This window comes from Pseudonaja textilis, chromosome 4 (assembly GCF_049901715.1).
Source record: "Pseudonaja textilis isolate UNSWEBS1 chromosome 4, rPseTex1.2, whole genome shotgun sequence".
Lineage (NCBI taxonomy): Eukaryota > Metazoa > Chordata > Lepidosauria > Squamata > Elapidae > Pseudonaja > Pseudonaja textilis.
Genome location: NC_141993.1, coordinates 87,620,167 through 87,691,420, shown reverse-complemented (window position 1 = coordinate 87,691,420; position 71,254 = coordinate 87,620,167). Strand labels below are relative to the sequence as shown.

The following is a 71,254-nucleotide window of genomic DNA, read 5'->3' as shown; positions in this document are numbered from 1 at the left end:
TGACTCACCCAAGGAGCTTCTTGAGTTTCTTGGATGAGAAGAGAAACCTCTTCAAGGGAAAACAAAGAAAGTCCAATTGCCTTTTGAAAAAAAAAACACTTTGGGGATAAACTTTGATTGATTGATTGGTTGTTTCATTGATTCCTGAAAAGATGAAGAATTGAAAGACTGAACTCTAGTAAGATGAAGATCTTGAACGCAGGTGAAGATCTTGAACGCAGGTGATTCCTTACTATGAGAATTGGAGAATTTAGCTAGTCTAAAACAAGCTAGTTAAAATCCTCCTGTAAGAATAAGTAGATAGCTTGGGAATGGTCCCAAAATCATTACTGTTCAAATGACTTCTATGGCTAGACATGCCTATTCATGTTTTAGAATATGCTGCACCTCTAGAATTTGGAAAGTATTAGCATCTTTTAGTGGACTAATGTTAGTAAAAAAAAAAAAACCCATTCTCAGCAGGGTACTGTAAGTGGACCAGTCAGCCATCAGGTGAACTTGGAAAGATCAGAATTTTCCGTTATCTCTTCATTGCCATCTACTGGACTTTAGCTAGATTTGACTGGATCTGAAGGAGGAGTAAAGCTGGTGGATCGTGAGCCTGGATCAGCAACCAGTTTTACCTCTTGAGATACAACTTGTACATTTAGATCACTTAAACATGAGCCAGCAGCGCGCAGGAACAGTCCAAAAAGCTAATACAATCCTTGGTTGTATAAACAGAGGCATAGAATCAGAATCACGTGAAGTAGCATAGTAGCACTTTATAAATCCTTAGTAAGACCACAGCTGGAATACTTCATCCACTTTTGGTCACCGCATTGCAAAAAAAAGATGTTGAGATTTTGGGAAAAGTGCAGAGAAGAGCAACTAAGACGATTAAAATCCTGGAGACAAAAACATATGAAGCGGGAACAGGGCATGGTTAGTCAAGAGAGAGAAAAAAGACTAGCGTTGAGATGATAGCAGTATTCCAGTATTTGAGGGGCTGCCACAAAGAATAAGGGGTCAACTTATTTTCCAAAGCACTAGAAGGCAAGACAAGAAACAATGGATGGAAACTAATCAAGGAGAGAAGCAAACTGGAATTAAGGAGAAACTTCCTAAGAGTGAAAACAATAAACCAGAGGGATAGCTTGCCTTCAGAAATTGTAAGTACTTGATCATTGGAGGTCTTTAAGAAGAGATTGGACAGTCATCTGTTTGAAATGGTTTAAGGTCTCCTGCTTGAGCAGGGGGTTGGACTAGAAGACCTCCAAGGTCCCTTCCAGTTTTATTCTGATTGATTGGTTTTAAGGTTCATTCTCATTCTATCTAAAGGATTTCCCCCATTTGTTCCTTGCAAGGACACAAATGTGTCTTGCTGATTTCTCTTTCTTTCTTTCTTTCTTTCTTTCTTTCTTTCTTTCTTTCTTTCTTTCTTTCTTTCTTTCTTTCTTTCTTTCTTTTTTTCTTCCTTCCTTCCCTCCTTTCTTCCTTCCTTTCCTTTCCTTTCCTTTCTTTTTCTTTCTTCTTCTTTTTATTGGTCCTCAGGACATTGTCCTCATCACTTCTTCAGCCCTTGAGTCGGCAATCTTTAGTCATAGCACTGTGAAAAGCATCATTTGATTAACCCAATTGGGCAACCGTTCTATTTCTATTGAGATATAAGGACAAGTGGGAAAAATAAGCAGTAGTATATGGTGTCAACTTCTCCTTTTTCCTTTGCATTGGGACTAATTTAGCTAGTTGCTGGAGATTATTATACATCCTAATAAATGGATTGTCTAGGAAAATAGCTGCTTCGTTAAATATATGGATGGAGTAACACTGCCCTCTAGCAGCACATCCCATTTATGCAGGGATCCAAGAACAGACAGTGAAACTATCTTGCCTCAAGAGTGGAATGTACAATGGAATCTACAGCGAAAGTAATAACCTTCTTAAAACATTAACCAGCAACAGTTGATGCCCTCAACAAATACTGTTTTGGTATACAGAAGCAGTGGTGGGATTTCAAAATTCAAAAAATTTTACTGCAGGTTCTGTGGGTGTGGCTTGGTAGGCGTGGTGTGGCTTGGTGGGAAGGACAGTATAAAATCTCCATTCCCTCCCCACCCCACTAACCTGCTTTCCAGCTCTGTTCTCCTGTGCAGGGCAACAAAAGAAGACCCAGCCGATCAGCTGGAACTCAATGGAAGGCAGAGAAGAGATGGGGCCGGGGCCAGTCAGAGGTGATATCGGCCGGTTCTCTGAACTACTCAAAATTTCTGCTACCGGTTCTCCAGAACTGGTCAGAACCTGCTGAATACCACCTCTGTATAGAAGGGATTTTGTTCCGAAACTGAAGCCAGGAACTAGCTTTGGCTTAAGGTTTCCCATCATTCCATATAGTACATAAAATTAAATATTGTCTGGAAATTGAAACTAAAAGTAGCCCTGGCATGGCTCTATGTTAAGTTCTGCAACTCTTGTGGCTATGTTGGAGCTGTGAGTCTGTCTATTGAAGATGAAACTAACTTACTTGCTTACTGAAGACTGGAACTCTGCTCTGAACTTGCAACATGTTTCTGTTTGAGTTTGCTCCATGTTGAAGAAATCTACAACTGATTTGTAAAAATCTACTTATGTTTATAAAGATGTTAAATGAAGCATCCGCCACCTGTGTTTATTTTTCTGGCGCTGAATTATCACTGCAAAACTCTCAATATACAGTGTGTTCTTCTGTCAATTCACAGGACAGATAGTGAGCATGATTATCTCTGTTAACAGAATGACAAAGTTGGAAGGGACCTTGGAGGTCTTCTAGTCCAACCCACTTCTCAAGCAGGACACCCTATATACCATTTCAGACAAAGGGTTGTCCAAGCTCTTCTTAAAACCCTCCAGAGTATCCACAGCCGTTCCACTGATAAATTATTCTAATGGTTAGGAAGTTTCTCTCTAGTTCTAGGTTGAATTTCTCCTTGATCAGTTTCCATCCATTGTTTCTTGTTCTGCCTTCAGGAACTTTGGAGAATAGGTTGACCCTTTCTTCTAGCTTCTATAGATACTTGTTATTAATAAATCGGTTTGATATACAGATGCTATGAAATGAGTGGAGAAAGGAATTAGAGATGCCTAAAAAATCTGAGACCATTTTTACTTCTATATCAGCAGTGCCAATGGACCATAAAGTATGGGTTATACAACAAAAGATAATATTTAGAATTTATTATGCCTGTACAGAGCAGGATTGCTTAAACAGCATTTTGTTGGAGATATAATAAGGGTAATACTTTTTTAAAAAAACACATGTCTTAACAATTCCCCTTACATACTTTAGGAGAAAGTAGTAGACTGTATAAATGTGACTTCGCATTCAAAAACTAACATTTTCAGATGAGAGCATCCCTTTGAAATATATGCTTAGCATTTGGAATTTGACAACTCAGCAACATAGCATTGAAAAAGAAATCAAAAAATTCCACAAAAGTAAAAATCCATAGATTATCAAAGAAAAGGAAAAAAACACCTTTTTTTAAGTGAACTCAAAAACAACAAAGGGGGGAAAGTACAATATATTTTAACAGTAAATAGTTACAGTTCTATGTAATTGTCTAATGCAATTATCATTCAAATATATATATATAAACACATTTATATGAGACATGGTAAACGTAGAAAAAGTCTAAGTGTTGTGTTGCAAAACATAAACAGTTTAGAAATATTAACTGTTGTATGCTGAGTTGTAAAGATGTTAAGCACCAAGAAAGTTTCAGAATTAAAACCTGAAGACTAACCAAAGAAATAAAATTATGAAAATAAATGTAGGAGTTGTTTTAAACGTATTACAGTCTTCAATATGGGTAGTCCTCAATTTACAACCAGTTGTTTAGTGATTGTTCAAAGTTACTACGGCACTGAAAAAAAAATGACTTGTGACCGGTTTTCACACATACGACCGTTACAGCAAGGGGTCTCCAGGAATACAGGTAGTCTTCGACTTAATTCATTTAGTGACCATTTAAAGTTACAACAGCCCTGGGAAAAAAGTGACTGACGTCCATTTTTCACACAACCATGGCAGCATCTTCATGGTAATCAAAATTTGGATGCTTAGCAACTGGCTCATAATTTATGACGTTTGCAGTGTCCCCAGGTCATATGAGCACCTTTTGCAATCTTCTGATAAGTATAGTCAACAGGAAAGCCAGATTTGCCTGCAGAAATTCACTTAACAGTTGCAGAAATTCACTTAACAAACCATGGCAAAAAGAAAGTCAAAAAATGAAGCAAAACTCAGAAATGTCTCACTTAGCAACAGAAATTTGGGGCTCAATTGTACCCCTAAGTCAAGGACTACCTGTATTTTATTTTAAACATTATTAAAAACTTGCTTCCACCTGCGTACTAGCAGAGCAACAATGGCACCAGTAGGACCAACGTGCCTTTTCCTAAATCACAGAATTTCCACTGTTCTATTCCTTGTTTTTGTTCTGTACAATTTGCACTAATATATTGACAGTTTAACTGTAATGGTTTTACAGCAGATTATACGACCATGTTTTGTATACCTGTTGTGATTTGCCGGCAGCCGGTGCAGCCGGCAGTGGAGTCGGACAGTGAAGAAGAAAGGGGACCAGGCAGGGAGTCTGGAAAGGACTTGGATGAGGGTCCTGCATCCAATGCAGAGATGGGACCAGGACCACCTGAGTGCTGCCTCTGGAGCCTTTGGAGTCGGGCAGCAGCGAGGCAGAGGAGCCAGGCGAGCCTGTTCCCAGTGCATGTGTGCACAGAGCTGCTAGAAGGCAAGAGTAGCTGAAGCAGAAGGGTAAGTCTGGGAGGTGATTGCCCCTCCCATAAGGGATAAAAGTCAGACCTCAATGACAAACACTTTGCAGGAAGCAAAGTAGTGCAGTAATTTCCGAGTCCTTCTTGAAGCTCTGTGAACTCTGGTTGTTGTTTTTTTTTCTGGGACTTTGGTTGGTTTGTGTTATAATTAATTGGACTTCTGTTTTTTGGCAGCATTCTACAGCACTGAAAGGCGTGCTTTTATCGGGGGGAGCTCTTTATAAGTAGTTCCGGCTGGGAATGCGAGTAATTCCCAGCGTTGCATTAAAATAGGTTTTGCTTTTAAAATCAGTTTGTGTTTCATCCAGTTTGGCGAAGCCTGGGTCAGAACAATACCACTCTCATCTCTTTCAGGACAAAAAAGAAAACAGCATGAAAATAAAACAAATGATAAGGAATAGTAATATTTCTTCATGTTCTAAGAAACTTCTAGGACGAGCAAATCCGAGCAACGTGCTCAGAGTAGAATTTCAGTCTAAAGGTCAAGACCAACAAGCAAATTTTATACAGCAATCATCTCGATTTTTACGGGGTCCTACAGTGAGGAACAGCACAAAGTTTGTAAGGACGAGGGTGCAACGATAACCCCACAATGGGTTCTAGACTGAGTTCTTTGACTCCTTCTGGCAGCTGAAACTTAAAGGACCTCAGTAGGATGGTCAAGAAAAGGAAGAGCTCCATCCTGGCCATTTGCTCACCCAGGCACACACGAGGCCCTGCAGGGCAAAGATAAGGAGAGGAGAAGGGGTTAGAAGTGACCGACAATGCTTCGCCAACGCTTCTAGTTTCAGTCGTAACTGAGGAATTTGATGTGTACACTGGAACTCATCGCTTAAAATGGCGTGCTCTAAAATTCTACTGTTGGAATCTGCCTTTCATTTGCCTTTAATCTCTTGGACACCGATAGCTATGCCCATACCTTGAAGTTTCAAAAAGGAAGATCTTTTCACACACCAGAGACTGACAAACATAATAGAATAACAGAGTTGGAAGTGACCTTGAAGTCAACCACCTGCTTGGGCAGAAGACCCGACACTGTTTAGATCAATGGCTGTCCAATTTCTTCTTAAAAACTTCCAGTGACGGAACACCCACTTCTGGAGGCAACTGTTTAATTATTCTCACTATCAGGAAATTTCTCCTTAGTTCTAAGTTGCTTCTCTCCTTGATTGGCTTCCATCTATTGCTTCTTGTTCTGCCTTCAGGTGCTTTGGAAAATAAGTTGACTCCCTCTTCTTTATGTCAACCCCTCAAGTATTGGAATTCTGCTATCACGTCACCCATAGTGCTTTTTTTCCCCATTAAACCAGGTGTTTAAACTAGACAAGTAAAGTATATTACCCCTGTGGTTTATCTTTGCTTATTAATCAAATCCTTTTGGGACAAATATCTATCATAATCGGAAAAGCCCAGAAGACAAGAAGAATCAAGTGATGCGCAACCTCAGAATGCTCACCAATAGAGTTTTCAACATCATGTTTCCAATTATAGAATCATTTCCTTAGTTCTATTTATCTACATATTTCATTTATAACCCACACCTCTTTTTTCATAAGTGCACAGACCTGTTTTTCAAGGCAGTCCTTGACTTATTACCATATGGTTTTAGTGACTGTTCAAAGCTACAACGCTGAAAAGGTGACTTATTGACATTTTTCACACTTACAACTGTTGGAGCATCCCTATGGTCATGTGATCAAATTTCAGATACTTGGCAACTGGCATGTACTTATTATGGTTGCAGTGTGCCAAGGTAGTGATCACCTTTTGCGACTTTCTCACGAGCAAAATCAATGGGGAAGTCAGATTCACTTAACAATCTTGTTACTAACTTAACAACTGTTGTTGATTCTCTTAACAATTGTGGCAAGAGAGGTCATAAAATGGGGCAAGACTCGCCTAACAACTGTCTTGCTTTGAAATGGAAACTCGGAGCTCAGTTGTGATCATAAGTCTAGGGCTACCTATATAATGTTTAAAATTATGGACAAAACTGGAAAAATCAAACAGAGATTGGCCTGAAGACCAGGAGGAAAGCATATCAACAGAATATCAACTCATAAAATATTTCTCTGGTCTTCTTAGAGTTGCCAACAGAAAGGGAAGGGGAGCAGTGCAGCAGCTTGCAAACCGAAAGTGCATTCCATAAATGTTTTTTCAAAGATAGTAACTAGGTGACTGAAGTTTCTGCTGTGCAAAATTCTAACTGGAGAGCATGATTGATGACTCTAGGCTATGGATGTGTCCCATTGGAGAATATAAATTATGATACTCTCAGGGGGTGGGGGAAAACCAGGGTCAAGGGTGACAATGAATGATGTGTCCCAGAGTCGGCTACCCCCAGGCAGTGCCAGACATGTTAACTCCCAATAAATCCTTTTGAAATTTTGAAGTTTGGCTCGAGACTCATGATTCAAATGGGGGTAACTGCCAGAATCCTGACACAGAACCTTGGATGAACGTAGCGTATCACCACCCATGGTTTAAGGGCTTATGCAGCCTCTCCTTATTACTGCTACCTAAGCACAACACTTGGTGGATGAATCACAAGAAAATGGCCATTCACTCATACATTCCCAGAGGGATTTATTTTAAATATTTAGGGAAAGGCGTGTTTCAGATTTACCTGCTCCAAATGGCAAAAATTCTTCCCTTGATATAAAACGTCCATCCTTGTCCAAAAAATGGTGTGGGTTGAATTTTTCAGGAGTCTCCCATCTCTTGGGATCATAAAGAACTGAGTTCAGATCTGTAACAACCAAAGTCCCCTGAAGGAGGAAGAAATGCATTTCAATATACAGCTGCTGAAGTTTCTAGAGCCTTGTATTTTTTTTTATTTTCATCCCACCTCTATTTTTTATATATACATAAACAATTCAAGGCTGTGATCATATATAATATTCCTTCTTCCTCCTATTTTTCCTGTGTGGTGGGTTGAGCTGAGAAAGAGTGACTGTCCCAAAGTTACCTAGCTGACTTTGATGCCTAAGGTGAGACCAGAACTCCCGCTCTCCTGGTGATTGGCTCAAAGTCATCACCCAACTTTCATGCCTAAGGTGGGACTAGAATTCACTGTCTCCTGGTGATTGGCCCAAAATCATTATCCAACTTTCATGCCTAAAGTGGGACTGGAATTCACTGTCTCCTGGTGATTGGCCCAAAATCATTATCCAACTTTCATGCCTAAGGTGGGGCTAGAATTCACTGTCTCCTGGTGATTGGCTCAAAGTCATCACCCAACTTTCATGCCTAAGGTGGGACTAGAATTCACTGTCTCCTGGTGATTGGCTCAGTCATCATCCAACTTTCATGCCTAAGGTGGGACTAGAATTCACTGTCTCCTGGTGATTGGTCCAAGGTTACCTAGGCAGCTTTGATGCCCAAGGTGGCAGTAGAACTCAGTTTCCAAATTTCTGAGCGCCTTCACCACTAGATCGAACTGTATTTCCTAGTAAATTCCCCTAATTGCGTAAAAAGATAATTATCTCCTATTGCCAACTTGTCTACATTAAAAACTCAACCAGTTCGTGAATTCCCATTCATGTTTGAAGGTGTGTGTGTTTGGTGAAAGTCAGCTGAAAATCCATTATCCACCATTTTTACAGGGAAAAAATGAATGTGTTTGTGCAAAAGAGAACCCAGGGGTAGCAACCTGCAGGGAACTGGAATTCTCCTATCAAGAGCATCATTATGGACCGCAACATCTCATGAGCTTTGTTCATACAAGATGTTCAAACAGATCAGCTACAGTCTTAGTGGATGCATTCACACAACAACATGCAATACCTAGCCTGTCTTAACCTTGGTTAAATTTGAGGATTCTTAGAGTGGTGTGGAAACCTAACCTATTTTGTCACTTGTGATGAAAGGAATTGTACAAACACAGGAAATGGATTTATCCAATAACCAAGTTAAACAGATAATCAGAGTTGGAAGGGAACTTATAGGTCATCTAGTCCAACCCCCGCACCCAAGCGGAAGACCCTACACCATTTTTGACAAATGGCAGTCCAATCTCTTCTTGAAGGTCTCAAGTGATGGTGCTCCTACAATTTCCAAGGGTAAGCTGTTCCATTGGTTGATTGTTCTCACTCTCAGAAAATTCCTTCTTATTTCCAGGTTAAATCTCTCCTTGTTCAGTTTCCATCCATTATACCTTGTCTGGCCTACAGGAGCTTTAGAAAATAGCTTGACCCCTTCCTTTCTGTGGCAGCCCCTCAAATATTGGAAGACTGCTATCATGTCTCCCCTGGTCCTTCTCTTTTCTAGACTAGCCAGGCCCAGTTCCTGTAACTGTTCTTCATATGTTTTAGCCTCCAGTCCCCTCACTTTGCTTGTGTGGCATGACCATTCAAAGTTACAATGGCACTGAAAAAAGTGACTTATGACCATTTTTCACACTTATGACTCTTGCAGCATCCCCACAGTCATGAGAGGCCGGGTGAGGAGATGTGTGCCTCGATGTGAGTGATGTTGAGTTGGCCACACCCAGCCAAGAACATGACCACCAAGCCATGTCCACCCAGTCACATGACCACCAAGCCACCCCCACCTACTAAGCCACACCCACAGAACCGGTTGTTAAAAAATTGAATCCCACCCCTGGTCCTCTGGTATGTTCATTGTTCTTGTATCAACTTCTGTACCTTTGGAATGTGATATCCATAGAGGTTCACGTCTCTGACACTTTGCCTGGGGACTCCAACAATTAAGACATATTTCAAACGGAGAACCTCATGAATCACAGCATGGGTATACGGGAGTTTCACCCGATCTTGATAGCGGATTGGATAGGTAGGATCCAACGTATCTTCTATTTCCTTGCGGACTTTCTCTGAAGACCAATAACAGAAAAAGAAAATTATAACAGAATATCAGAGGAACCTTGGGCCTTGGAGGTCTTCTAGTCCAACTCCCCTTACTCAAGCAGGGGGCTCTATGTCATTTCAGACATATGATTGCCCACTGTCTTCTTAAATTACCTCAGATATTCCACTACAATTGACATAGTCAGTGAAGAACATGGGACATAATTCACAAAGAACCTGAATAAGAACTGAGTTGTAATGACAAACCGTAAGGTGGTAGATCTCCTTCTGGGGAATATTTATGGAGATTCTCATCATCCTGCAGATCGTAATTGACGCAAAGGTGCATTTTCAAAAGGCAACTGGACTTTCTTCGTTTTTCCTTGAAGATGTTTCGTTTCTCATCCAAGTGGCATCTTTTGTTCTGTCTGAGTCACAACTGAAGAAGCTTCTGGGATGAGAAGTGAAACATCTTCGAGAAAAAAAAAACCCCAAAAGTCTAAATGCCTTTTGAAAAAGCATCTTTGGGACTTCAATTCCCAAATCCCATTTCTCCCAAAGGTGTGGGGGGGGTTTGCAAAAAGCATTGGAAACCAGCAACAAACCCCCAAAAATCACAAAGCGTGGTCAAATGATTGCATGACGCCTGAGCTCACAGGGACTTGCAGTTCTAAGGCCCATGCTCTGTGTGTTTACTTCTTAGGAAGGGCTGCCGTACTTGGTCAGCAAAATCCAGACAACCAATAGATGGCAGCAAAGAGTACAGCGGTGACCATTCTGTAAGGTGGAGGTCCTCAAGCTTGGCAACTTTAAGATTTGTGGACTTCAACTCCCAGAGCTGGCTGGAGAATTCTGGGAGTTGAAGTCCACAAGTCTTAAAGTTGCCAAGTTTGGGGAGCTCTGCTGTAAGGATTTGGATTTTAACAGCTCAATTTGGGTGGCCCAATTGTTACGAGTACAAGACAAAAAATCTGATGTAGGAGGTGGGGAAAAAACAGGAGGAAATACTAATATTAACATAAAACGTATGTCATTGTGATGACCCTGGGCATGGCACAAAAGCATCAAAGTCACAAAAGTAGGTAAAGTCCCTTTAATTCCTCCAACTTGGCCCCCAATGTCCAGTGATCATTGGCTGGAGACAAAACTCTCCCTCTTTCTTTTTAAAGAGAAGAAATTCCATCCGACCTCACAGTACATATAAATTATAAATAAAAACCAACACAAACCACACTGCAGCAATTAATGAGACAGGGCAGGATAAGGAATTGAAGACCTCAAAAGATAATGAAACACACACAGTTGGGAGGACGCCAGAACCCAGATAAGACTTGACAAACAAAGATAATGCACGCTTTGTTTCCAGCAAAGTGCTATGCCCAAACGCCCTTCATATCCAGTTTTCCCAGCTGCAGCTAATGAAGGGAATCAGGGCCCTTTTCTCCCCTGTAACCCACGTTGCTTCCTTATCTGTTCCTCCCTGCATGCCTTAGGATGAAGAGGGGGTAGACCTGGTTCTTCCTCTGAATGCCCAGCCGGATTGTGCCCTTCCCCAGTTTCCTCCACAGCCATCGGGAGCCCACCCTCCCACTCCCTGTCAGCTGTCCCGAGCTCTCCCTCGGAATCAGATTCCAACAGGGGCATGAAAGTCACAGACGTAGAATAACAGAGTTGGAAGGGACCTTGGAGGTCATCTAGTCCAACCCCCTGCTCAAGCAGGAGAGTCTATTCCAAATATTAGCCTCTACCTAGAATCGAACTCACACCCTCCTGATTGTGAGGCGAGAGCTCCGCCTCTAGGCCAAAATAGCTTTTTTTTCTTCTTTTTTTGCAGATTTTGAATTTCCTCTTGCTTGTTAGAGACGAGCCATTATTCCTCCTCCGTTCACGCAGGAATTCTTGGGATCTGTCGCTAAAATAAAAGCAGGATCAAGAGAAGCATTTGTGTGCCGATGTAATACAGGAGTCTCACCTTGGATCTCCGGGTAAGCCACCATGAGTATCAGTGCCCATTGTAAGGTGGTGGCCGTGGTCTCTGTGCCTGCGATAAAAAAATCAACAATGCACTGAGCTAGGTTCTCTTCATCATAAGCAGACTCAGGGTCCCCTTTGGTCTGTTGTAGATAATAGAAAATAGGAAATCAACTTAACAATCCCCAACTCGTCATTTAGCTGCTGCGTCGGAGGAAGGTCCTCCTTGTGTAGATGACCTCATTGAACAGCCAGTCCTCAACTTACAACCATAATTTGGGAGCAGAATGTCCGTCGATAAGCAAGGTGGGTTGTAAACTAAGTCCAAACCCAACTTTGAAAACTTTTTTGCTCACGATTCCTCATCCAATCGCCGGACTTGTTAAGGGAATCCTGCACTCAGGGTGCGAATCCGGCTTCTCCTCATTGATTTTGCTTGTCAGAAGGTTGCAAAAGGAGATCATGTCTCTCTCTCTCTCTCTCTCTCTCTCTCTCTCTCACACACACACACACACACACACACACACTCACCGGGACTCTGCAACGGTTGCAAATATGAACCCATTGTCAAGCATCTGAATTTGGATCATGTGACCATGGAGAGGCTGCAATGGTTACATGCGTGGGGGGAAAAAGGTCATAAGTCACTTTTTTTTTCGGTGCCGTTGTAACTGCATACAGTCACTAAACAAATGGGTGTAAGTCGAGGACTACCTGTATCAGATCATCCTTGTAACCTCGAGCAGAATACTTTAGACTGGATCAACCGTTCACCTCCATGGGCTAGAAAATTCCCATCACATTTTTCAGGCATCAAGCTATGGAAAACTACCCTAGACGTTTTCATTCTATTACACAAAGGAAAGGGATCGGGAGCCCTCTAAATGCAAATATTATTGGATACGTATAAAAATGAGCTTCAAAAAGAGCCTAAAATAATTGTACCCAGACAACAGACTGTTCAGTTGAAATTGAACTTTGATATGCTATATAAATAAAATAAATATAAATTTAGCGAGAGAAAAAGAGCCCGAATACCAGGCTCTGCCAACAGATAAGGCACGTCACACTGAAGGTGGTTAATGGACTAAAATAAGACCTCCCCTCCCCGCTCCCTCTGTATCTATCTTGCACCCTTCCTTCACAGCTTTGTCGATTTTAAACCAAATGTAGCTTTACTACACGTGTTTCCACGAAAGTAAGACCAGGTCTTATTTTCTGTTGGGCCCCAAAATAAGCACTGGGGCTTATTTTGGGGGGTGTCTTATTTTCTACCCATGTACGGGAGGCTCACTTACTCATGGTGGGGCAGGAGGCCGCATGGCATGCTTGGGTGCCACCACAAGGCAGGAGGTTGGAGCTGCTCAACGCGCCCTGCCCCGGCTTATCTCAGGGCCCCTGCAGCCAGGTCATCGATGACCTGACACCGGCCTCACCTCACAGTGCAGCACCAACCAGCTGCTTGGCCTCCTGCTCCGTTGCAGCCATTAGCAAGCAGAAGAAGTGGGCCAACAACCCTGTGGGCTCCTGGACGGGGCGTCGGAGCATGGATGGCCTGGATGCAGGGGCCCTGAGGTAAGCCGGTGTGAGGCACGGGGAGCATCTCCACCCACACCCCCACCTTGTGGTGGCAGCACTAGCATGCCATGCGGCCTCCTGCCCCACCATGAGTAACCAGAAGAAGTGGGCCTCCTGTACATGGGGAGGGGGAAATAAGACACCCCCTGAAAATAAGCCCTCGTGCCCTGAGTTGAACTGGTACATGGCGCGTGGGGCAGTTCCACCACCACCTTACCTCGTGGCCACAGCACCATGAGCAAGCAGGTGAAATGGGCAGCCGGGAGGCTGCATAGGCTCTTAAATGGGGCTTCTTTTGCAAGGAGGGTTTATATTAGTTACAGACATTAAAAAAATGCTAGGGTTTATTTTTGGGATAGGTCTTATTTTCAGGAGAAACAGGGTGCATTTGTTTTAATGTTACATAGTAGCATTTTATGGATTGTAAGCCACCTAGAGCTACCTCTAGGCAAGACAGGAGACATATAAATTGAAGAAAGAAAGAAAGAAAGAAAGAAAGAAAGAAAGAAAGAAAGAAAGAAAGAAAGAAAGAAAGAAAGAAAGGGAGGGAGGGAGGGAGGGAGGGAGGGAGGGAGGGAGGGAGGGAGGGAGGAAGGAAAGAAAGAAAGAAAGAAAGAAAGAAAGAAAGAAAGAAAGAAAGAAAGAAAGAAAGAAGAAAGAAAGAAATGAAATGAAATATCTTGCCATCACCACAGATGTCCCTATTTAATAGCACCCTTTCATCTGATTTCTCAGATAGTTGATATCTGCAGACAAAATATATAGTTAATTAATTAAATAACTATTACATTATTAACGTGGGCCTGCAGGTTTCTGGCAAACTGTTTCAAGCAACAGGAGGTGTAGAAAGGAATGTACAGGTAGCCTCGACTTACAATCACAACTAGCCCCAAATTTATGTTGCTCAATGAGACAGTTGTTAAGTGAGTTTTGCCCTGTTGTGTAACCTTTCTCGGCATGGTTGTTAAGTGAATCACTAGCAGTTGTTAAGTTAACGATATGAATATGGCTTCCTCATTTACATTGCTTGTCAGAAGGTGGCAATATTACATGGAGCCCAGGACACTGCAACTGTCATACGTACGAGTCAGTTGCCAAGCACCTGGATTTGGATCATGTGACCATGGGGATGTTGCAATCAGTGCCTCTGTAACTTCAAACGGTCACTAAGCGAACTGTTGTTAACTCAAGGAGTACCTGTACATGCTAACAATGCAGCAAGATGACTCAGTATGTTGGCCTTAGCAAAGTAGGAGGCCATTTTGAGTTCTGGAGACCCATGAAAATTTTCCTCCAGGCATTTCCTCAAGGCACTTACTTTCTCCATCTGAAGAAGGTAGTAATCAATGAAGTCTTGTGGGTCGTGCAGTGATTGAAGTTCCCTGTGCTTCTCTATCTCTTCCTTGGCAAACGAGGTGACATCGTTTAAAGCACGGAACACTCTCTGATGACGTCCCGGAAGGTATTTCATCAACCATGGAAACAACTCATACAGCTAAAAGAAAGATGAAAAACAAAATCCTAGGACATTGATGTCATCAGCCAATTACTTGAGTTTAGCCCTTTGATCATATTGTCTGAAGGATTCGTAATTCTTCAGGCTATGGAGTTTGTACATATTTGGTAAACAGCTTCTGGATGCCAGCAGGATGCTCTTTAGATTGAATGATAGCCGCGCTCCAAGATCTAAAGGGCTGCCACACACAAAAGACAGGGTGGGGTCAACCTATTTTCCAAAGCACCTGAAGGCAGGACAAGAAGCAACGGATGGAAACTAATCCAAGAGAGAAGCACCCTGGAATTAAGGAGAAATTCCCTAACAGTGAGGACAATTAACCAGTGGAACAACTTGCCTCCAGAAGTTGTGAATGCTCCAACACTGGCAGTTTATAAGAAGAGATTGGATACTCGTATTTTGAATCCACGTTAGAGAGCTGTAACGTTCACTTTACAGGAGTGTATTCAAAGACTAAACGATCAACTTGAATGATTAAAAATATGATAGATGGGTAGGCTATGGGTGTCACCTACCCCGCCAAAAACAAGGCATGATCTTTCTAGAAATATTTTGCTGATTCATCTTTTTTTCTCATTCTGGTAAGTTCTTGAAAAACAGAATAACAGATTTGGAAGGGACCTTGGAGGTCTTCTAGTCCAACCCCCTGCTCAAGCAGGAGGCTTATACCACTTCAAATGGTTTTCCAATCTCTTCTTTAAAACCTCCAGTGATGGAGCACCCACAATTTCTACAGAATGGGACAAACTCACCACAGCCAACTCACCATGGCCAACTTGCTTTGGGACAACTCCAGCTCGCCGGAGGGCAATTTAACAATTCAGTTTCATTATTTAAAATAAATAAATAAACACTTTCATTTTTGTCAATCGCATTTCATTCCGTCCCTCTTTTTTCACCCTTTCTTTAATGATTCTAGTCCACCATTTCTTTGATACTAGTGTAACACTTGTCCCGCAGCAAGTTATCTCATGGTGAGTTGGCCGTGACAAGTTAGCCACAGCAAGCTGAATGTCAACTCATAAAATATTTCTATGGTTCTTTTAGAGTTGCCAACAGAAAGGGAAGGGAGAAAGGGGTTTGAAAGAGCAGTGCGGCAGCTTGGAAATCAAAAGTGCATTCCATAAATAGTTTTTCAAAGATAGTAACTAGAAGTTACTAGCTGAAGTTTCTGCCACACAAATATCTAACTGGAGAACATGATTGATGACTCTTGCTACGGATGTGTCCTACTGGAGAATATGAATTATGATACACCCAGGGGGTGGAAGAAAACCAGGGTCAAGGGTGACAATGAATTATGCGTCTCAGAGTCGGCTGCAACCAGGCAGTGCCGAATATGTTAACTCCCAATAAATCCCTTTGAAGTTTTGGAAGATTGGCTCGAGACTCATGATTTAATTGGGGTAATTGCCGGAATCCAGACAGCGGCTATGGCAAGCTGACCATGGCAAATTGTCATAGACCGCAATTTTCAAAGACAAGTCATTGCACTGAATTGTGCTAACTGTCCGAAAACTGATGGTATCACGGAGGTATTCACGGAGGGCTCAGCGAGTCCTTAAAATAATTATCTTCCTGATACAGTAGAACCCCTGGTGATGACCATAATTTGTTCCATAACTTTGGTCGCAACCCGATTTGGTCGTGACCCGAACCTAATTTTGAAAAATTGACACTTACAAAAATATGGCATGGAAAGGGAAATCAGCCCCTGGGGGGGGAAATTGTGAATTTTTTGGTCAGAACCTGATTTGGTCATGGTCAGAAGTGTTTGTGACCACAGGTTCTACTGTACTGTGGAGTTTCCGTTCACTGCTAAAACTCTTTTTAAAATTCTTTGCTTACATTGATAAATGAATCTCTCAGGGGTGGCATTCTACCGGTTCGGACCGGTTCTATGGAGCTGGTTGTTACGATTCTGTGCAGTTCAGAGAACTGGCAAATCATGCCCCTGGCTGGCCCCGCCCCTCTCTGCCCCTCCTTGCCCAGTCAGTCCTTATGGTATTTCTCTTTTTTTTCCGCCTGACATCAGCTGTTCTGATGATCAGCTGTTCTGGGATCCCCCTCGCTGTCTTACTGCTTCACCCAGGAGGCTTCCCTGAGGCCCAGAAGGCCAAAAAATGGAGCACGAGGGGAAGGTTTGCTGAAAAAAAAAAAGAAGAAGAAGCCATGCCCTCCCAGTCACATGGCCATTCCCTGCTAGCCTCTCCCAGTAGTAAAAAATATTTGCATTCCACTCCTGGAATCTCTATATTCAAAATTATCAGCAAGATGGTGGAGGATGCAATCGGGGTCTCTAGAAGTCTTGTCTGACTCAGTAACCCAAAAGAAGACAACTCACCAGGTAAACAAAGCTGCCTCCAAATTTCATATAGTAATTCAAGTTTATTAACATTCTCTGGAATTTTTCATCTTTGGCAGAAAATCTATATCCAAAAACCACAATGCATATCAAATTGGAGATTGCAGTGGTGACAGGCAACGAAGGATCTAGTGGCTGTTCTGGAAATTTAAAAGAAAATCACCATCAGATTTGCTATTATTGTACTTTAACAATTTATATACATATTTAATGAGATTTCAGGACAAAAGGCAGGAGATACAGGTAGTAGTTGTATACCACTGTACACAATGGTGATCAGAATTCCCGTTGCTAAGCAAGGCAGTTGTTAAGTGACTTGCACCCGGTTTTGACACAGTTGTTAGGGCAATCACTACAGTTGTGAAGTAAACCATACAGTCATTAAGTGAATCCAGCTTTCTCCATTGACTTTGCTTGTAAGAAGCCAGCTGGGAAGGTCACCATTGAAGATCACATGACCCTGGGACACTGCAACCATCATAAAGATATACCATCCCAAGATTGATCACAGGCCACAGGAAGGTTGTGACAGTTGTAAGTGTGAAGACTGATTGTAAGTCACTTTTTTCAGTGCCAGTATAACTTTGAATACTTGCTAAACCAATGGTTGTAAGTCGAGGAACCTATAGTTGGGAATCCATCAAGCAACATTTATTTTTAACCATTTGGCTAGTAGCAGGCCCTGCAGAAGACTCTCACCAAAAGGGTAGAAGACACAGGCAGTTTCTTCTGGGACAGAAACTCTTGGGCATTAGGCTATCAAAACAGGAACTGATACAGTGAAATTGTTGACTCCGTGTTGCTCTGGTAGAATAAGAGATTCTCCTGTTATAGGCCTTGCATTCAGTTGGGACACAGTTCATGTGATCAGTAGAAACATGGAAAGGATCAACCTTGATATAAAATCTCAATATTAAACAATGTTGAGACTCTGGAAATAACGCAAAGAGGAGCAACAAAGAAAGATGATTAGGGGATTGGAGGCTAAACCATATAAATAATGGTTGCTGGAATTGGTTATGTCTAGTCTAATGAAAAGAAGGATGAGGGGTGACATGATAGCAGTGTTTCAAACTCTAAGGCGCTGCCATAAAGAACAGGGCCTAACATTAACAGATTAACAGAGTTGGAAGGGATCTCGTAAGTCATCTAGTCCAACCCCCACCCAAGCAGGAGACCCTACACCATTTTTGACAGATGGCAGTCCAGTCTCTTCTTGAAAGATTCCAGTGACGAAGCTCCCACAACTTCTGAAGGCAACTTCTGTTCCATGGGTTGATGGTTCTCCCTGTCAGAAAGTTTCTCCTTATTTCTAACTGAAATCTCTCCATGATCACTTTCCATCCATTATTCCTTGTCTGGCCTTCGGGTGCCTTGGAAAATCGATCGATCTCTTCCTCTCTATGTGGCAGCCCCTCAGATATTGTAACACTGCTGTAATGATTCCTCTGGTCCTTCTCTTCACTAGACTAGCCATGCCGATTATTTGCAACCATTCGTTGTGCGGGATCAACCTACTCTCCAAGGCACCTGAAGGCAGGACAAGAAGCAATGGATGGAAACTAATCAAGGAGAGAACTAACCTACAACTAAGGAGAAATTTCCTGACAGCGAGAACAATTAATCAGTGGAACAGCTTCCCTTAAAAACTTGTGGGTGCTCCAAAACTGGAGGCTTTTAAGAAGAGACTGGACAGCCACTTGTCTGGAGTGGATAGGTTCTCCTACTTGAGCAGGGGAGTTGGACTAGAAGACCTCTAAGGTCCCTTCCAACGCTGTAATTCTGAATTAATGAAACACTAGATATATCATTCCAAGACATATAGAGATTGTAGACAACATACCTTTTGCACGGGCAAAGATTTCAACCAACCGATGAGCTTCCTCTTCTATTTGATTCTCCATGCCTTTCTTCCCGAGGCCAAGTTTTCGCATAGTATTTAGACCAAACCGTCTTTGTTGCTTCCAGTTTTGACCGTTTGAAAATATAATACCTGAAGCCATCAGAAATCATTGAGGAATTAGGCTCATAAAAATTATCACTAAAACATCATTAGGTAGTTAAGATCAGGGGTCCCGCAACCTTGGCAACCTCAAGACTTGTGAACTTCAACTCCCAGAATTCCCCTGGCTTAGATGATGTGTGTTCTCATGCAAATTCTACTTGGCCATCTTGGAGATCCCGTTTTTCCAGCAAAAAACAAAAAACAAAAACAGGACCAGTGATGTCAAATCAGCTTCTGCCTGTTCCAATGGTACAAATAAGACTGGATCTGTTCCAAAGATCTCATGCCTTCTATTGAATCTCAGGCATTATATTGAACAAAACAGAGGAGAGAATAGAACTCTCTATTTTTACCAGAAAAATTACCCCTTAACCTTCATGAAAACCTACCTTTGTTTTTAAAGGCCTCTTTAAAAAAAGGAGTCATTTGTCGCTCAGCGAAGTCTTCCGTCTGAATGAGGGCTTCTTTGACAGCCTGATATCCAGAGAAGACCACGATAGCCATGTGTCCTGACCATATTGTGTAGATGTTTCCATATCGCTTAGCCAGCTGTCGTGATCAAAAGAGAAAATGAAAATATGATATTCAGTCCTGGTTGCTGATTGCAAATTATGGTATGGATGAAGTCTTTTCCAGAGCTGCAGAATCTGATCAGAAGTGTTCAAAATGCCTACATAGCAGGGGGCCAAGGTTACCTGCGGAACTGTGTTTTCTCCATTACATCAGCCTGACCCAGGGGTGGAATTCAAAAATCCCAGCAACTGGTTCGTGGCCATGGTGGGCGTGGCCTTCCAGAATGTCCTGTTTCTGGCTTCCAGTGGGCCTCCAGAGCCCAGGGGAGAAAGTTTTTCCCCGGACCTCTGGGAGGGCAAAAACAGCCTCTCCCGGGCTCTGGAGGCCCACCGGAAGCTGGAAACAGGCGCGTTTATGAACTTCCAGTTTTTCCTGGAGGGCCGGTTTTTTTGCCCTCCCAAGGGTCCAGACGGAGGCCTCCCCCAGGCCTCTATGAGAGAGAAAACAGCCTCCCGTGGGCTCTGGAGGCCCACCGGAAGCCGGAAACAGGCCCATTTCCAGACTTCTGGAAGACCCATTTTTCCCACTCCCAGAGCCTCCGTGCAGACCCTGCACTTACTTCCATTGAAAATGGGCCACGTGGAGACTCCTAGGTGGGGTGGTGCGGGACGGGCACGGCCAACCGGTCGGTTGAAATACCGGTTCAGCAAACCGGATGTAACTTTAACATTCAGTTCACCTGAACCAGTTTGAAGCAGTAGAATCCCAAACCTTGGCCTGACCTACCTGATGTGAGGGGCAGGTTGTGGACCTCATCAGTTAAAGAATTCTGACTGATGGGGTCCAGGAAGCGGGTCTAGGATGTTTAGGCACAGATCTTTAGCCCTACTTCCGCCCCCTGCCTCCTGCCTCAGCCTATTTTGAGGGTGGGAGTTGGTGGTGGTTGTTTTTTAACTTTTTTAATTATTTTCCAAATTTTGTTCTGTTGTTCTTTACTAATTTATTTGATTCTTTTTGTTAGTTTTTATTGTTTTTTTATTTTGATTTTTTGTTTTAGGTATGGTTTTACATTGTGTAAGCCACCTCGAGTCGCCATGGGCGAAGAGGCGGCAATATGAATTAAATAAATAAACAAATTTACAGCCAGCTTTCCTCCTCTGCTGGCCCTCCCCCATCCCTTCTGCATGGTCCTTCATCCCTGCCCATTTATCCAGACGCCATTTGACCCCCAGCCAATAGCCTCCAGCCAATCCGCCATTGAACAGTCACTAAATGAATGGTAGTAATCAAGACTACCTACGATGGCATCCTATTTTTTCCTAATGCCTAAATAATTTACTTGCAGTAAATAGCACCAGATAAACCATCAGGGAAGAAACAATGCTCTAATCAAGAAATTATTAAAGTAGAAATCAAAACAGGCAGGACGAGCTACCATAGATAAACAACCAGCAAATTACACCTTCCCTACACTGTTGATGTTCCTAGCCTGATGATGCCATCTGATTGCAATCTGAAATATTTTGCCAATAGTTTGAATAGTTATCACTGCATATGTTAAAGCAAACAAGGATTTACAGTCCTTTTGTTGAAAAAGACCTCTAGTTCCCTTTTTAGAAAATTAGCCAACCAAATTGAAGGTGCATGCCCCAATGTCTACAATAACTTGATGGAAACTAACCAAGGAGAAAAGCAACCTACAACTAATGAGAAATTTCCTGACAGTTAGAACAATTAATCAATGAAACAACTTGCCTCCAGAAGTTGTAGATACTCCAACAATGGAAGTTATTAAGAGGACATTGGACAATTGTTTGTCTGAAATGGTATAGCTTTCTTACTTGAGCAGGGGATTGGATTGGAAGACCTCCAAAGTGTTTTCCAACTCTGTCATTCTATTAACTTTTAACTTTGAATTTAAAAAGTAAATCCTACTCAGAATTTAAGTTTGGATGAAAACCTTCATAATATTAAGCATGGAATTGTGTCATACCCCAAATTTGCATTTAAAGCTTATATTTTAACACTGTGTAATTAATAGAATTGGTAGAATACATTGTTTACTATTTCTGGTTTTAATCATTTGAATAATGTTAACCAAATATATTTTGTTTAAAATTCAACAGGGATACTGCGTTTTGACTAGCAAAAGGATGTAAAAATGTAATAAACTTCTGATAAGGAATCTGGATATATTAGTATCATGAAAGTTCCAATTTGCTATTTATCCACTTCTATTTTGTACTCTCTGCTTGATTTTTATCTACTTATTTCTTGTACATAATAAAGGGCTAAAGAAAACTAAAAGTTAGTTCTTTCAGAAAGAATCTTTGCACAACTCAAAGATAATGCAAAATTTATTTCTGTAATTTCTGAGAGAAATACTGGAATAGTGAGGGCCAAATTAAGTCACAGAAAACCAAAACACCTTGGAGTGTTTTATTATCTTTTTTAATCTGAATGCAACCTCATGTAATGCTGTTCTGGTTTTGGTTAAAGAATTAGTAAACAGTATTAGTAGCACAACCTTGAATAGTGCTATCTGCTATTTTGCCTTTAATATTTTAATAGTATTTCATTCATACATTGAGGAATGATATATTATTAATCTGACTATTATTCTTCAGAACTTATATGGACACCAATCTTAACCAAATAACTCTGTCTAGCTAACAAACAGAAAAACAGAAAACCAATGTGTGAAATTATTTTAAGCTATGAAATCATAATGGCAGGACAACATTGAAATTTACACGTTTACACACCACTTACTTCCATCTGAATATACATGTTAACCATAGCAAAATATACGGCCAGTCTTTTTGTTGTTCTATTAAAAATTACTTATTATTGCTAAACAGGTAGAGCACTGGTGGGATTCAAATAATTTAACAAATGGTTCTCTGCCCTAATGATTTCTTCCAAAAACCAGATCATCAAACAGCTCAGAAAATAAACAACCAATTCTCCCAAACTGGTGAGAACTGGCTGAATCCCACCACTGAGATGGAGTAGCAGAAGAGTCATTATGTACAGGTGGGAAGATAAATATGATTAAATCATGATTAAAGGATACAGAGCTATTTTATCACATTGGCTCCGTATCTGGATAATGAAACAGGAGGCATTTCTGCTGAGCCAATTTCCATCACTACCTTCCAGAAAACTCTATTGACCTGACAGGAAAATAATATTCTCTTTGCTAAATCATGATTTAAATCACAGATTTGGAGAGAAAGTACCTTGATTAAAAGTGTCGGAGTTACTCGAATTCCCGTCTGCCATGCGACTCCAATGAAAGGAAGTGGAAAGGGCCCAGGTGGATAATTTCTACGGGACCACAGTTGTTTCAGGAAATACAACACGATGCCAGTCAGGAACAAAGCAAACAACCATTTTCCAACTTCCTCCATTTTTTTTTAATCCGCTCTTGGTCTACCTCAAGCTGACTAAGCTGGATCTCCTTTCCACAGTAGATTTTGTCTTCCTGAAAGAGGAGGACTCTGTTTTTCAGCCTTTTATATGCTCTATGTTAAAAATGTAAACAACCCTTCTTACACCATATTCAGTTATGATAGGAATGGCTTGCCTCCAAACCTGTTATAGTAGAATATGATCAACAACGAGCATGCTTGCCTGATCTTTATTTGCATAATTGAAGGGAAGAGAATTTGGCAACATGATTCTTCATGCCAGGTACAGTTGGGGAACTGATGTCATACTACTTTACCCAGTCCAGAACAGTCATGTCATCAGATCAGCAAATGGACTAAAATGGCAGCTAGGTGCCCAATCCCTCTTGGTTAAAGACAGAAGTGGTATTCAGCAGGTTTTTGACCAGTTCTGGAGAATCGGTAGCAGAAATTTGAGTAGTTCAGAGAACCGGCAAATGCCACCTCTTACTGGAAATTTTACAGTATCCTTCCCCTGCCATGCCCACCAAGCCACATCCACAGATCCAGTAGTAAAAAAAATTGAATCCCACCACTGATTAAAAACCAGTGTGAGCAGTGGATTTGTGATCTTCAAATATGAAAGAACTGGATGAATTGAGAACCATCAACCTCACTAGGGAGATGTCAAGCATTCGGGAAATCAGGAGATTCAGGCAATTCAAATGAGTATAAAGATTTATTGCAAGCTGAAGTTCTCTATAAGAATCTGACCTATTAATGGTCAAAGAAAATAGTGTTGATTCCTGCTTATCCTGATGTTTCTTTTCCTTTATTTGTTTCCTCTTAATTTCTTTTTTTTTTTACTTCTGTTTATTGTCTCTGCTTAATTTCTCCTTTTTACTTGTTTTCTTTCTGTAGAGATATTCTGGGCTGGTTGGCTGTGCTGCTGCCTCTTGATTGGTTGATGGAGTTAATGTTGGCATAATGGGCTGTGTGATGGCCTTGTGAGTTTTGTTGTGAAGATATCCTGGATCTTGTGCTGTAATCTCCTGGGTCGTTTGTTTTGTAGTGATCTTTTTTCCATTAGCCTCTCGTGTTTTAACGGCTTGGGTAATGGGTTGTGTGATGAGCTTGTGAGTTCTTTTGTTGTGGTATCCTGGGTCCTGCGTTGTAATCTCCTGTAATCTCACAAAATCCAGGATATCTCCACAACAAAACTCCATCAACTCCATCAACCAATCAAGAGGCAGTAGTGCAACCAACCAGCCCAGCACACCAGCCCCCCCACCAGTATATATAGAGAGACGGCAGCTCCAATCACACACTGCTTGCTCTGGCACAAAGCCAAAAGCACCAGTCTGAGGATGGCGAGTGGGACCTCGCTGAAACGTCACCAAGATAATTTTACATGGAAAAAGACCCGAACACACGTAGACCTACATACCTGTACCCGTGAAAATCTACGAAAACAAATATACTGTATATATACATATACATATTGTGTATATGTATGGTATTCAGCTTTGTTCGGGTATTTTCCCATGTCATTATAGTTATATATACACACATACATGCACACACACACACACACACACACACACAAGGTACATATGTAGATGTAGATGTATGTATGTGTGTGTAAATAAATAAACAGTCCTGTTGATATATATCAAGTTGATTTATATATCAAACTTCTTAACTGCCCATCTTCCTCTTAAAGAAGATTTGGGTAGGAATTACTTCTTCCAGATTGGAATTTTAAAAAAGGTATTTTCAGGAAAGACACTGATAATGTGACTAAAACTGTGAATTTTACAATCTTTTAAGAGATTCCATTTTATCATACAAGTTAGAGGTTCTACAACAATATTGAATGAAAGCAATGTGAGAAGACAACCTCATTTCTCCATTACGAAATATGGCTATTATTAATATTGCTTCTAGACCCCTTCCAAGGTATAGAAAAGAAAGAAACTGAACACTCTGACTTTTTCAATAAGTGAAAGAAGCAATAATAAGTCTGAACGGTCACTAAAAGGATGGTTGTAAGTCAAGGATTACTTGTATACAGAAAGAGCTAGCACTGCATATATTATTATCCAATGTAAGAGTAGGAAAAGGAGGAAGAGGGACTTTAAGCTAACATGGACGCAATCCAAATTACTAAATATGGAGGTGGAATTTTTGTTCAAACAAAGAAACCAGGTGAGCTCTTTAAAGCATTACATTGCATAAAGATATGTCTCATTCCAAGCTGGTAGGATCCAATTGTTTTGAGATATATGCCTACCCATCTCCTTTGAAATTATTAGTTTCTTAACCATTCACAAGAACATGTCCATCTATGAAAATTATTGTACTGAGTAATATCCCTTCAGAAGGAAACCCTGATGGCACATAAACACATTGTACAGGGCTATTTTGCAAATTTAGCCATTAGTTGTACTCACCAATTTCTTCTCTCCAAATGGAACTATCTGGATCTTTACTGTTGTCCCTTCAAATAATTTCCTTTTTCACCTTTTCTTCTTGCCCCTTCTCACAAAATTCTTCAAAGCTTTAACAAGCTTCTTTTCTATGTCCCATATAAGATTAGTTGTTGTTGTTTATATTTGTATGGCCCATTTAATTTTAAAGACATCAAGCAGCTTCTTTTAAATGTTCAGTGTAGTATCTTTTTCTATATCATTCATAAAACCTGTCATTTTTTAATCTACTTTCCGATCAGCATCAGTCTTTTCTAGTAAAACCTGTTCCTCTTCCATGACATCTTTTAAACACACTCTGTCTACAGAGGCAGACAATCTTAAAACAAATTTATCTGGGCTTTGATGGTTTCCACGGGGAATTCATCCTTAGTTTTGCAGACCTTATAAAGATAATCCTTAACTTATGACCACAATGGAGAGCAAAATTTCAGTTGTGGTCATAAGTCAAGGGATACCTGTATGTGGAAAGAAAGTTGACATAACCAGACACAGGTGTCTAGTTTGTCTAAGCCCATTGACTTGGTTCACAAAAATAGCACAGCTGTTGCCTTATTATGGTGGGATTCCCTGACGGACAATTGTCCACTTCTAAGAAAGATAGTGATAGAAACAGCATCTTGAAATCCACACATTTTGAAATCCATACATTTTCAAGATTGAGAAACACTGGCCTCAGTAGTGGGATTCAAATTTTTTTACAGCCAATTCTGTGAGTGTGGCTTGGTGGGTGTGGCTTGGCTTGGTGGGCATGGCTTGGCTTGGTGGGTGTGGCTTGATAGGGGTGGCAGGGGAAGGTTACTGCTAAAATCTCCATTCTCTCTCCACCCTACTAACCTACTTTCCAGCTCTGTTCTCCTGTGCAGGGCAACAAAAGAAGACCCAGCTGACCAGCTGGAACTGGGGAGGCAGAGAAGAGATGGGGGCAGGGCCAGACAAGGACCAGCGGAGACATGATAGCAGTCTTCAGATATTTGAGGGGCTGCTACAGAGAGAAGGGGGTCAAGCTGTTTTCTAAAGCACCTGAAGGCCAGACAAGGAGTAATGGATGGAAACTGAACAAGGAGAGATTCAATCTGGAAATAAGGAGAAACTTTCCGACAGTGATCACAATCAATCCAATGGAGCAGAAGTTGCCCTCGGAAGTTGTGGGAGCGCCATCACTTGAGACTTTCAAGAAGAGATTGGACTGCCATCTATCAGAAATGGTGTAGGGTCTCCGGCTTGGGTGGGGGGTTGGACTAGATGACCTTTAAGGTCCCTTCCAACTCTGATTATCTGGTATCTGTTATCAGTCAGAGGTGGTATTTGCCGGTTCTACGAACTACTCAGAATTTCCGCTACCAGTTCTCCAGAACTGGTTAGAACCGGCTGCATACCATCTCTGCCTCAGGCATCCAAATAAGCAGACTGACCAACAATTCTAGTCATCAAACTTCCTTCTTTGTATTCTGGACTCAAAACAGTTAATTGAAGGAACAAGAATCTCAGAACGCTGGTTATTAGTATTCAATGGAAAGAAAGCTTAAATTATAACAGATGTTATTTATTTAGCATATGGCACAATGGTAGGATTCAAAAAAATTTACTACCGGTTCTGTGGGCATGACTTGGTGGGCGTGGCATGACTTGGTGGGCGTGGCGTGACTTGGTGGGCGTGGCTTGGTGGGCATGAAAGGGGAAGGATACTGTAAAATCACCATTCCCACCCCACTCCTGGGGGAAGGTTACTGCAAAATCCTCATTCCCTCCCCACTCCACTAACCTGCTTTCCAGCTCCGTTCTCCTGTGCAGGGCAACCAAAGAAGACCCAGCCAATCAGCTGGGACTCGGGAGGCAGAGAATAATTGGGGGCGGGGCCATTCAGAGGTGGTATTTGCTGGTTCTCCAAACTACTCAAAATTTCCGCTACCGGTTTTCCAAAACTGATCAGAACCTGCTGAATACCACCTCTGGCATGGAATATCATACATGGACCATAAAACATTTCACCTAGACTAGTAAACCACAATAAAATATAAATGTTAAAAAGACCTATGCTCAAATACCAATGTCTAGGCCATCCAAACACTGAAGCACAACATCATTTATATTTTTTAAAAAATCAGATATTGGACCGGTATATGCCCTTAGAATAACAATGAGAGTGTTGGAAGGGACCTTGGAGGTCTTCTTGTCCAACTCAACAGGAAATCCTATAGCATTTCAGACAAATGGTTGTCCAATCTCTTCTTTAAAACCTCCAGTGTTGGAGCAGTCACAATTTCTGGAAGCAAATCATTCCACTGATTAATTGTTCTCACTGTCAGTAAATTCCTCCTTAGTTCTAGGTTGCTTCTCTCCTTGGTTAGTTTCCATCTGTTGCTTCTTGTTCTGCCTTCAGGGGCTTCGTAGACTATATTGACTCCTCTTCTACAGGAAAGCCCTTAGATATTGGAACATGGCTATCATGTCTCCCCTAGTCCTTCTTTTCATTAGAGTAGACATACCCAATTCCAGCAACCAAACTTCATATGTTTTAGCCTTCAGTCTCCTAATCATCTTTGTTGCTCTTCTCTGCACTCTTTCTAGACTCTCAACATATACAGTAGCTAGTCATGATGTAAGCTACAGTTTGACGTGGAACTCTGCAGCCACACTGAGGGAAGGATACTATGCCCCATTGATACAGAGAGCCCCAGTAGACACTGAGGTGCAAATCCTACTCAAGATTAACCATTGCTGACATGGTACTTCAAAGCCTGGCCCCTTTTTTTGTGAGGTCGTTTATATGTCTTCCTATGACTGGGCATTCAGCAACTCATTTGGTTTTTCCATTGAGAATCAATATTAAAGTTTTGGGCAGATATTGAGATGTTGAGCCAGTGGGGACTTCCTGGATTTGAATCTTCTGGCTGATAAAGAAGGAAGGTCAGCATTATAACAGAATTTCAGCAACTACCCAACTTTAAAAAAAAAAAGAATTTATAAGTGAGCTCTCTAGCAAATGTCAAAATTCTTTCCACTTTTTAAAACGTACATCAGTTTCAGAGCTTGCATCTGTTCTCTAAATCTAATTTTTTGCATTGTAAGAAACTATCTAAACTATGCAGATTTGCTGGTTAGCATATTTTCAATAGCAGAAACCCGTGGTTGTGTCTCTGGAGGTGTATCTGTATAGGGTACCTGTGGGAAATTCTTTTATTAAGTTGTATACTTCCTTTGTTATTTCTGAGCGTGATTTATTTTGACAAAGTATAGCATTAAAGAATTGACTCAGTGCCTTTGATAACATCCAACTTGATAAGAGTTTCTTCTATATTAATTAAATGCACTTGATATTTTCCCAGCATCATAGAAATAATTATATAATAATAGGGCACCTATTTAAAATGCCCTGATAAGAAACATTGGGTTGCTTTTAATTATTTAAACAAAAACCCTACACAAAAATAAGTGGCTTTCCTTGTTCCACTTTTTGACTGAGTGATTGATTTTTCAAATAGGCTAGAAAATACCAAAGAACTAAGAACAAAGCACAGGGAAGATGGCTTGGCCAAGATGCTGGAATCCCTAAAAGCTTAGGAAAGAGCTATTTTTCTCTTTTTACATTCTTGTCTTTAAGCTAAAAGCAGGATGAAAGGAGAAAGTGCTTGAAGCAGCCTAACTGGTAGTAAGAAATGCTATCATTTGGCTGAACCAATAGTAAAAAAAAATAGCTATTGGTTTGGCCAAACCGGGGTTTTTTTCCCCCCTTCGACCCAACGATCAGCTGTTCCAATGATCAGCTGTTCCGGGACCCCCTTCGCTGTCTTATTGCTTAGCCCAGGAGGCTTTCCTGAGGTCCAGGAGGCAAAAAAGGGGTGCGCAAGGGGATGCTGTGTGGCCCTCCCCACACACTTCATTTTTTGCCTTTCTGGGCCTCAGGGAAGCCTCCTAGGCTAAGCAATAAGAGAGCGAGGGGATCCTGGCACAGCTGATCATCAGAACAGCTGATTGTTGGGAGGAAGGGCATACCGGCCTTACTACCGGTTAGAATCCCACCACTGGATTGGTTACTGTGAGTGCAAGGGGGTGGTTCCCTTTTTTCCCCCCACCATTTTCTTCTGTGTGCTCTGTTTACCGTTCAGATTTACCTCAGGATGTTCCTGACCACCTTGCCTGCTCTAAACATAGATGTTAAATATATTTATATAAAACTGCACGTTTGTGTCGGTGTCCCTGACTTCATGTGGACGCCTGCTGGACAATTCTCTGACATATAACATTCCAAACCCCAGAGAAACATCTCAACCTCTTCCTTTAATGACTCACTGCAGACAAGCACACCCATTCGCCCCCAAAGACACTTTTGTCCCCATCCAAATGCATTCCTGAACCAATATCTTCACCAAAAACAACTTGGTTGGATCTTCCGGGATGCCTACATTCCTGGCTTTAACTCCTGGTTCAGTGGAATTGTCAACCTGTTTGTTCATTCCTAACCACCACCGTTGCCAAGAATTCCATAAAAATCATCTCATCAGCATTCCAACCTTATTTTTCATTCATCTGATTTTGCTCCAAGATTCCTAGGATCTCAACCAATCAATCAGAATAGAGCTGGAAGGAACCTTGTAGGTCTTCTAGTCCAACCCTCTGCTCAACTAGGAGACCCTATACCCCCTCAGGCAAGTGACTGTCCGGTCTCTTCTTAAAAACCTCCAGTGAGGAAGCACCCACACCTTCTGAAGGCAATTTCTGTTCCACTGGTTAATTGTCCTGTTAGGAAGTTTCTCTTTAATTCCAGATCGCTTCTCTCCTTGATTAGCTTTCATCCATTGCTTCTTGTCCTGCCTTCAGGTGCTTTTGGAGGATAGTTTGATCCCCTCTTCTTTGTGACAGCCCCTCAAATACTGGAATACTGTTTGATCAGCCTTCTCTAGACTGATCAAACTCAAATCCTGCATTCATTCTTCATATAGCTTAGGACTGTTTTCATGCTTATGACCATTGTAGCATTGCCATGGTCATGTGCAGTGGTGGGATTAAAAAAAAATTTCTACTGATTCTGTGGACATGACCTGATGGGCATGGCAGGGAAAGGTTACTGCACAATCCCCATTCCCTGCCCACCCCACTAACCTGCTTTCCAGCTCCATTCTCCCTTGCAGGGCAACCAAAGAAGACCCAGCCAATCAGCTGGGACTCAATGGGAAGCAGAGAAGAGATGGGGGCGGAGCCAGTCAGAGGTGGGATTTGCTGGTTCTCCGAACTACTCAAAATGTCCGCTACTGGTTCTCCAGGACTGGTCAGAACTTGCTGAATGCCACCTCTGGTCACATGACAAAAAAAATGGCCGCTCGGCTCATATTTATGATGGTTGTGGTGTCCCAAAGTTATGTGATCCCTTTTTGTGACCTCCTGACAAGCAAAGTCAATGGGGAAGCCAGATTCACTTAACAACTCTGTTATTAACTTAAGAACTGCCATGATTCACTTAACAACTGTGGCAAGAAAGGTGGTAAAATGGAGCTTAGCAATGGAAAATTGGGCCTCAATTGTACTTTTAAATTGAGAACTACCTATAACATTTTGCATGTGGTCCAAGTCACACACTATGATTTCATAACAAAACATTTAAAACTACAAATTACAGATATACCTAAAGTTCTATCCAGAGTGGCTCAATTCAGCTAAGACTTATTTTATTCAGAAGCCAAAAAATATGAGGCTTTCATTTCAGTGTGACATTCTGTCAATGCCAGTAGCTATTCATGGTGAAGATGATACCTCTATTATTACATTAATGAGTGATCAACCTTCATAGCATGATAAAGGACCTTTGTTTACATAGAGAACTTCCGCTACTAATATAATCAGCTGATATAATCATCAAGCAGCCTAATTCTTTACAATGCAATTATCATTAAAACTTAACTGGTTTCTCAACCTTGCTGCATTAGGTAATCCAGTGCCTCTGTTCATTAGAGATCATCTATCATCAATCCTACCAATCCAAATAGCATTTTTTTAGGGTTTTCATCACAGTTTTTGTACATGACAACTAGTAGCAGCATTGCTGTATGCAGAAAAATGGAAACATTCAGTACTTCGCAGAATGGAGGAATAGTTGGTGAAGTTGATGGAACTTGTCAAGTTGTCTAAACCTCAGATCGAGTTTTTTTGCATGAAACAGAGAAAAATGACCTTATGATTTATGGTTTTGATGATTACAGAAAAGATTACTGAAAGGTGTTATGTTTTAACCTTAGATTAAATTTATAATTAGAACATATTTATTTTTAAACATATCATACATGGACCAGCTTACATATACTAGCTTACATATTACCCATTTCACCTGGATTAGTAAAACACAATAAAATATGTTTTAAAAAATCATTCAAACACAGAATCTTAGGGTTGGGAGGGACTATTTTTTTTTAATGTACTGGTCTCTCTTATAGTCAGCAAGTCTTCCTCGCATATTAACTTCAGTGCATCTTCTTCATTGTCCTTCAGATATTATTATTGTTATTGTTGTTGTTATGGCTGTTGCTATTACTACTCTTCGAGTCCAATCCTCTGCTAGAGCTAGGAGACCCTATACTATTTCAGATAAATGGCTGTCCAACCTCCTCTTAAAAACCTTCAGTGATGGCGCATGCACAACTTCTAGAAATAAGCCATTCCATCGATTGTTCTTTCTGATAGGAAAATTCTCCTTAGTTCTGCGTGGATCTTCCACTTGTTACTTCTTGTCCTGCCTTCTCTGTCCTAGTACTTTAGAGAATAACCCAAACCGTCTTCTCTGTGGCAGACCTTCAAGTATTGGAAGATGGTTATTATATTTCCCCTAAGCCTTCTCTTTGATAAGCTGGACATACTGTACCTAGCTCCTTCAACCATCATATAATTTAGCCTTTATCATCTTTGTTGCTTTTCTATTTTTTTTTTAAACTTCTTTTAAACTTGTTTGATTTCTTTGAATTATCATATTTTGGCTACATCACGTGCAAGCCCAGCTCTCCTGAAAAGTCTAAAATGTCGGGGAAACAGGAAGGAGATGAGGAAAAACTAGCAGCAGAGTGGATGGTCTCAAGTTACAATAATTCTGTTTTATCGTCATGCTTAATTTAACATTGCTGTTGTTTGGTTTAAGATTTAATATTAAAGATGGCTTTACTTAATCATCCTGAACATCATAATACGGTGGATGAAGACTTAAAATAAAATGAAGTAAATAAGATGCTTGTATCTCAGATTAGTTTAATGAATACATATAGCATTGTTTGAAGAATTCCTTGCTACTAAATGATCAGTGTGCCCTGAATTCTGGTCCAGTTTTGACTGCAATGATGTAGTTTAGAAGTAGGTATTCTGGAAATCAATTAGTTGTCTGCCAGCAACAATCCTAATGACATGTTATGTGTGACTTCATTCATGCAACAGGAAGAATAGTGTGGCTACCTGTGGGTGTCACTGACCTGGAATTACAAGGAATACTTCTAGAATTGTACTATGTAGCAATAGCACTTAGACTTATATACTGCTTCATTGTGCTTTACAATCCTCCCTAAGTGGTTTACAAAGTCAGCATATTTTCCCCCAACAATCTGGACCCTCATTTTACCAACCTCGGAAGGTTGGAAGGCTGAGTCAACCTGGAGCTGGATAGGATTGAACTGCTAGCAGTCAGAAGAGTTAGCCTGCAGTACTGCATTCTAACCACCACAGCTCATATGCCAAGATTATCACACTGCATTTCAAAATTGTTTCTCAAGTTTCTCAAATTCAAAAATGAGATACTATGTTCTTCACCCGAAGAAAATTAGCTTAAAAGCAATCACAATTGTGATCATAAAATGACAAATAGGACTGTGACATCCTTTCCCGAGGCACCTGGTGACCCAATAGCCAACAAAGTCATCTCGGCATGGACATAGGCTGGGGGAGTGGAATGGTCAACAATTAAGCCTTGATCGGAAGGTTGTCCTGTGGGCTCAGCTGTGTATCTCTGGTCCTCTGGAATCACCCCGGGTGACATTGATTCGTTTGAACCATAAATGCAGCCCTGTTTGCACATCATGGTCAGCTGGCCAAGGGAAGTTGATAGGCATGCAAAAACTAGATCAATTGACCCATCTCATTAACTCTGATGGGCTTACATTGAGCTCTGGGGAACCATGAGACTTTAGGGGATTGTTAGACTTAACTCTCCCTGGTTAGTCATATCATCCAAGCAAGATGAAGTGCTCCCCTATCTCTGGCAAGAACAATTCCCTAACTTTCTCTGTGCACCCATTGGCACGATTGAGGTAGCCCCGAGGGCACAGATGAACCTCTAAATCAATAGTCACCTCTCACTGGGCCGCGGACCACTGGTGATCCGCAAGAAAATTTTGGTGGTCTGCAGAGAAATGTCATCCCCAAAGCAATTAATCCAGGCTGCGTGGGAACACGAGGCTGTGCTGCTCACATGGCCTGCGGGAACACAAGGCTTGCGTCACTTGTATTGTGAATAACACGAGGTAGTGAGGGGAGTGGGGAAAGGGTGGAGGAGAGGAACTTGCCCCACTCATCCTACATGCCTTGCCTGGCCACTGGGTTGCTTCTTTCCACTTTTCTTCTTCTGCTTTTGGCTGCACGCAAAGAAAGCAACAAAAGTCTTTCTCTCCCCCAAACTCCACCAGAAATGAGTCTTTGGGATCCTACAAGACATCCTGCTCCAAGAGCAAAGATTCATTTCTGGCAGAGTTTGGGGGAGAGAAAGACTTCTGCTGCTTCTGCTGTTTTCCTTGCATGAAGCCAAAAGTCTCTCTCCCCCTCCCCCTGCCCTCCCCGAGAACAGAGCTGGAGATGATATCCTGCAATCCCAAATAAAGATCAATCGATCGGTAGGAAAACAGGGTTGGGGAATTTTCCTTAGACTTTTGGGGTGGGATTTTCCCAGGGTCTCTGGTCCGCGGGACTTAAAATTATGAGTTTGGTGGTCTCTGAGGTCCAAAGAGTTAGCGACCACTGATCTAAATGGCTTTAATGACTCTCAGAAAGAGTACTAACAACCAGACGACTGCAAAGAATGTAAATCCTTCCACCCTTCAGCATTCAGTCAGAACTGAAAATGAGAAGCGAAATGTCTTCAAGGGAAAACAAAACAAAAATCCAATTGCCTTTCAAAAAAGCACCGTTAGTATAACCATGGCCTGGATGACTGAGAATCTCTATAGACCACACGTGTCAAACTCGATCACGTCACAGGACATAGTGTGATGTATTGCGGTGGGTTTTTTTGCTTTTGCGGAGCCTGGGTGGGTGTGGTCTGTGTGTGATGCATCCAGCCCTAAGGCCGCCGGTTTGACAAGCCTGTCATAGACAGTTCCTGAAAAGGTATCTCTAGGCACTCCATCTTTGTGGCCATTTCCATGGTTATCTTGTAGCAGCCACGTGAGAGGTCAAAACAGGCCTGGAATGGCCTCCAACTCTGCTAATGGTCGTCTCAACTCCATCATACTACTGTGGGTGGGAGCTTTTTTCCCCCGTTATTTTCTAACTCCAAAGTGAAGCATCAAAACAAAAGAAGGGAGATGCCCAGCCTCCCATCTTCTGCACAACGATTCTGGGAAGGACGAATCGGGATATTCCTGACTCCGGTGCTTGGAGTTTAGAGGGAATGGGAGGACGTTGTAGTTGGCTTTGCCATATTAATACCGTTTAACCGATCCGTTTGAAGACCAATCAGACACTTAGAAATTCACAGCAATAAATAAGCAACTATCACTGGGTATTTTCAAAAAAAATTGTGACGGGGCATAGCACAAGCTTTATAAGAATGGGGATGTACTGTAAGTCCACTTATAGGTTCTTGTCTGAATTGTTTCACTCCCTTAGGCAGCTGAAACCGGAAGTTCCTCAGCAGGTTGGTAAAGACAAGGAAAATCTCCATTCTCGCTATCTGCTCTCCCAAACATATACGCACCCCTGTGAAGAGGAAACAGAGGACAACAGCAAGTAAGAAATTAACCGATATATTGTCCCAAAGGTGCTTTTTCAAGAGGCAACTGGACTTTGGTTTTTGCTTTTGATGTTGTTGTTTTTGAGAAGACACTTTGCTTCTCATCCAAGAAGCTTCTTCAGCTCTGACTGGATGGTGGGAAATGGAAGGATTTATATTCCTTGCAGACATTTGGTCATTTGCCTCCTTTTAGAGGGTCATTGAGGCCACTTGGAGGTTTGCCTGTGTCCTCAAGGTCACCGGAGTGATGCAAATGGACTTTTAAGCTATGCAATTTGGGATGAACACCCTTCTCATGGTGTGAGAGCATGAACAGATTTCCAGAAAAATTGCAGACTACAGGAACCATTTGAACTACTCAGGTGACCCTGAGGACACAGATAAACCTCCAAGTGGCCTCAATGACTCTCTATAAAGAATGCAAATGAGCAGTTGTCTGCAAGGAGTATAAATCCTTCCATTCCCCACTGTCCAGTCAGAGCAAAAGAAGCTGTTTGAATGAGAAGCAAAACGTCTTCAGAGAAAAAAAACAAGGAAGTCCAGTTTCCTCCTGAAAAAACACCCTTGGGACAACCATGACCTGGATGACTGAGAATCTCTATAGATATTTTAACCAATATATTGTTCGGAGTAGTTGCCTCTATCACTGAAGATACTCTTCGACCACTCTTCGATACTCTTATGACCACAATTGAGTTCAACATTTCTGTTGCTAAGCAACACAGTTAGGGGACTGTGCCCCATTTTATGACTGTTTTGCCACAGTGGTTAAACCAGTCACTGCAGTTGTTAAGTGACTCTTGCAGTTGTTAAGTAAATCTGGCTTCACCATTGGTTTTGCCTGTCAGGAGCCAGCTGGGAAGGTTATGCATGGTGATCACATGACTTTGAGACCTTGCAACCACCATAAATGCATGCCAGTAACCAAGCGCTTGAACTCGGAGCAAGTGACCATGGGGATGCTGCAACGGTTGTTAATTGTGAAAACCGGTCATAACTTAAGTCATTTTTTTTTCAGTGATGTTGTCACTTCGAACGGTCACTAAACGAATAGTTATAAATCGAGGACTAGCTGCAATATGTTTGATCTTAAGAAACGTATGGCAACACGTCGGTTCCAGAGCCATGAAGACAGAGCTCAGAGGCTGCCCAAAGGAAGCTTTGAAACAGCAAGATGTTATTTATGCTATTTCCAGGATACAGATTAACAGAGCTGGAAGGGACCTTGTAGGTCATCTAGTCCAACCCCTCCGCCCAAGCAGACCCTACACCATTTTTGACAGATGGCAGTCCATTCTCTTCTTGAAAGCTTTCAGTGATGAAACTCCCACAACTTCTCTCTCCCTCCCTCTTTTTCTCTCTCTTTCCCTTCCTCCCTCTCTTTCCCTCCCTCCCTCTCAGATTAACAGAGTTGGAAGGGACCTTGTAGGTCATCTAGTCCAACCCCTCCCCTTGCCCAAGCAGATCCTACATCATTTCTGACTGGTGGCGGTCCATTCTCTTTTTGAAAGCTTCCAGTGATGAAGCTCCCACAATTTCGGAAAGCAACTTCTGTTCCATGGGTTGGTCATTATTTACCTGCTCCAAAAGGAAGAAATTCTTCCCTCACCACAAAATTTCCATCTTTGTCCAAAAAATGATTGGGGTTGAATTGTTCAGGGGTCTCCCACTGCACGGGATCCAGAAGAACTGAACGGAGATCGGGTACAATTATAGACCCCTGTAAGGAAAAAGCAACTCAGTCAAACAGGCCGCTATTCTATTCTTAACCAGAATGTGTTTCAGGGATATGACTGAAATGACAGCGTTTGAGAATTGTTGCAGTGATATTATTCGATTGACCAAGAAAAAAATCCAGTACAATAATAGTTTGGTTGCTTCCTGACAACCAGCATTTCCATCTTCCAACCTTTCTGATTCCGCTATCAAGTTTGCATGAAACTAATTCAGACCATTGTAAGCCTTCTCAACTCTCTTCAAATACCAGGTTGACATAGATAGCTATGAACACGCTGATATGCTTGCAAGCCTAGGTGTTCTGCTCACAAGAGAATTATTAGCCGTTGGATACAGCTAGTCCTTGACTCACAATCACAATTGAGCCCAAAATGCATGTCGCTAAGCAAGACAGTTAAGAGTGTTTTGTCCCATTTTACAACCTTTCTGGCCACAGTCGTTAAATGAATCCCTGCCGTCGTTCAAGATAGCAACAGGGTTGTGAAGTGAATCTGGATTCCCCCTTGGCTTTGCTTGTCAGAAGGTCACAAAAGGGGACCAAGTGATCTCATCAAGACACCGCAATCTGTGATGACCCAGGGCGTGGCACAAAGGCAACACAGTCAGTTAATCAATAAGAGTCCCTTTATTAGCACCACAATTTTGTCCCCCATGCCCTGGTTACATTCTGGGCTGGAGAAAAACTCTCCCAGGAACAGCCTTTGGCTGCAGGGAATCAAAGTCCAAAACGTGGTCAACAAAAAATGTAACTATAAGTCCAATCGAGGCAAAATGAGGTAATTAGTTTGACAGGGCAGGGGCAAGAATTCCAGAGTGAAAGCATGGAAATAACTCAACACCAGTAACACAGATAAGCAAAGACAACACAACATAAACTCAAGTTTGCTCCCAGAAGCTGATGCATGCAGCCTGCATTTTTTTTAAACTTTCTTCCCAGGTGTGGCTAATGAAGGGACTCAGGGCCCTTTCCTCCCCCATAAGCCACGCAAACCATGTTGCTCTCTTCTCCATTCCTCCCTGTGTGTCCTAGGATGAAGAGGGGGTGGGCCTGGGTTTTCCTCTGAACTCCCTCTCCCTTGTTCTACCTCTTCCCTGCTCTGCCCAGCCGGATTTTGCCCTTCCCCAGTTTCCTCCACAGCCAACGCAGCCACACTCCCACTCCCTGTCAGCTGTTTGTCTTCCTCCTCAGGTTCAGACTCCGACGGGGGCATGACACAACCGTTGTAAATATGAACCAGTTGCCAAGCATCCAAATTTGGATCATGTGACCATGGGGAGGCTGCAACTGTCATGTGAAAAATGGGCATGTCATAAGAGATGGAAAATCTGAATGTTGTATTGAAGATGGCTATACGATTCTGAATTGTCATATGTTAAATAATTTTACATCAGCGTATGGCCATTTATTCTGCATCCGTAACTTCTCTTCAGCTTTGGAGTCCAACGTTTCTTTTCGGAACAGCATACTGAAATGTTAGTTCCCACAACATATTTTGAAATTTTACTTCTCTGCATTATGTGAAGCATCCAATATTGGTTTGGGGGTCTAAACTTTCATCCCAAATAACAATACAAATTGATGATGACTTATAGCTAGCACACTATAGTTTTTTGTTCTTCAGATCTTTGGGAGGAGAAGGAAGCGAAGATCTCACTTTTCATATTCTGTGCCAGGTCAGAAATTCCATAGAATAGAATAGAATAGAATAGAATAGAATAGAATAGAATAGAATAGAATAGAAATAGAAATAGAAATAGAAATAGAAATAGAAATAGAAATAGAATTGAATTCTTTCTTGGCCAAATGTGATTGGACACACAAGGAATTTGTCTTGGTGCAAATGCTCTCAGTGCACATAAAGAAAAGATACATTCATCAAGAGTCAAAAATCATCAGGTACAACACTTAATAATAGTCATAGGGTACAACAAGCAATCAAATCATACTAGGAAACAGTCCATATAAATCATAAGGATACAAGCGACAAAGTTATAGTTATACAGTCACAAGTAGCATGGCTAGTCTAGTGAAGAGAAGGACCAGGGGAGACATGATAGTGGTCTTCCAATATTTGAGGGGCTGCCACAGAGAGGAAGGAGGGGTCAAGCTGTTTTCTAAAGTGCCTGTAGGCCAGACAAGAAATAATGGATGGAAACTGAACAAGGAAAGATTTAACCTGGAAATAAAGGGAAACTTATTTTGACAGTGAGAACTAATCAACCCATGGAACAGAAGTTGCCTTCGGAAGTTGTGGGAGTGCCATCACTTGGGACTTTCAAGAAGAGATTGGACTCCCCTCTGTCAGAAATGGTGTAGGGCAGGGGTGTCAAACTCGATTTCATTGAAGGCTGCATCAGGATTGTATTTTACCTCAGAGGGCCAGAGTGGGTGTGGTCAGCTCAACATCCCTCGTGTCAGGGGTGCCTGTGGTGCCCCAAGCCCTCTGCCAGAGAAAACTGCAACAGCCTCCTGTAAGTAACTCTCTGCCAATGAAAACAGAGCTCAAGAGGGCTGTGTGCAGCCCACCCGAGTTCTGTTTTTGCTGGCAGAGGCACCGCAGGCCAGTCTTTCGCCGTTTCCAGGGTGGCCCAGCGGGCCAGATCTAATCACCCCACGGGCCGGATCTGGGCCCCGGACCTTGAGTTTGACACCCCTGGTGTAGGGTCTCCCACTTGGGTGGAGGGTTAGACTAGATGACCTATAAGGTCCCTTCCAACTCTGATTATCTGTTATCTGTTAAGTGGGAGGGGACGGGTGATAAGGAGTGATGAGAAGATTAATAGTCATAGTAGTGCAGACTTTGTCAATAGTTGGACAAGGTTGAGGGAATTATTTGTTTAGCGGAGTCGATCGGGGAAAAATTGTCCTTGTGTATCTATAAGTATCTATATGATAGATCTAAGTATCTATGAACATTATTATTATATTATTAAACATCAAAACACATATCTAAAAGAACTCCGTTCAACACACGACTGCAATGGTATAAATGATCTGTACCTTTGGAATGTAAAAACCAAGCATGTTCGTATCCTTCCTGCATCTTCTGGCAATACCAAAACTTAAGACGTAATAGATCCGCTGGATCTCATGAATCACAGCGTTGGTATAAGGCAGTTTCTTTCGATCCCGATAGCAAATCAAGCCTGAGGGGCAAATATTTTGTATCTCCTTGTATACTTTATCTGAGGAAAAATAAGAGAACAAAGTGGTTTCTTTAGCTATGATTTTAACTTATTTATTTGTTTGTTTAATTTGTATCCCACCATTATTATTTTTAGCTCGAGGCGGTGAACACATCCCACATACCTTTCTCCTATTTTCCCCACAACAACCATGTGAGGTGAGTTGGGCTGAGAGACAGGGACTGGGCCAAAATCATCCAGCTGGCTTTCATGCCTAAGGCCGGACTAGAACTCACCGTCTCTGGGTGATTCACCCAAAGTCACCAGCCGGCTTTCATGCCTAAAGGGGGGCACTTAAACTCACAGTCTCTGGCTTTTTAGCCTAGACAAAACTGGCTCTCCTGTGTGGTTTCACTTTTTCCAACAGAGAAGTTTCCTTTTAATTGAGGGCCAACCTAGCTAGACTTCCTGCTGAAAAATCAAAATTTAAGCAATACAGGTAATCCTTGCTTAGCGACTGTTCAAGTTACGGTGGATCCCTCAAAAGAAACCTACAACCTGATTCTGAAATTGTGACACATGTACCCTCCAATCATGCGATGCATCCAGCAACCAGCTGATATCTTACAGCCCTTGGTAGCATCCCTTGGTCACATGACCACAATTTATGACATTTGTCCAACTTCCTGGTACTTACTTCCTGTTTTTGGCAAAAATGCTCTGCAGAAAACAATGGGTTTTTTAACAATTGCCACCCAAAACAGGCTGTAAAATTGGTTCGGTCATAATGACTCATTTTACGACCATCCTCGGGATAGTACGATAATAATAATCCATGTTATTATGGCGGCAAAAATTGTTGTGGCTCGCCAGCAGCAGCTGCGGACAGCTTAGGCCTCAGCGAGCGAAGATTCAGATATGGGGCCTGCATGTGATGCAGGGATGGGGTCAGGACTATCAGAGAGTGGAATGCTCCCTTCGGAGCTTGTGGAGGCTGGCAACAGCGATGCAGAGGACCCCGAGGAGCCTGTGCCCAGTGCATGTGTGCGCAGGGCTGCTCGAAGGAAAGAGCAGCTGCAGCAGCATGGGCAACTCGGGAGTAAGGCTGCAAGGTAATGGCCCCTCCCATAAAGGATAAAAGCCAGCCTGAGAAACCAGGATTCTTTGCAGGAAGCAAAGAAGTTCTTGTACTTCAAGCCTTGTGGACATTCGGACTCTCTTAGTTTGTGTTTGGAGATTCTGTGTTTGAAATATTTCTTGGTAACTTTATCTAGTGTTCTTGGCAGCCTTGCACAACCTTGGCAAGGCTCGTTCTTATCAAATTAGTTTTCACAGCCTTTTAACTGTGAATGAATGGAATTCGCAGAGAAGCATTAAAAGGTTTTGCTTTTACCTCTGTTTGGTCTTTTGTTTCCTTGGAACAAGGTTTGGGTCAGAACAAGAATGGTGGTTGCCCAGAAATGAAAGGCGAGAGAAATCCCAAGTTAAGATGCAGCGATAAATAAAATCTTGTTATGCGCTGGAATGGATAGAATGACTTTAGAAATGAAATGCAAGGACGAGTCAGAATATTATATGATTTATATTATATGATGGAAAGGGAGGACCCAAAATGGAAAAGAGCAACAGGATTTGTAGAAGGGGTAGCTGAGACTATGTGATTACATGAAGACTGAATGATGTATTAAAGGAAAATTAAATGTAAAAACATTCGATATGTATAAATGTATATCATAAATATATATTATAAGATGTAAGGCGAAAAGATATGTCAAGTATGATTTCACCATGTTCAATGTTTTTAAATAATGTACCTAATAAAATTTGTAAAAAGAAAAAAGGAATTCACCACTAAGGGACTCAAACAGCCAGGACAAAATCAGATCCGCCAAGAGATAATCTATCCATTTGGCCACTAAGAGTGACACTGTTTAGCTATTTATCATTATCCACCCTGTTTGAATTCAAAGAGAGATTACAGCTCTCTGCCAGAGAACATAAATTCCTCCCCGTGGGATGAAGAACACCTCTTTAATTCCTTAGCTCTCACCTTGGACATCTGGGTGATTGGTGATGAAAAGCAATGCCCATTGCAAACTAGTGGCACTCGTCTCTGTCCCAGCTATAAAAAAATCGACAATGCACTCAGCTAGGTTATCTTCATCATAGGTATCGCTAGGATCATTCTGGCTCTGTTTAGGTTATTAAAAAGAAATAGCATTAGAGTGAAGGTATGGATCAAACTTTTTCGTGGGTAAGCATCTCTGCAAAGAGTTTTGAGCTGCGATGGTAATCTATAATGCCCATTAATGAGGAGACAGGAAAAAAATTAGTTTGAAGCTCCTCTAAGATCCTTTTCTGGAACTCGACCTGTTCCTTTCAGGGAGGCAAAAAAAAAAAAAGTCAAAATGATAGAGGCAACCCCCGTCTTTTTGTAATCTATCCATGGGGATGTTGCAACGGTCACAAGTGTGAAAAACGGGCATATCCAGCAGTGGTATTCTACCGGTTCGGCCGACCAGGTAGCTCTAAGGATCATCTGTGAGCAAACTGGGTTCGCTCCGATGATCAGCTGCTGGGCCTGCCCGCCTACCTGCCCCAGCTCTATTCTGATCTTTATTTCCTGATTTTCAAGCTCAGCTGCTTCACGCAGCACAGCAGATTGCACGTGCGCCAGCTGTTTAACACACAGGGAGAGTGCAGGATTGCAGGAGAAGTTCAGTAGCAAACCTTCTGCGCATGGGTGAAGTGTGCCGAACCAGTAGTAAAATATTTTGAATTCCACCACTGGGCATATCACTTTTTTCAGTGTGGCTGTAACTTTGAACGATCACTAAATGAGCTTCTGTAAATTAAGGGCTATCTGTAATGCCTCGTCTTTCTTGGCCTTTTCTAAAGCCAGCTGGAACATCTGGCACCTCTTTTCCAATTTGAATTCTAATCTGTACTGAATGATCCTAAGCATTGTTTTGTTAGCATCGGTAATTAAGGGATTATGCAGAAACATAATTATTTAGTCACACTATTAGTAAACCATTATCTTCTTCCGGGTTGTTTTTAAACTTGACAGTGTAGCTTACCGATCTGGGATCTCCCAGAGATCTCCCATCCAAGTGCTAAACCCCATCTAGCTTTTTCTGAGATAGCTAGGATCTGATGACTGACATGGTTGAAAATGACTGCATAGAGATTATTCATAAGATAGGTACAGAATACAGAATAAATAATACAAGTTGAAAGTGACCTTGAAGGTTTTCTAGTCTTTTTACTAGACTAGACATAACCAATTCCTGCAACCATACTTCATATGTCTTAGTGTCCAGGCCCTTAATCATTTGAGTTGCTCTTCTCTGCACTCTTTCCAAAGTCTCAGCATCTTTTTTATAATGAGGTGACCAAACCTGCATGAAGTATTCCAGATGTGGTCTTACTAAGGTTTTATAAAGCAGTACTAACACTTCACATGATCTGGAATCTATCCCTCTGTTTGTGCAACCACAGATTCCATTAGCATTCTTTTTTGTTGGGTTATATTTATGTGATTGTCCACAAGTCACCAACCTTTTGGACCTTAGGGACCACCAAACTCATAATTTTAAATCCCATGGACCAGAGTCCCTGGGAAAATCCCCCAAAAAGTCTGCAGGAAAATTCCCCACCCTGTTTTCCTACCGATCGATCATTCTTTCTTTGGGATCACAAGATACCATATCCAGCTCCATTCTCACGGGGAGAGAGAGAGAAAGACTTTTGGCTTCATGCAAGGAAAACAGCAGAAGCATCAGAAGTCTTTCTTTCTCTCCCCTAAACTCCATCAGGAATGAGTCTTTGCCAGCAGAGCCTCTTGGAGCAGGATTTCTTGCAGGGTCCCAAAGACTCATTTCTGGAGGAGTTTGGGGGAGACAAAGAAAGACTTTTACTGCTTTTCTTGCGTTCAGCTAAAAGCAAAAGAAGAAAGAAGCGCAAAGAAGCATCTCGGTGGCCAGGCCAGGTATGTGGGGTGAGTCGGGCAAGTTCCCCCCCTCTGTCCTTTCCCCCCTCCCCTAACTACCTTGTGTTGTTTGCAATGTAAGCGATGTAAGCCTTGTGTTCCCGCGTAGCCTGGATTAATTGCTGTGGGGGTGACATTTCTCTGTGGACTGCCAAAATTTTGTCGCGGACCACCAGGGGTCCGCAGCCCACTGGTTGGCAACCACTGCACTAGGACACGCCACTAAGATTGTCTTTAAGATAGATTTCAATTGCCAATAGACCAAGCAAAATTTCTCTGTCACTTTTTCTCAAAGTGATCCAATGAGGGGAATCCAAACCACTGTACAAGGTCCAAACCTATCAAAAGCTCTAAAGAAAAATCAACGTTAGTTGCAGCAAACTCTACTCAGGTATCATGGAACATGAACAAGTCCACATTCTTCTGCTGTCTAGAAATGGACATCAGAACTTGGTTCTAAGTTAGGAGGACATTTACGGCATCTACAAGGCGTTGTGAGAAATTGTGAGGAGGCTTGGAAACAGGGGTGGGATTCTACCAGTTCTGTCCACCTCTGTAGAACCGGTAGTTCTGAAGAACTCGGTTCTATATCTGCTGCTGCTTTGGCCCACCCGCCCGCCTGGGCTCTTACCTGACCTTTATTTCCTGCTTCTTCAACCGCAGCTGCTTTGCGCGACACAGCTGCGGTTGAAAAAGCAGGAAAAAAGGGCTTTTCCAACCACTGCACACTTGCACGCAGCACTGCTCAGCTGTCTGGGCAGCTCAGCAGGTCATAAATTGCACTCGTGTGACGCAGAGCGACAGAACCGGTAGTTATACCAGTCAGATCCCATCCCTGTTTGGAGAGGAATGGAAAGGGAAGTTAGATATAAAATAGATAGTAGGTGAGGCAATAGGCAGCTTATCTCATAAACATCCATTGAGTCCAGGTGCAAGGTACCTGGGAAGAAGATTTCAGATACTTCAAAGAGACTTACTAAAAACAATGCTACAAACTTCCATTTATACGTTTCTAAGCGTCTATATTTACCCAGATGAGCATTAACAAAACCTCAGTAAACTCTGTGAAGGTTTTGCTTCTTTGATCTTGCCCATCTGCATGGGGCTTTTGTTCTGTATTAACATTCTCAAAGACTCGCATTCTGATTGGTCCACCCGAACCGCAACCCGATTGGTCTGTTAAATGACTGTGATTGGAGCGCTAAGAATCTACCGCGATTGGCCGAGCTGATCGCGGGAGATTCAAAGCGCTGCCATTGGCCGCCGAGCCGCCGGCCGGCTGTATAAAGCCAAGCGGCTCGCACACTTTAACTGTCCTTATTCAGATGCCTCAATAAAGAGCTGATTGTTCACTTTCGCGTCTCGCCTCTTATGTGACCGATCCACCGATCTAACACTTTCTACCTCTTTAACTCTTTGACAAGAATGTGATAACAATAGTCAGATTTGCCTGAAGAGGAAAAGAAAGATGCTTTTAAAAAAAGAATAAAAACTAAAGTAAAGAAGCTCAAATATGTGCAACTTTATGGCTATGACAGTGTAGCCTCCAGGGCGGGTAGTCTTCAATTGATGTCCGTGATCGAGCCCAATATTTATGTCGCTCAGTGAGAAATTTGTTAAATGAGTTTTGCCCCATTTTACAACTTTTCCTGCACGTTTGTTAAGTGAATCATTGCCGTTGTTAGATTAGCAACACGGTTGTTAAGTGAATCTGGCTTCCCCATTGACTTTACTTGTCAGAAGGTAGCCAAAGGGGATCCCATGACCCCGGGACTCTGCAACCGTCATAAATGTGAGGCAGATGTCAAACTTCTGAATGTAAATCACGTGGCCATGAAGATGCTGCAACGGTCATAAGATTAACATAAGAAAACAAATTAACGAGTGGGAAGGGACCCTGCAAGTCATCTAGTCCAGGGGTCGCCAACCTTTTGGATCTCAGGGACCACCAAACTCATAATTTTAGATCCCAGGAACCACTAACTGGTTCTGTGGGCGTGGCCTAATTTGTGGGTGTGGCTTGGTGACAATGTGATTGGCTGGCATGGCTTGTATGTAAATATTATAAATATTGATGTAAATATTGGTTTTTTTTTTATAAAAAAGGGCAACTTTTACCCCAAATCAGGCAAAGCAGGCAGATTGAGTTGCTCACAGAATCACACATTCATTCAGAGATCTATCCATCTGCCATTGGCTAGCTCAGTCTATCACATAAAATTTGCTTTCAAGCAAACTCATAAAATTTGCTAGCAAGCAAACTCACAAAATTAACTCACAACACACCATGCATATAAATATTGATTTTTTTTATTTTTAAAAAAGAGCAACTTTTACCCAAAATCAGGCAAAGCAGGCAGGCAGATTGAGTTGCTCACAGAATCACAGATTCATTCAGAGATCTATCCATCTGCCATTGTCTAGCTCAGTCTGTCACATAAAATTTGCTAGCAAGCAAACTCACAAAATTAACTCACAACACACCATGCATATAAATATTGATTTTTTTATTTTTTTAAAAGAGCAACTTTTACCCAAAATCAGGCAAAGCAGGCAGGCAGATTGAGTTGCTTACAGAATCACAGATTCATTCAGAAATCTATCTATCTGCCATTGGCTAGCTCAGTCTGTCACATAAAATTTGCAAGCAAGCAAACTCACAAAATTAATTCACAACACACCATGTATGTAAATATTGAATTTGTTATATAGAAGAAGCAACTTTTATCCAAAATCATGCAAAGCAGGCAGATTGAGTTGCTCACAGAATCATTCAGTTATCTATCTATCTGTCATCAGCTAGCTCATTCTCTCAAATTTGCTTGTGGTGAGTCTGCACTGAATTTGCTTGCAAGCAAACCTTCAGTCCTAAGGGAGGTTTTGCTGTGCTTAGCTAGAAAGCAAGAAATCCAACCATTTCCTCCTAGCTAATCTAAATCTCCCTGCACAGCAGAACAGATGATGGTCGGAAAAAGGAAAAATAGTAACTTAGCAGACAAGTTTGCCGGGTAAGGAATGAGTGGGTGGGGAGGGTTCCCGCGGGCCATGTGGGCCGAGCAGCCTTGTGTTTCTGAGCATCCTGGATTAATTGCTTTGTGGGGGTGCTCTGCAGGTGAGATTTCTCTGCGGCCCACCAAAATTTTCTCACGGCCCACTGGTTGGTGACCACTGATCTCATCCAACCCCCTGCCCAAGCAGGAGACCCTACACCATTTCTGACAGATCAGCAGTCCAGTCTCCCCTTGAAAGCTCCCAGTGATGAAACTCCCACAAGTTCCAAAAGCAACTTCTGTTCTACTGTTTGATTGTTCTCATTGCCAAAAAGTTTATCTTTATTTCCAGGTTGAATCTCTCCTTGTTCAGTTTCCATCCATTATTCCTTGTCTGGCCTTCAGGTGCCTTGGAAAATAGCTTGACTCCCTCCTCTCTCTGGCAGCCCCTCAAATATTGGAAGACTGCTATCATGTCTCCCCTAGTCCTTCTCTTCCCTAGACTAGCCAGGCACAGTTCCTGTAACCGTTCTTCATATGTTTTAGTCTCCAGTCCCCTAATCCTCCTGGTTGCTCTTCTCTGCACTCTTTCTAGAGCCTCAACATCTTTTTTATAATGTGGTGACCAAAACTGGATGCAGTACTCTAGGTGTAGTGTTACTAAGGCTTTATAGAGTGGTATTAGTACCTCACTTAATCTCGATTGTATCCCTCTGTTAATGCAACGTAGGATTGCATTAGCTTTTCTGGTTGCTGCTGCACACTGCTGGCTCCTATTCAGCTGGTTGTCCACTAAGACTGCAGACAGAGACTGCATGCTCTGAAGCCCTGTTCTGCCTATGAATGTATGGGTTACGCAGCTCTGATGTTTACCTAAGAAGGCTGCCTTGTAGAGCAAAGGAAACAGCTTCCTTCAGTACAGGTAGTCCTGAACTTACAACAGTTTATTTAGTGGCCATTCAAAGTTACAACAGCACTGGAAAAAAGGGAATGTATGTCTGTTTTCACATTTGCAACCATTACAACAGGGGCCATGTCAGAGGTGGTGTTCAGCAGGTTCTGACTAGTTCTGGAGAACTGATAGCAGAAATTTTGGAGAACCAGCAAATCCCACCTCTGACTGGCCCCGCTCCCATCTATTCTCTGCCCCCCATTGAGTCCCAGATGATCGATTGGATCTTCTTTGGTTGCCCTGCACAGGAGAACGGAGCTGGAAAGCAGGTTAGTGGGGTGGGGAGGGAATGGGGATTTTGCAGTAACCTTTCCCCACCACGCCCACCAAGCCACACCACGTCCACCAAACCATGCCCACAGAACCCATATTAAAAAAATTTGAATCCCACCACCGGACCACATGATCCAAATTGGAACCCTTAGCAAGTGGCTCATATTTATGACAGTTGCAGTGTCCTGGGGTCATGTGACCTGCTTTTGCGACCTTCTGACCAGCAAAGCCAATGGGGAAGCCAGATTCATTTAACAACCGGGTTACTAATTTAACCATGGCAGAAATTCACTTAAAAACCATGGAATGAAAAGTTGGAAAAGGGGGCAAAATCCACCTAAGAAATGCTTCACTTCACAGAAGTATTAGGATCGGTTGTGGTCGTAAGTCAAGGACTATCTGTGCTAGGAAGGCCGTTGGAGCGAGGAGGGGCAGAGAGAATAATCTGAATAATGCTCTTACGGTAGATGGTTCAAATGGTTGGGCTGTTGCTTGTGTTCCAAAATAAGGAAAGGAGGCATTCCAATGCGAGATAATACTCACTCTTTTCAACTGAAGAAGATAGTAATCGATAAAATCCCGGGGTTCGTGCAAGGACTGGTTTTCCTTGTGCTTCTCTATCTCCTCCTTTGCCAGATCATAGATAAACTTAATGTGGGACAGTGTCTTTTGATGCGGCCCAGGAATGTGACGCATCAGCCAGGGAAGTACTTCGTACAGCTGAAAGAGAGCAAAATCATCGTCGCTGATATAATAATGCAACCTATTTTCTGCTTTTTGCCGACATGCATTGGCCCATTGCTTCTGCCTCATGGCATGCAAGCTTGTGGCCAGGGACAAAATGGTGGCCAACAGAGCAGCTGCCTTGTTTTGCTGCCTGAACAAGTCTGGCAACAGCACTGCGGCAAGCTTCTAAGCTTATAAACCGCTTAGAAAGGGCTGAAAAGCCCCCTGTGAAGCGGTATATAAATCTAAATGCTATTGCTATGTGGAGATCTCGTTAAGGGGGGCAGTTTGTCCCAGTGCTGAGCAACCCAAACAGGTCCATTTTGAAGATGGGACAAAATGGCGACTGCTTCGAGAATTGCGCCATGTAGCCGTGTGATGAAGTAGTCGGTTCATCGGCCCTCTGGAAGGCCTTAGAGCTCTTCAAATGATGTAAGAAGGAGGTGTTTGACCTGGTTGGTGGAGGGGGGGAATCAGGTATAATCCCTGGGGGGGGGGAATCACACTTGCAACGCAACCGTTACAACAGGGGCCATGTCAGAGGTGGGTATTCAGCAGGTTCTGACCAGTTCTGGAGAATCAGTAGCGGAAATTTTAAGTAGTTCAGAGAACCGGCAAATACCGCCTCTGACTGGCCCCGCCCCCATCTATTCTCTGCCTCCCATTGAGTCCCAACTGATTGGCTGGGTCTCCTTTGGTTGCCCTGCCCAGGAGAACAGAGCTGGAAAGCAGGTTAGTGGGGTGGGGAGGGAATGGGGATTTTGCAGTGACCTTCCCCTGCCACACCTACCAAGCCATGCCCACCAAGCTACACCACACCCACAGAACCAGTAGCAAAAAATTTTTGAATCCCAACACTGAGGAAAAGGTTTCTGGGGACTCAAAGGACAGAGAGTGGAGCATGCAGCATCTCAGGGGAGTGGGGCAGTGGTGGTATTCTACCGGTTCGGTCCGGTTCTAGTATGCTGGTAGCGCCGAAGAGCAGCAGAGACCGAATCAGTTCTCTAAGACGCTCTGCAGTTGGGCGCACCCGCCGGCCCGGCCTCCCCTACTGACTTTTATGTCCTGCTTTTGAAGCGCAGCTGCTTTGCGCGGCACAGCAGATTGCTGCGTGTCAGCTGCTGAAGCGACAGGGAGAGTGCAGGATTGCCGGAGGTGAATCGGAAAGCCTCTGTGCCTGCGCAAAGCGCGCATTTGGCATGCGCACATGAGCAAAGTGTGAGCACCTGCGCCAAGCCACGCCCACCGAACCTGTGGTAAACTTTTTTGAAACGCACTGCTGGAGTGGGTGAGGCCTTGGGAGAAGTCCAAGCCGGTAGGCCTGGGCCAGTGCTAGTGTTGTCTCCAAAACTGGGCTCTTGCTTGGTGTCGTAGCCGATAAGTCACCAAACACAAATTATACTTATATTTTGGTACCAAGATATAAGGACTCTGGTTCGAAAGCTAACAATGGGCCCATTTTGCAATCCTACAGCAAGTTTTATAGTCAAGGGGTGGTCGCCTTCAACCCTTTTGCCTTTTCCCTAATAATGTATGCACAACAGATAATATTGATTGGTTATTTGCATTGTAGCCCCCTAAACCTTTATGCTTGTGATGCTAAATAGCTAAATGTCGTGTCACCTATTTTTCACCCCAGGTCACGGGGTATCTTGCAAAGTGTCCTAGTTTCATGTGCCAGCTATGTGGTTTTGGTTTTGGTTTTTTTCTTATAAGCGAGCTATTCTTGTTCCTAATATCCTAGTGGTTTCCTAACAGGTGAGGTGCAGAGGTGGTATTCAGCAGGTTCTGGCCAGTTCTAGAGAACCAGTAGTGGAAATTTTGAGTATTTGGTGGTGACCTTTCCCCAGGAGTGGGGTGGCAATGGAGATTTTACAGTATCCTTCCCCTGCGACGCCCACTAAGCCACACACCCACCAAGCCATGCCTCGCCCACCAAGCCACACCCGCAGAACTGGTAGTAAAAATTTTTTGAATCCCACCACTGGTGAGATGCCAGCTTCTGCCTCACTACAAATATGCAGCCCCACCGCCTTCATCTTGCAAAGCAGCTCAGGGCAGCACCCCCACTACCCGCGACCCTCCTCCTTCCGCAGAGAAAAGTAAAAGCAGTTTTAAGTCTTTGTCTGAGGCAGCACCCTCCATTCGCCCGCTGTTGTGTCCATTGAACTGACTGAAGTCCCCAACCAGGTCCGCAGTTCGGGCGGGAGCGCCGATCGCTCCCATTGGCTGATGCCGTTTGACAGCCGGCTATAAAAGGAGCTGTCAAACAGCATTAGCTGTTGCCGCCAGCTGATCTGCCTTGTTAGCCCTGCAGTCGCGGCAACCCTTTATTCACAGAATAAAGCCTTTCGAAACAAACGCTCTGAGTCTGCCTCATATCTCCGCCGCTCCACAACACCTGCGATCCCCCCTCCTTCTGCAGAGAGAGAAGACAGGAAGGAGCAAAGCTGCTTAATTGTCTGTTTTAAGGCAAAAGGATGTTTTTAATCATAATTCATATTCCTCACTCTCCTGTCCATGCCATCCATACTTGGGTCCTATCTCCACATATGACCCTTCCTCTGATCCCCAGGGCCTCATCTGTACATACATTCCCATCATCTGACCCTTCACTAGACCTCCAAGGGCCTGCCCTATGTCTGAGGCACCCCAATGATCCATTTAATGACCTGCACGTTTGTTTAACAATTCACTGGGGGGGGGGGAGTCATTAAGTGAGAACTCTTGCCAGTTTTCCCCATTGGCTTTACTTGATGGAAGCCAGCAGTGAAAGTTGGAAGTAGTGATTATGTGACCATGGTGGTGGTGGGATTCAAAAATTGGCGTGGCTTGGTGGGCGTGGCAGGGGAAGGATACTATAAAATCTCCAGTCAGAGGTGGTTTTTGCCGGTTCTCTGAACTACTCAAAATTTCCACTACTGGTTCTCCAGAACTGCTCAGAACCTGCTGAATACCAGCTCTGGACCATGGGGTGTGTCATGCCCTTGTCAGAGCCTGAATCTGCAGGGGGAAGATGAGCTGGAACTGGATCCGACAGAGATTGAGGGAACTGGAGCCAACAGAGGTTGAGGGAATTGGAGCCGACAGAGGTTGAGGGAGTGGGGCTTCGTTGGCTTCGGAAGAAAATGGGGAAGTTCCAGTTTCAGGATTAGGATGGCTTGTAGGCAGCGAGGAACAGAGGCAGGATGACCAAGCAGTGATCTTGAGAGACAGAGCTCAGGCGATGAGCAAGGACCACCCCCTCCTGATCCCTGAGCATGGAGAGAAGAGAGAAGGCGAGAACAGTACAGGTTGACTTGACTATTCGGGAGGAGAGTGCCCCGGCCCTCTTCACAAGGCACACTGGGGAATGTGGCTTAAGGAGACGCTGTGCGGAAGGGGCATTTGTGTGGAACAAAGACTGAATTCCTGGAGCATGGAGTGCCGACGTTTGAACTTTCCCGGAGCCCTTACATTCTTTCTGGCTTTTGAGACTAATTGCCTTGATCCTTTGCTTTCTGACCTCCCTGATTTGCCCTGCTGGATTTATTGCTGTGCCCTTGTGGTGTTCACAGCGTCGGGCTGGACTATTTGCAGCCAGAGGCTGCTTGAGGTGTGCACGTGTGCGTGTCATCCCTTTGCTCTGAGACTTGCCAGAAATGTGGGAGCGTTTGGGGAAATTTTGAGCAATAAAAAGGCAGTTCGAATGGCCAGCTGCCTGTGTTATTTCTGTGCCATGCCCCTGGTCGTTGCAGGATGCTGCAACTGTTATTATTGTGAGCTGATGACCAAGTGCCCGAACAGCCCTTCGATCACCTGATCCTTGGAGGACCAGTCCTAAGTCCCCCTCATTCAGAATTGTCGTTAACTTTGAACCATAGTTGAGTGAACGGTCATTCGGCAACAACTACTTGTTTTTGAGGTAGTCCCCAACTTACAACAGTTCGCTTACTGACCGTTCGAAGTTTCGACGGCAACGGAATAAGTGACTTGGGACCATTTTTCATGCTTATGATGACCGTTGCAGCATCCTCATAGTCATGCGATTTACATTTGAATGCTTGTCAACTTGACTCACATTTATGACAGTTGCAGTGCCCCGGGGTCATGTGAACATCTTTTGAGATTTTCTGTTCTGACCCCAACAAATCAAACACAATCCAATAGGAACAGAAACCTTGTAATGCTTTTACAAAGTAATTAGCTGTGATAAGCACAAGCCTTGCCAAACTGTGCAAGACTTGCCAAAAAATAACAGACCAGAAATAATTTGCAATACAAGAATCTTCAAATAAAAACTCAGGATACTGGAATGTCCACAAGTCTGGCGTTTCAAAACGTCTTTGCCTTCTGCAAAGTATGTTTGTTTCACAGCTGGCTTTTATCTTCTTGAAGGTGTAGCCTTACTCTTGAGTTGCCTGTGCTGATGTAGCTGCTCTTTCCTACGAGCAATCCTGTGCGCACACATACTTGGCACAGGCTCCTCGGAAACCTCCTTATCACTGCTGCCAGCCCCTACAATCTCTGAAGGCAGCAGTCCACTCCTTAATGGTCCTGGCCCCTCATCTGAGTCCTCGCTCTCCTCAGCCGTCCACATCTGCTGCTGGCTAACCACAACTCTTTCTGACAAGACAAGCCAACGGGCAAACCAGAGTCACTTAACAACCGGGTTTACTAATTTCACAACTGCAGTGATTCACAACTGCTGTAAACAGTCACAAGTTAAAGGTGCTCCTCAACTTATAACAGTTTGTTTAGTGGCCGTTCAAAATTACAACAGCACTGAAAAATGTGACCCATGACCGTTTTTCACTGTGTTGACCCTTGCAACATCCCTACAATCATGTGATCAAAATTCAGATACTTGCCAACTGGTTCGTATTTATGACCATTACTGTGATCCGGGGTCATATGGTCCCCTTTTGCAGCCTTCTGACAAGCAACGGGGAAGCCAGATTCACTTAACGACTGCAGGCATCAGGATTTCGGCATTTACCCCCATTTAAATCATGAGTCTTGAGCCAAACTTTCAAAACTTCAAAAGGATTAATTGGGAGTTAACATATCTGGCACTGCCTGGGTGTAGCTGACTCTGAGACACATCATTCATTGTCACCCTTGACCCTAGTTTTCCCCCACCCCCTGGGTATATCTAATTCATATTGTCCAATGAGACACATCCATAGCCAAGAGTCAGCAATCATGTTCTCCAGTTAGATATTTGCACGGCAGAAACTTCAGTCACCTAGTTACTATCTTTGAAAAACTATTTATGGAATGCACTTTCGATTTCCAAGGTGCCGTACTCTTTCAAAACCCCTTTCCCCCTCACCCTTTCTGTTGGCAACTCTAAAAAGACCATAGAAATATTTTATGAGTTGACAGCAGGGATTCACTGAACAGTCGTGGCGAGAAAAGCCGTAAAATGGGGCAAAACTCACTTAACAAAATTCTCATTTAGCAATGTAAATTTTGGACTCAATTATGGTCCGTAAGTTCTCTGCTCTCCCCGACACACACACACACACACACACACATATGCACACACACTGCACCATTTACTCCAGTGGTGGGATTCAAATATTTTTGCCACCGGTTCAGTGGGCATGTCTTGGTGGGTGCGCTTTGCGCGCTGCACACACTTTGCGTGCATGCGCACACCAAACGTGGACTTTGTGCAGGCGCAAAGGCATTCTAAATTGCCTCCTGCAAGCCTGCATGATCCCGGTCACTTCAGCAGCTCCCGTGAGGCACTATTCTGTGCTGCGCAAAGCAGCTGTGCTTCAAATTCAGTAGATAAAGGTTGAGTATGGGAAGCTGGGCAGGTGGGTGGGCCCAACAGCAGAGCGGTGGAGAGAACCGATTCGGTCTCCACTGTTCGTCGCTGCTACCGGGTCGCTAGAACCGGGCTGAACCGGTAGAATACCACCAGTGATTTACTCCATACATTTATTTATACTTGGTCTCTTTGGTTTGAAAGACCTGTGCTCCTAAAAGACCAGACTACAATATGGGTGGTCCTTGACTTACAACCATTCGTTTAATGACCATTCAAAGTTACAACAGCACTGAGAAAAAGAGACTTGTGACCATTTTTCAAACTTTCAAATCGTTGCAGCATCCCAATGGTCATGCGATCAAAATTTGGGTGATTGACTTAATATGGTTGTAGCGTTCTGGGAACTCTTGCAACCTTCTGACGGACAAAATCAATGAGGCGGAGGAAGCTGCCTCACTTAAAAACTTGTGGTGACTCACTTAACAACTGTGGCCAGAAAAGTCATACAATGGGGCAAGACTCACTTAATGACCATTTTGCTTATCAACAGGAATTTTGGGCCCAATGGTGATCGTACGTTGAGGGTTAGCTGTGTAGGTTTTTAGGCCAATGTGAATCACCTGGTCAGAAAACAAAAGCTTAACTCACCACATGAAAGAAGCTGCCCACAAATCTTGAACCAAAAATCAGGCCTTTGGTTAGTTTCTGAAAGTTTTCGTCTTCAAGAGAGAATCGGTACCCAAACACCAAGATGGCGATCAAATTGAAGAAAGCGTTGGTGATTGGCAACAAAGGATCGAAGGGCTGACCTGAAAAATTAAGAAATTTATTGTCAAATGAATATAAAATGTGAGGATTGAAGTATTGCATCCCATTGTCTGCCAAAATGGAATAAATCCTTGACTTACAACCAGTCGCTTAGCAACTGGTTAAAATTAATTTTTTTTTAATTCTTAAAAGCTATTTATGACCTGCATTTGATGTTCTGATGGCTGCGCACACATACCCACAGTCACATGTTTGCATATTCAGTACTCAGCAACCAGCCTGTATATATAGCAGTCACATGACTGCAAGAACCAGCATTTACAGGTAGTCCTCAATTTATGACAATTTCCTTTGCTAAGTTGTTAAGTGAATTGCATCTCATTTGTTACTTGTTTTTAAGCAGTTGTTGAACGAATCACTCCAGTGGTTAAGAGAATTGTGCAGTCATTAAGCAAATCTGGCTTCTCCCATTGATTTGGCTAATTGGAAGCTGATTGGGAAATGATGATCATGTGATCTTGGGACTGTGCAGTGAATATAAATACATGCCAGTTGCCAAGTGCCCAAAGTCTGATTTTGTTGCCATGGGAATGCTGCACAACAGTCATAAGTTACAGGTGGTTGAAAAAACAGCTAAAATAGAGGATTCTGCATAGTGATAAGGGATTGTATAAATATATTAGAAATAATAAATTTTGTAGAAAACAGGAAAATATATGCAATTAAAATGGAAGATGAAATGGGGATTGTTACCCAATGGAATGTCTGATAACAGTTAGATTAAGTAAAAACAAAAATATGTAAAACATAATTGAATTATGTCAATGTATGTTAAGGATTTATAAAATATGATTGAAATGAATTATGAGAAGGATTGTAAGGAAATTAATACCAGTTTTCTGGATGAATTTGAATTGCTTAATTATTTTCTTCCTTTTCTGTTTTATTTCTTTTAAATTTAAAACTATTTAGAGGTAATTTAAAGGGGAAGTACCATGTGGAATCTGACTAAAAGGGATTTATGTTATATTATAGCTATTAGGTGATGAATGTTATAATTGTTTAATGGGATAATTTAGAAGTAGAATATTTAATGGGATGTAAAAGGGAATTAAGTATAAGATATAAAGGTGACACGCTCTAATTGGCAACTATAGGAGAAACCTTGTTTTGTAATGTTTGAAATGTGGATATGAATTGAAAAGTGTACACAGGACAGATAAAAGCATAATTATTATGAAAATATGAAAACTTTGAAAAGGATATGTAATAGATTTAGAAATGAATGAGAGCTATAAAATAAGCCTGGGGGAATTATTTGAAGGGAAAAATTAATAAAGAATATTTAAAGTAGTGATAAGATATGAAATTGAATATGAAAGATGAATATGTAATTGAGATTATATCTGTATGCCGATATGAAAACCTGGAACCAAGCTGTTCACTAAAAAAGATGTTTTATTTTTCTTTGTTTTGTGAAAATCTAAATAAAATTGTTTTTTTTTTAAATAAAGTTACAGGTAGTCCTCAACTTACAACACTTCGTTTATTGACCATTCAAAATTACAACAGCATGGAAAAATGTGACTTATGACCATTTTTCACATTAAAAACTCACTTAACCAATTTCTCACTTAACAACATAAATTTGGGGCTCAATCGAAGTCCTAACTCAAGGACTACCTGTATAAGTCAAGGACTACCTGCATTTTTCTGTTTGCTGACGAAAAACATCCCATAGAACACAACGGGTTCGCTTAATGATTGTGGCTTTACACAATACAACCTGTGCATTTGCTTAATGACCAACATAAAAAAGGGAAAATCAATTACAGTCACATGGTGACCTGTTTAATGACTATCACATTTTATTACCATAATTGCAGGCTCAGTTCTCATCACAAGTCAAGGATTTCTTGTAAAGATTTAGGTAAACTACCTTGCTTTCCCCGAAAATACAACCTGTCCTAAAAGTAAGTCCTAGCTTGATTTATACATGTGCGCCCAATATAAGCCCTAACCGCCCCCCCATAAGCCCTAATTAAGATCCCACCCATTTGAGTGCACGCCTCGCACACCCTGACGCCTGCCGTGCCAGCCCATTTTTTCTGCAGTCGGCAAGGCTACCAAGGCTTTCCTGAAGCCTTTGTAGGTGATAACAAAGCTCTGGATCGATCCAGAGCTCCATTATCTGCTGCAGGGGCCTTCAGGAAAGCCTTGCTGGCTGCAGAAGAGGTTCCTGAAGGCCTCTGACAGCGAAAAGGAGGCTGGGGGTAATGCATGCAACTGAGGTTAGTCAGTGGATGACATCTCCCCAAAATAAGACCTGGTGACTTTTTTGGGGTGATAAAAAAATATAAGATAGGGTCTTATTTGGGGGGAAACACAGTAGCTCTTGAGCTGACAGCCTTGGCTGGTCTCACCGACCATTTGAATCAGCGAAGATCTCCACTAGTTGGCCAGCCTCGTTTTGTATTTGACTCTCTATGCCTGTCCTCCCCACTCCAAGTTTCCTCATAGTTAGTAGGCCAAATCGTCTCTGCTGCTTCCAAGTGTGGCCGTTGGAAAGAATAATTCCTGAAACAAACAGAAATAAGGGAAAAATTGTTACTCATAAGAGAGATGCATCGAAGTTATGAAATCATCTGCTCGAGGGTTCCTCGGTGCACTCTGAGCTTGGTTATTTTCTTGCAGACGTTTGATTACTCAAAATACGTAACATCATCGGTGCTAGTAAGAAGTAGGGTTTGCCACTGTTTAAATACAAGGGGGTTGCACAGCCAAGCTCAGAAAGCACCAAGGACCCTTGATTTCAACCTTGAGCTATAAATATTCTCCTTTATTGGACTCATTAGTTTAGGAGAGGTCACGCTCAGCAAGTCACACTGGTATATTTTGGTGGGAAGAAAGAACGTGCAAGAATGATGCAGAATTAGACACAACATTTAAGGAAATATTCTTTAATGCAACATGCTAAAACTGGATTTGTTCACTTCAGCTTGATTGCCTGAGGCAGGCCCCATGTCATAAATCAAGGCTAATATTTAAGTCATACATTCTCTTTGAAGTCATAGTTTGGAGTTGGTTTGCATGCCAAATATTGTTTAAAATGGGACTTGCAATTAGATCAGCTTTGGAATCCTTGCCAATTCCCAGTTCTTTGTATAATTTTTAGCATTTCCTTAGTTGCCCAAAGTCACTTGGATAAGATGGGCACCCATATAAATCTGTGTTTTTCAAAATTGGAAATTTTAACGTGGGTGGAGGTCAACTCTCAGAATTCCCAAACCAGCCATGCTGTTGATATTCACATGTGTTCATTTTAAAATAGAAAATCCGTATTCCTCAGATCGTCTCAAAAAGGTACTTTGTCAAAATGCAACTGGGACTTGTTTCTCCCTAAAAATGTTTCACTTCTCATCCAAGAACCTATCTTCAGTTCTGCTCAATGACCAGATAACGGCAAGGAATATAAATCCTTCCATCCTCCACTATTCAATCAGAACTGAAGAAGCTTCTTGGATGAGAAGCAAAATGTCTTCAAGGAAAAACAAAGTCTAGTTGCCCTCTGAAAAAGCACCTTTGGACAACCATGATCTGGATGACCGAGAATCTCTGTGGATGTTTTGCTCAGATGCTTCCCAGAAAAACCAACAATCAGAAACCCATGGATGAGATCATGCCCACATTTATAGCTAACCAGTAGGCATGTCCACAAAACAGGATTTTAAAAAAAACTCAAAATGATGGTTGCAATGATGCACCTGAAGTTCCAGATAGTTTATTACATCCACCTACAGCCAACCCTTTTTTCTTTCTGTTTTTTTTGCTGCATTCCAGTGACTCGGCCTTCAGCAATTCCCTAGCCCATGAGATAGACTTAAATCATCCATAGCTGTTGATGTAGCATTCATCAGAATGCATCAGAAACAAGATGGCATATTTTATGCCTACATATTTTTTAGCAACTTCAAGATGGACAGTGTGGCATTTGACATGATTGGTTCAGATTCGGTCGTCTGTTTTTGGACATCCACCTCCTTACACTTCTTGCTTTTTCAAGCCCACAAAGCTTTCAGGACTTCTTGGAAACTTCTCTGTCTCATTTATAACTTTGGAGATTTAACATAAACACATATAAACATTTGAAATATTTTAACATTGGGGCTGTTTCTCAAGGCACTGCTGGGGATGAAGTTGGAATATTATAGCATATGTTCTAAAGTTGTCGTTTTGAAAGTCACTTTGAAACTAAATGGCATATTACAGATTAACAGAGTTGGAAGGGACCTTGCAGGTCATCTAGTCCAACCCCCCGCCCACACCATTTCTGACAGATGGCAGTCCAGTCTCTTCTTGAAAGCCTCCAGGGATGAAGTTCCCACACCTTCCAAAGGCAACTTCTGTTTCATCGGTTGATTATTCTCACTGTCGGAAAGTTTCTCCTTATTTCCAGGTTGAACCTGTCCTTGTTCAGTTTCCATCCATTATTCCTTGTCTGGCCTTCAGGTGCTTTGGAAAATAAGTTGACCCCTTCCTCTCTGTGGCAGCCCCTCAAATATTGGGACACTACTATCATGTCTTCCCTGGTCCTTCTCTTCATTAGATTAGCGAAACCTAGTTCCTGTAGCCATTCATCGTACAGTTGTGCTCATAAGTTTATATACCCTGGCAGAATTTATGATTTCTTGGCCATTTTTCAGAGAATATGAATGATAACACAAAAACTTTTATGTCACTCATGATTAGTGGTTGGCTGAAGCCATTTATTGTCAATCAAGAGTGTTTACTCTTTTTAACCCATAATGACAACAGAAACTACCCAAATGACCCTGATCAAAAGTTTATATGCCCTGGTGATTTTGGGCTGATAACATGCACACAGGTTGGCACAAAGGGGTTTGAATGGCTGTTAAAGGTAACCATCCTCACCTGTGATCTGTTTGCTTGTAATTAGTGTGTGTGTATGAAAGGTCAATGAGTTCATGGACTCCTGACAGACCGTTGCATCTTTCATCCAGTGCTGCACTGACATTTCTGGCTTCTGAGTCATGGGGAAAGCAAAAGAATTGTCAAAGGATCTGTGGGAAAAGGTAGTTGAACTGTATAAAACAAGAAAGGGATATAAAAAGATATCCTAGGAATTGAGAATGTCAATCAGCAGTGTTCAAACACTAATCAAGAAGTGGAAAATGAGGGGTTCTGTTGAAACCAAACCACGGTCAGTTAGACCAACTAAAATTTCAGCCACAACTGCCAGGAAAATTACAAATAACTTCAGGTGAAATACAGGACTCTCTGAAAACATGTGGTGTGACTGTTTCAAGATGCACAATAAGGAAGCACTGGAAGAAAGATGGGTTGCATGGTTGAGTCACCAAAAGAAAGCCATTACTACACAAATGCCACAAAGTATCCCGCTAACAATATGCCAAACAGCACAGAGACAAACGTCAAACCTTCTGGCACAAAGTCATTTGGACTGCTGAGACCAAAATTGAGCTTTTTGGCCACAACCATAATTGCTACATTTGGAGAGGAGTCAACAAGGCCTATGATGAAAAGTACACCATTCCTACTGTGACACACGGAGGTGGATCACTGATGTTTTGGGGATGTGTGAGCTACAAAGGCACAGAAATTTGGTCAGAATTGATGGCAAGATGAATGCAATATGTTATCAAAAGATATTGGAGGAAAATTTGGATTCATCAGCCCGGAAGCTGTGCAAGGGACATACTTGGACATTCCAAGATGACAATGATCCCAAACACAAGGCCAAATCGACCTGTCATTGGCTACAACAGAATAAAGTGAAGGTTCTGGAGTGGCCATCTCAGTCTCCTGACCTCAATATCATTGAGCCACTCTGGGGAGATCGATCTCAAATGTGCAATTCATGCAAGACAGCCCAAAAATTTACAGCAACTGGAGGCTTTTTGCCAGGAAGAATGGGCAGCTTTACTATCTGAGAAGATAAAAAGCCTCATCCACACATACCACAAAAGACTTCAAGCTGTCATTGATGTTAAAGGGGGCAATACACTGTATTAAGAATTGAGGTATGTAAACTTTTGATCGGGGTCATTTGGGTAGTTTCTGTTGTCATTATAAGTTCAAAAGAGTAAACACAGTTGACTGATAATAAATGACTTCAGCCAACCACTAACCATGAGTGAAAGAAAAGTTTTTCTGTTATCATTCATATTTTCTGAAAAATGGCCAAGAAATCATAAATTCTGCCAGGGTATGCAAACTTATAAGCACAACTGTATGTTTTAGCCTCCAGGCCACAAGGCCATAATATGCTGTTTTTGCATAAACGCACATGTATACTGTATATATGGGACGCGGTGGCTCACTGGCTAAAGATGCTGAGCTTGTTGATCAGAAAGGTTGGCAGTTCGGCGGTTCGAATACCTAGTGCTGAGTAACAGAGTGAGCTCCCGTTGCTTGTCCCAGCTGCTGCCAACCTAGCAGATCGAAAGCATGGAAAAATGCAAGTAGAAAAATAGGGACCCCTTTGGTGGGAAGGGAACAGCATTCCATGTGCCTTTGGGGATTTAGTCATGCTGGCCACATGACCACGGAGACGTCTTCGGACAGTGCTGGCTCTTCGGCTTTGAAATAGAGATGAGCACCACCCCTTAGAGCCGGAAACAACTAGCATGTATGCACGAGGGGAACCTTTACCTTTTATACTGTATATAAATACATGTATATAAATGTATGTAAATAAATAAATGGGATTTTAAAAAAGGAAAAGCACAGTTTACACCTTACCTTTTCCTCTGGACAGAGCCCTTAAAAAGGGGGTCTCTACTCGTTCAGAGAAGTCATCAGAATGGTTGATCAATCCATGTTTCACAACTTTGTATCCTGACAGTACTATTACAGGTAAATTCCATGCCAGTAATGTGTAAATATTTCCGTAACGTTTCGCAAGCTGCCATTAGGGGGGAAAAGAAGAAGAAGCAATATCGTTCAGGTGAAGAAGAATACAGGTAGTCCTCAATTTACAACCAAAACTGAGCCCCAAATTTCCACAAAGACGGTTTGCCAAGTGAGTTTTGCCCCGTTTTATGACTTTTCTAACCACCGTTGTTAAGCGAGTCATTGCAGTTGTTCAGTCAGTAAGAAGCTTCTCAAGTGAATCTGGCTTCCTCGTTGATTTTATTCATCAGAAGGTCACAAAGGGTGATCACACAACCCCAGAACATCGCGAACATCATAAATACAAGGTGATTGCCAAGTTTTGCACACATTACCCGGGGGATGCTGCAATGGTTGTAAATATAAAAACGGTCATAAGTCATTTTTTTCAGTGCCACTGTAGCTTCGATCACTAAATCAATGGTTGTTAAGTCGAGGACTACAGGTCCTCAACTTACAACAGTTCATTTAGTGACTGTTTGAAGTTACGATGGCCTTAAAAAATGACTTTTGACCGTTTTTCACAACTTGTGACTGTTGGCAGCATCCCCATGGTCATGTGATCAAAATCGAGACGCTTGGAAACTGACTTGTATTCATGACGGTTGCAGTGATCCCCTTTTGCAACCTCCTGACAAGCAAAGTCAATGGAGAAGTCAGATTCGCTTCACCACCCTGTCACTAACTTCACAAGTGCGGTGATTCGCTTAACAACGGTGGCAAGGAAGGTTGCAAAATAGGGCAAAACTCACTGAACAAATGTCTCAATAGAAATCATGGTCGTAAGTTGAGGGAGTAGTTGTACCTGTATTCGGTTCCTTCTTTCGCAGCAATTTCAGAGGTAAAAATCAGCATCGTCATAAGCAACAAACCATGATCATCATTCCAAAGAGCTGCTGTTCACTTTGGACTCATAACCATCATTCTCAGCCTGTTGCTCCTCCTGTTTTTGCTTTTCAGCCAAGATTCCTGCTGTTTTTGCCCTCTCGCCTTTCCTTTATTTCCCTGGTTTTCTCCATCTATCGTTTTCTGTACTAGCATCCTTTGTCTGCTACAACACCTCTTGCCTGTCAACAACTTCTTCAGCTTCAACCACAACAATACACGAGCAAACAACTGATAGGAACTCAAGGTAAACCGCTTCACACTCAATTGCAGACAATACGACTTCAGCCACAGAGTGGTCAACGCCTGGAACACCCTACCTCAGTGGCCCCCAACCTTTTTTGTGCCACGGCCCGGTACCAGCATCACAAAATGATCCGCGGCCCGGTACTGGCATCAACACGCATGACAAGGCAAGGCAAGCCGAGCGACCGGCCAGCCAGCCGTCCCCCGCTTCTCCCCAGCACCTTCAACTCCTCCTTTGTACCTTTGTCGATGGGCTTTGCTTCGGGACGGCCTCGGGACGGTCGCTTGGCTTGCCTTGCCTTGGGTGCTGAAAGAATCCTCGTGCCTTAGTTTCGTTCGAAGCCCCCCCCCTTTGATGAAACTAAGGCGCGAGGACCCAAACGCCGCTTTCCAACTGGAAAAGCTCACCCGGAAGCACTTTCTCGTCAAACAAGATGGCGGTGCCCAGCAAACCAGCGGCCCAGTAGGAAATGTTCCACGGACCGGGACCGGTCCGCGGCCCAGTGGTTGGGGACCCCTGCCCTACCTGACTGGAGGTTACAGCCTCCACCCCTCACAGCTTCAGCCTCAAACTGTCTACCGTGGAGGTCACCCCACTCCTAAGAGGTCGTTAAAGGGGGCGTGCATAAGCGCACCAGCGTGCCTTACCAGTGGTGGGATTCAAATTTTTCTATTACTGGTTCTGTGGGCGTGGCTTGGTGGGCATGTCAGAGAAAGGATACTGTAAAATCTCCAGTCAGAAGTGGTATGTGCTGATCCTCCGAACTACTCAAAATTGCCGCTACCAATTCTCCAGAACTAGTCAGAACCTGCTGAATACCACTTCTGGCATCTACCGTCCCTGTCTTACTGTCCCCGCTTATCTGTATTGACTTCCTTTGTTCCTGTTTATACCTGTACTTGTTATCTTGTACATGTTTGACAAACAAATAAAATAAATAAAATCCTTTTGAACGTATACTTGTAGGGATAGCAAGGTTTCTTCCCACAGACAGAGAAACAGTTTGTAAAATCAGCAGGAGCTTCCCTGACTACATACAAAAGTAATCCTCGTATAGAGACTGCCTTGTTTAACAACAATTCCCAGGTTAGACACCAATGACTTTATGACTGACTGATCTTTGTATTGGTGGGACCGTAAAGAAAGGAAATCTCAAGTAAGCCCATAAGCACAGTCAGCAGTTCACTCAGTGACCCGTCCCAACCGTGGTCACTGAAGGAGGACTACCAGGATTCAAATTCTCAATCCCCTCAAAATCATGTATTCATTCTCCAGACTTTACAGACCCAATACCCTCTTCTCCATCACTGCCACCGAAGTCAAATGACTGCAGCTCTCTTCAACTAAGTTTAATAAATAAAATAAGTCTAAATAAATAAATAGCTAGCTTCATAATCAAAAAAACAAAATTACACAAGTGGAAAAAAATAATACCTGAATTAGAAGATCAGGGGTTAGTCTAAAGCCCGTCTGCCAGCTGATTCCAATTAAAGGAAGTGGCAAAGGTCCAGGTGGACATTTTCTGAGCAACCGGAGTTGTTTTAGAAAGTACACCACCGAAAGACTCAGCAGCAGAAGCAGAATCATTGAAAATATCCAGAGTTGCGCCATGATGTCCACTTTGCCTTTCTCTCTTTCGACGTCTTCACGACAGCAGAGTGGATCAAATCTGTTTTCTCCAGTACCTTCCACCAAGAAGTGAGTAGCATCATTGGGGTTTGTTTTTTTTAAAAAAAGAATGGTTTATATAATCCACTCAGGAAATGTTTGCAATACAAAAGCTTGTGCCACATATAATTTGTACTGGAATGTGTTCCTCCTTACCAGACTTGAAATCACATTTGTGGTTAGGAGGATGGATAAATCTGATAAGACTCTTGAAAGGAGCTGAAAACAAAGGACATAGGATAGAACAGCCCTATGATCAACTGGGCAGGAATGCAATCTGAGTTAGTACCAAACAAATCAAGTTGTGTTTTCACTGAGCCCAGACACTAGGAGGGGTGGGAACACTTTTCCAAGCAGCAGACAACAGGACAAAAAAGGATAACCAGATCCCCAATGATCATGGCAACATGACCAGCACCTGCCTATCAGAGCCCTGGTGGCGCAGTGGTTAGAATGCAGTATTGCAGGCTAATTCTGCCAACTGCCAGCAGTTCGATCCTGACCGGGTCAAAGTTGACTCAGCCTTCCATCCTTTCGAGGACGGTAAAATGAGGGCCCAGATTGTCAGGGGTAATATGCTGACATTTGTAAACTGCTTAGAAAGGGGTGTAAAGCACTATGAAATGATATATAAGTCTAAGTTCTTTTGGTATTACTAGCAGGAGCCATGGATGGGGGGGAGGAAATCCCCTATTTCGATATAGGATGAGCTAAACTCAAACTCCTTCAGTCACAGCAAGCCACAGCATTGTTAACATCCCAACATCTGGGAGAAGAAGAAGAAGAAGAAAAAAGGAAGATGCAGTCACTTAGATGAGTTTTACAACAGGTTGTAAATTAGTGCACCAACTCTTTTTTTTTTCACATCCAGGCAAAAAGCTCCAGGCATCATAAGAGTTCATTCCATGTGACTGTAGTTTGGAACAGTGTGTCAAAGCATTCAACTACTAATCAAGGAAACTTGATTACTAATCAATGAGAGAAGCAACTTAGAACTAAGGAGAAATTTCCTGACAGAGCAATTAATCAGTGGAACAACTTGCCTCCAGAAGTTGTGGATGCTCCAACACTGGAAGTTTTTAAAAAGATGTTGGATAACAATTTCTCTGAAGTGGTGTAGGGTTTCCTGCCTAGGCAGGGGGTTGGACTAGAAGACCTCCAAGGTCCCTTCCAACTCTTCTCTTCTCTTCTCTTCTATTCTTTAATTCTATTCTATTCTCTAATTCTATTCTCTAATTCTATTATATTCTATTCTCTAATTCTATTCTATTCTCTAATTCTACTCCATTCTATTCTATTTTATTCTCTAATTCTATCCTATTCTATTCTCTAATTCTATTCTATTTTATTATCTAATTCTATTCTATTTTATTATCTAATTCTATTTTATTCTCTAATTCTATTCTATTCTCTAGTTCTATTCTATTCTCTAGTTCTATTCTATTCTATTCTCTAATTCTATTCTATTCTCTAATTCTATTCTAATTCTATTCCATTCTCTAATTCTATTCTATTCTCTAATTCTTTTCTATTCTCTAATTCTAGTCTATTCTACTGCAAATTATTAACAGGTAGTCCTCAATTTACAACCACAGTTGAGCCCCAAATTCCCATTGCAAGACAGTTGTTAAGTGAGCTTTGCTCCAAGTTATGACCTTTCTTGCCACAGTTGCTAAGTGAATTGCTGCAATTATTAAGTTAATAAATTATTACATTAATAACATGGTTGTTAAGTAAAGATGCTTTCCCACATTGGCTTTGCTCGTCAGAAGGTCACAAAAGGGGTTCCCATGACCCCAGGACACTGCAACTATTATAAATACATCATGCCAGTTGTTCAGAAATCCCACAATAGTTTACCCAGCTCATTTTTGAATGCTTTTTCAATTACATATTCCAACCAGTTTTTCATTACAGCTACATGATAATTTTTATGAATATTCTAGTGAATCATTTTGACGAGCGTGTCCAGAGCGGGTATTCTGCAGGTTCTGACCAGTTCTGGAGAACCGGTAGCGGAAATGTTGAGTAGTTTGGAGAACCGGCAAATTACCACCTCTGACTGGCCCCGCCCCCATCTATTCTCTGCCTCCGGAGTCCCAGCTGATTGGCTGGGTCTTCTTTGGTTGCCCTGCATAGGAGAACGGAGCTGGAAAGCAGGTTAGTGGGGTAGGGAGGGAACGAGGATTTTTCAGTAACCTTCCCCCAGGAGTGGGGAGGGAATGGAGACTTTACAGTATCCTTCCCCTGCCAGGCCCACCAAGCCATGCCCACCAAGTCATGCCATGCCTACCAAGCAGATCCACAGAACTTTTGAATCCCACACTTTGAATCCCATCACTGATGCTGGCCCAGTGAGGATGTCACTCTGAGCCAGTAAGGACTTTTTGGACATTTGCTTTACTTTGTTGTCTGTGTCATCAAACCAATCTTTTGGTTACAGGCCATTGGGTTCTCTTCTCTGTGCCAAATCTTTTGCAAACGGACGAAAGGCTTCAGGAGAGCAATCTCACGCTCCTTCAGGCCTTCTCTCCCTTTGCAAAAACTTTTGGCCCAGAGAAGCCTGAAGCAAAACTGTGCTCTAAAGCAGTGGCCCCCAACCTTTTTTGTGCCGCGGCCCGGTACCAGCATCACAAAATCATCCGTGACCCTGTACCGGCATCACAAAATCATCCGCAGCCTGGTACCGGCATCACAAAATCATCCACGGCCCGGTACCGGCATCAGCACGCATGGCAAGACGAGCCGAGCGACCAGCCAGCCAGCCAGCCCCCGCTTCTCCCTGCCACCTTCAACTCCTCCTTTGTACCTGTGTCGATGGGCTTCGCGACGGCTTCAGGACGGTCGCTCGGCTCGCCTTGTCATGTGTGCTGAAAGAATCCTCGCGCCTTAGTTTTGTTCGAAGCTGCCCCCCCCATTGATAAAACTAAGGCGCGAGGATTCCTTCAGGACCCAAACGCCACTTTCTACCCAGAAAAACTCACCAGAAGCACTTTTTCATCAAAACAAGATGGCGGCACCCAGCAAACCGGTGGCCTGGTAGAAATTGTTCCACGGACCGGTATCGGTCCGGGTACCAGTGGTTGGGGACCCCTGCTCTAAAGGCTTCTCTTGTCTCTTGTGTGAGTGGAATGTGTGCACACACTGACCAACGCACCACTCACACCGCCCCGTTTCCCGCTCCCCACCAGCCAAACTGCCAAACCACAAATGTTGAGAACTGCTGTTTTAATATATTCTGGCCTCAGGGATCATCACAATTATTCCCACAGCCTCCAAGATGGGTGGGATTCAAAAAAATCCCAGCAACTGGTTCGCTGCCCAGTTGCTGGGTGGACGTAGCCACGGTGGGCATGGCGTACCAGAATTTCCAGGAGGGCCATTTTTCACCTTCCCAAGGGTTTGGAAGCTTCCCTCGGGCCTCTGGGAGGGCAAAAACGGTCTCCCCTGGGCTCTGGAGGCCCTCTGGAAGCCAGAAAGAGGTCCGTTTCTGAACTTCCGGAAGGCCTGTTTTCCCCCCTCCCAGAGCCTGTGGGCGGACTCTGAGCTTACCTGCATAGAAAATGGCCCATGTGGAGACTCCTGGGAGGGGAGGGATAGGGTGGGAGGAACCAACCGGTCGGTTCAAATACCGGTTCGGTGAACCAGTTGCAAATTTAACATCCAGTTCACCTGAACCAGTCCAAACTGGAAGAATCCCACCCCTGTTCCAAGACCCACCACAATCTCTTTTCTGGAGAGGATTAACAATGAAATTTATTTATTTATTTATTTATAGTTTATTAGCTGCCCACCTTACTACACACCAACTCTGAGCTGCTTACAATATTAACAGATAGAACTGTATAAAACCTAATAACATAAACATAAGACTATAAAAATCAATCACTTCCCTGTGATTGATTCTGCCTGACAGTCCATACTTCTTGGAAATTATTTCCACCTAATTAGCATCAATTCGTATTCGGGAAGTCCTCGGAAATCTTCTTTGTTTCAGCCATCACACACGGTACTTGTGCATGTTGTAAAGATCAGAATGTGATACTGAATCCCCAGATTCCATCCTTTAAATAAGGCAGGATCTCCCACATTCATAACTGATTATTATCCCACGGACTTAAACACCTGGCTTAATTTCCCCTTGAAATGTACTGATCATCCTAGAAGTTCATAAACTTTTGACATACACAATTATGTTGCTTTTCATCATTTCCCCCAACAAATCAATGAACATGTATCATGCTTTTAGCAGAATAACAGAATTGGAAGGGACCTTGGAGGTCTTCTAGTCTAACCCCCTGTTCAGGCAGGAGACCCTCTTCCATTTCAGACAAATGGTTGTCCAAGCTCTTCTTTAAAATCTCCCATGATGGAGCACCCACAACTTTTGGAGGTAAACAGTTCCACTGATTAATTGTCCTCACTGTTAGGAAGTTTCTCCTGAATTCCATGTTGGTTCTCCTTGATTAGTTTCCATACATTGTTTCTTGACCTGCCTTCAGGTGTTTTGAAGAATAGGTTAACCACTTCTTCTTTGTGGCAGCCCTTCAAATTTTGGAAGACTGCTATCGTGTCAGTCCTAGTCCTTTTCATTAAACTAGATGTACCCAACCGTTCTTCATGTTTTAGCCTTCAGTTCTCAACATTATCAAAAACATTAATCAGCCCTATCACACAGCTGGCTTGGATTAATTTCACAATCAGCTCCTCTTCCAAAGTGATTTTCAGAAAGACCGCTACCAAATGGGCTATATACCCCCATATTACAGCTGTGTGTTTGATTTCTATTTCCTAAGTTAAGAACTCTGAACCTACCTACCCCTGTTAAATTTCATTTGGTTACTTTAGCCCATTTTTCTCTTCTGTTAATTATCCCACTCAGATATCTCATCATTTGCAAATATGACAAACATTCCTGCCATCTCTTCATCCAAATTGATGGTGAAAAAATGTTACTATCGGAAGAAATGTCCATCTGGGTTCCAAGTGGGGAGAAAGACGCTGGAAACATGGAGGCTGGTTGGAAAGGTGATGTAATGGTGAAGCAGAACCACCAAACACGTGTGATTCTGGGTAGCTGACCACATAGAGTTGAGAGTGAGAGGTATTTATACCCTCTCTTGGGCTTTGAATTTGAGCTTCCTGTTCCTGTGGCAAGGGCATGTGTTCTATTGGTTGCTGTAAGGGTCATGTGCAAATCCTAGGAGTTTGTCTGAGATAAGTTTGGTTAAACCTTGCTGAGTGATGTCATGAAGGGGCTTGGTTGTGCCATGTGGGGAGCTCTGCTGCTAGATAATCCTATTATGTCCTGGAGGGTCATGTCTCAATCCCATCACCCTGGAGCTGGAGGCCTTTTGTCTTGTAGATAGGCTGGCTCAGTTCTTCTCAATGGGCAAGGAGATGCAGAGAAGTGCTCTTTGTTTTTAAAAACATGTTTCTCCTTTTCCCATCCAGGGAAGTATAATATAATTCTGCCTTTTTAATATTCCTCAAGGTATTTGATTCTTCTAGGAGGGGTGGGTACCAACTTTCTTGACTACAGTACTGGGCTCTTTGGACTGATCCTTGTGGCACCCCCACTTGATACCCTGCTCCTTTAATGAATACTCTAGGTGTGCTTTTGAAGCCAGCAATCACAAAGAACAAAGCATGATCACGGTGGTGTGATCAAAGCTCCACCTATGATACCACGATCTACCAACTGTGGAAATAGTTACCTGTGAGTAGCTGAATTTTCACATCTCCTTTAATTAGACTTGAGGAAGCTTCCAC

At 42.6% G+C, this 71,254-nt stretch overlaps 2 protein-coding genes across 2 annotated transcripts; both read right to left on the bottom strand.

Annotated features, from left to right (window-relative positions):
* Positions 1 to 5,337: 5,337 nt before the first annotated feature.
* Positions 5,338 to 22,981, bottom strand: LOC113451776 (cytochrome P450 2J6-like). The gene is made up of 9 exons (XM_026723156.2): positions 22,811 to 22,981; positions 19,445 to 19,604; positions 18,894 to 19,043; positions 17,030 to 17,190; positions 14,488 to 14,664; positions 11,593 to 11,734; positions 9,459 to 9,646; positions 7,439 to 7,580; positions 5,338 to 5,528 (listed from the first exon to the last, which is right to left on the bottom strand). Exons 1-9 carry the CDS (start codon positions 22,979 to 22,981, stop codon positions 5,338 to 5,340), a joined length of 1,482 nt encoding a protein of 493 aa, XP_026578941.2.
* A 12,071-nt stretch (positions 22,982 to 35,052) lies between these two features.
* LOC148125929 (cytochrome P450 2J2-like) lies at positions 35,053 to 65,425 on the bottom strand. Its single transcript, XM_087932065.1, has 9 exons — positions 65,249 to 65,425; positions 62,533 to 62,695; positions 58,177 to 58,326; positions 55,630 to 55,790; positions 49,038 to 49,214; positions 42,339 to 42,480; positions 40,164 to 40,348; positions 37,004 to 37,145; positions 35,053 to 35,391 (listed from the first exon to the last, which is right to left on the bottom strand). Exons 1-9 carry the CDS (start codon positions 65,423 to 65,425, stop codon positions 35,201 to 35,203), a joined length of 1,488 nt encoding a protein of 495 aa, XP_087788191.1. The 3' UTR covers positions 35,053 to 35,200.
* Positions 65,426 to 71,254: the final 5,829 nt, after the last annotated feature.

Excerpts from the sequence above, each read along its gene's own strand:
- LOC113451776 (XM_026723156.2), bottom strand. The coding sequence starts at position 22,981 with ATGGAGGAAGTTGGAAAATGGTTGTTTGCTTTGTTCCTGACTGGCATC. Across the intron at positions 9,647-11,592 it reads GGCTTACCCGGAGATCCAAG|AGAAAGTCCGCAAGGAAATA; the intron begins GTGAGACTCCTG and ends ATTGGTCTTCAG. Across the intron at positions 5,529-7,438 it reads ATTTTTGCCATTTGGAGCAG|GGCCTCGTGTGTGCCTGGGT; the intron begins GTAAATCTGAAA and ends TTTGCCCTGCAG.
- LOC148125929 (XM_087932065.1), bottom strand. The coding sequence starts at position 65,425 with ATGGCGCAACTCTGGATATTTTCAATGATTCTGCTTCTGCTGCTGAGT. Across the intron at positions 62,696-65,248 it reads CCCCTGATCTTCTAATTCAG|CTTGCGAAACGTTACGGAAA; the intron begins GTATTATTTTTT and ends CCCTAATGGCAG. Across the intron at positions 40,349-42,338 it reads CAATCACCCAGATGTCCAAG|ATAAAGTATACAAGGAGATA; the intron begins GTGAGAGCTAAG and ends ATTTTTCCTCAG.